A 72089-nucleotide genomic window follows, 5' to 3' on the forward strand; every position below is an offset into this window, starting at 1 on the left:
TAAACATATTTACTAAAAATAACAATAATATGAAATTATGATTAAAAATTTATTGTTTTATTAAATTATCTAAAGGACACTTAAATTTGATCGACTTCTAGATGGCAAATCAAAGGTTCTGATGGCTTCTGAGTTACGCTTGGGGAATATATTGGGTTTCCTTGGCGTGTGAGGGAATATACTCTGGATGGTTCTGGTGGAGTATATTGTCATTCAGAAATAGACAAGGGGGTCTGGTGACATTGACAACACACATTTTTTTATGGTTCGTCATAGTTTCATTATTACACACGTCTTTCCTGTAATTGAAGAGTTCTCTCTCGAAGTGTACTCTGCGCGTCTGTGATCTTTCCACATGTCAAGATTTGGAAAAGCCAGTGCAACCTCAGTTGGGAGATGGCCGCAGCAGCCGATTCTGTTTCAGTCGACAATTTTGACCTGGTTTTGAATCTGATTTTTTTTTCCTGCGAACGTGTTTTGAATATTCATACAATTTCCACGAAACAGGGCGACACGCCTTTTGGAATTCAAATAACTTTCCAATTACGCCCAGCAGAGGGGTTGCAAACCCTTTATAAAATGGCATATGGGCGTTGTAGGTTTGTGTTATGTTACAGCTCTGCGATATTTGGAAGTGGAAGAAAATGGAGTTGGGAGCACAGATAGCCTCGAAGGAAGCAGAGGACGTGCAGATAGAGGTGATGGTTAATGGAGTGGAGAATGAAGAGGGCGATGTTTTAAAAGGAAACAAGCTGCATGGTAACTTTCAGTGCAGCAAGTTCAAGCGGGTTGACTCCTTAGATTTGGAGTCGAGTACAGTTTCTGGAATGGCTACTCATGGCTCGGTTAGTATCAATAATAAAATCAATTCATTTATATTATACTATAATTCTTGGGGGCTTTGTTATATCTCTATGATTTCTGTATAGTCTAAAATTTATGTGTGTTGGGTTAGTCTATGATTTTTGAATATAAGTTTTTTTGAAGCCATAGTTTTAACATTTAGAATTCTCGTTATCAGGCTTCCTCAGTTTGTGAAAATTAAGAACAATGCAATTAAAGGATTCTACTTAAAATGATGTTCAATACAAAGCTTGATGATGGTGTTTAGTCAATCAGTTAATTAGAGCTATGCTTTTATTGTTTTTGCAGAATCTGGTTACAGTGGCTTCCATTCTCCAGTTGGCATTTCAGAGTATTGGAGTGGTTTATGGAGATATAGGAACTTCTCCCCTTTATGTGTTTGCTTCCACTTTTACAGATGGTATCCGTCATCCAGATGATGTTCTTGGTGCACTGTCTCTCATAATATACTCGCTCACTCTTTTGCCACTGCTCAAATACGTTTTCATTGTCCTGTGGGCTAATGATAACGGAGATGGTATGTAATACGATCCAAAATATAATATCCAACGTTAATTTTCTCTCTGTATTTTGGATATAAGCTGATTGTGAAGATTAATGTGATGGCAGGTGGGACGTTTGCACTTTATTCCTTGATATGCCGTCATGCAAAAGTGAGCGTGGTTCCCAATCAACAAGCAGAGGATAGAGAGCTTTCATCATATAAGCTTGCAGTTCCCAGCAGGGAGCTCAAAAGAGCTTTGAAGATAAAAGAAGCTTTAGAAAAAAGTAATGCAGCTAAAACAATTTTGCTCATACTGGCCCTTCTTGGTACCTCCATGGTTATTGGAGATGGTGTGCTCACTCCTTGTATCTCAGGTATTATTCCTCCACCAAATCCAATTTCTCCAATTTTTAGGCAAAATCCTTACTATAAAGACTATTATTCTACTCACTGGTTTTGGTTTTTAATGGCATTAAAAGCTAATATTATTTCCATTCAACAGTTTTATCAGCAGTTCAAGGGATACGGCAGGTTGACAAGTCAATCACCCAGGGTAAGTACTCATGAAGGTTCATGTTTTTGAAAAAAAAAATACTCATCAAGAAGCTCTTCTTTTTATGTTTAAAATGATCTTTGCAATAACTGAGTTTAATTTGCAATTGGGTTTGCAGGGTCAGTAGCTATGATATCAGTGGCGATAATAGTTATGCTCTTCTCTGTCCAGAGATTTGGAACCAGAAAAGTTGGTTACTCATTTGCTCCAGCTATTTTGATATGGTATTCCTCTATTGCCTTCATTGGCATCTACAACATTGTCAAATACGATACAACTGTCTTCCGAGCTTTCTATCCCAAATACATCTTTGAATACTTCAGAAGAGATTCACAGAGGGCTTGGATTTCACTTGGAGGAATAGTTCTCTGTGTAACAGGTATACAGCATATGCTACCACTTGTGTGAATCCTTTTTTTTTTCTAATTTACCAAAGCGAGGCTTCATTGCTTACCTTAGATGGGTGCCATGCAGGAACTGAAGCTATGTTCGCAGATCTAGGTCATTTTTCCGTTCGTTCAATTCAGGTATGGATATCGATGAAAATGTGGAATAAATTTAAATTTACATTTCAATTTTAAGATTTTTAAGATTATATATGCAAGTAGTCTGACATTCGGTCTTCGCCAGATTGCCTTTACTGGAATAGTCTATCCCGCTTTAATCTGCGCATATGTGGGCCAAGCTGCATATCTCAAGAAGTTCCCTGAAAATGTGTCAGATACATTTTACAAATCTACTCCAAGTAACTTCACTTATCCTTTAATTTGCTCTGTTTTGTTTACAGTCTAAGGGCGAGTTCCCTGTTGTTGCTCTGGATGATTTAAAATTTTTGATAGCTTTTAAGAATGAGTCCACTTTTTCTAATGACAAATGACTCAAATTTTGTAACAGGAGCTGTATATTGGCCAATGTTTGCAGTTGCAATTGTTGCTTCTATTATAGCAAGCCAAGCCATGATCTCTGCAACTTTTTCTATCATAAAGCAGTCCATGTCCCTTGGATGCTTTCCACGCGTTACGGTGGTGCACACTTCATCAAAGCATGAAGGCCAAGTGTATATTCCAGAAATCAACTACATTCTCATGTTGGCATGCGTCATTGTCACCATTTCTTTCCGAGATACTACAAAGATCGGCAATGCCTATGGTATGTATGTACTGTTGGTGTTAAATCAAAATATATAACATAACCTTGAATTTATTTCACAGAAATTGATGTCAGTGTGATTCTTGATAAGTCAGTGGATTAAATTATGGGCTGGTGATTCAAAATGGTTAAAATGAATACACTCTGGATATGTTTGGTGGATCAGAATGGTTAGGATGGAAATACAAGCAGGGAATTCATATGTAGAAATCCGTTTGTGACTTAAGATATGAGGGACAAAAATGATTTATAGTTTGAATATTTATTTATTTATGTATAAATTTATGATTTTTAAAAAATGTTATGAATCAGCTGATTTAGTTATCACATTCGAACCTTATATAAATTTATATATTAAAGCTGTGACATGTATGTAAATTGGATGCAGGCATAGCCGTGGTCGGGGTTATGATCGTAACTTCATCCTTCCTCACACTGGTAATGCTTATGATATGGCAGACTCATTTATTGCTGATCGTTATCTTCGTCACTGTATTTGGAGCCATCGAATTCACATACTTCTCGGCAGCGCTGTACAAGTTTCCCCAAGGTGGATACCTTCCAACCGCCTTTGCAGCATTATTGTTATTTGTAATGTATGTGTGGCATTATGTGCATGTAAAGAGATACGCCTATGAAGTAGAACACAAGGTGTCAACAGAACACATGTTAAGCCTGGGTTCGAGTCTGGATGTGACCACAGTTCCGGGGATTGGGCTTCTATACACAGAACTAGCACAAGGAGTTCCAGCAATATTTGAGCATTTCATGAGAAACCTCCCTGCCAGGCATTCAGTCCTTGTATTCGTCTGTGTCAAGTACATGCCTGTGAATACAATTCCAGCTGATGAACGATTTGTGTTTCGCAGAATTGGTCCAAAAGAACACAAAATCTATAGATGTGTGGCTAGGTATGGTTATCGGGATACTAGGACTGGGAATGTTGAGTTTGAGAATCAGTTACTGGAATCCTTGAGAGAATTTATACAGTTCGATTACATATGCAGAAATGATATGAATAAGCAATCTCAGCATGAAGGAAATAGTTCTATCTGTGGAGAAAGTGCAGTCAATATTGAGGCTGCTTCTGAAAATGAAGTCATGAATGCGCGCAGCGTAGTGAGCGTAAAGGAAGTGATGAATGCGTGCAGCATGGTGCGCATGGAGGAAGAGTTAGAATCCTTAGAAAATGCAAAGAAATCAGGTGTGGTATATTTGCTGGGAGATAGTGAGGTTATTGCAAACAGAGATTCATCGTGGTTCAAGAGATTTATAGTAAATTTTGCATATAACATTTTGCGGAGGAACTGCAGAAAGGGACAAGCCGCTTTGGAAATTCCACACAAAAGTCTTCTGCAAGTCGGCATGACTTATTATATCTAAACCATATTTTTGTATACTTAAATTTATTTCTTTAAGTCCCTTATAAGGTGGCAGCCCCCTATTGGCTAAATTGCCCATGATTTCGATTAAACTATGACAGTGCTAAGAGAAATAATAATTAAATAATTTTACCTTTGTATCATTCATCCGTCCTCCAAAGCTATATGGAGCGAAAACCAGCAAATTTTAAAGTATTTAGAAGTTGTTGACGAAACAATTGCAGATTTTGAATATTTGGGAATTGCACGGATACTATAGAGAATATTTGAGAATTGCACGGATATATGTATGGTCAATTTTTTTTATCATAATCATGTCTGTCTAATTCCCAAATATTGGGAATTGCACGGATATAAGTATGGTCAATATTTTTTTGACCATAATCATGTCTGTCTAATTCCCAAATATTGAAGAAATCTGTGATCGATTTATGTTTGTCCATAATCGATTTATGTTTGTCCAATTCCCGAATATTGAAAGAATCTGCAATCGACCTAAACTCAAAATAAAACTTTTCTAACAAAACAAAAACAAACAAAACACTAACAAAAGAAATAAAAACAGGAAATGGTGTAACAAAATATCTAAATTATAGCCATTACGTAAACAGGAAATGGTGTAACAAAATATCTAAATTATAGCCATTACGTATATATAAAACTTGTTCAACATTGGATATATGTACACTCTATTCATATAAAACTTGTTCAACATTGGATATATGTACACTCTATTCATATGCACCTAAATATCATCAAATCCAAATAAGTATTAAAAAAAACATAAAACTTGATCAACATTGGATATATGTACACTCTATTCATATGCACCTAAATATCATCAAATCCAAATAAGTATTAAAAAAAAACATATTCATCAAATCCAAATAAGTATTAAAAAAAAACATATGAAAATGTATGATTAAACATATCCATTATATTTAATGAATATAAAAAATTAATAATAATAATTTTTTATTAAAAAAAATACCAATTTGATATCTACTAAATTAAATTATTATTTTAAAATTTTAAGAAACCGACTATGCTTACCAAATATAAAATAATAAAAAACACTTTCAAAATAATAATAAAACACGCATCATAAAAGATAGGTGTTGCGTGATTAAATATAGATGAAATTCCATAGAGTTTACTTGTATATATAATGTGCTTGAATATAAATGAAATCCAAATGTTCAAATTTTTAGGACACAGGTTTTAAAAGAATGTATTATACTTCTTTGATAAATATATTATAATTGAACATGGATAATAGATTTTACGACGAGTATACCAGGGAAACTTGATTTTCTTAACGTTATTTCAAAACACCAGGCATTGGTTCAATAGTTGTCAGGGTGACTTAAGCGCAATAGCACGTTTTCAGGTAAAAGATAAATATGAAACACTAAGCAGTCCCTATGGTGGGAATAGGCAGCACAAAAAAGACGATGAAAATTTAATCAGTCGAATGCAGGAAGAAATAAAAGGCAGGCGAATGGTTTTTAAATTTTGATGATATAAGTGAGATTATAATTTTATTTTATTTTATTTTAAAAAAATAGCTTTATAATTGCAAATATCATAACCATACAAACACTGTAAATTAAATATATATAGATTTAACAAAATTTTTTTTATTAAAGAAAAAAAAAATTCCAATAAATTATAAGGAGATGGTAAAATTTATTGATAGAATTAAAAGAATAAAATAATAAAACTAAAATCATATTTAAATTATATATTAAAAATTATTTTAAAATTATTTAGATGTTAAAAATATTTTGAAATAAGCTCACTTCAAGAATATTGTAAAATAGAAAAGAACAATTTTTTTAGACTAAGTTATGTCTTCTGAGTATTTTGGAATCTGATATAAATTCAATGCATGTATAAATTTGGAATCTGACCTAAATTCAATGCAGATATGAATTTGGAATCTGACCTAAATTCAATGCCAATATGAAACCTAAATAAAACGAAAACAGGGGATACACCTCCATACTGTGACGATTTTTTTGGTGTACGACCCATAACCATTTACTTCCATGATGCTCGTTAAACATATTTGTTGTCGTGTCGGGCCAAATTTAATTAGCAATCTTATTTATGGGTTTATCGATCCCTCTTTTTTAGTTCCCTATCTGCATTGTGTATTATCCATAGCAGTTGTTTATAATGTGACTTTTTGGAAGCCTTTTTGGTGGGTTTTTCCGGTTAAAATCCGGCAGCGATTTATTGGAATCGCAAGTTTGATAGCTAGTTTCTGCACAATCAAAGCGTCCGAGGGGTTTTTCAGGGCGGTGAATCCAAATATGCAGTTAAAAAACCATTTTAACTGCAACAAATCAAGATTTAACCTCAATTTCTTCCGCTGAATTCCATCACCGGAATCTCCAAAAAATCGCATTATAGACAACTCCTTATCCATAGTGTATTATCCATATTATTGAGTTTTTGTTCAAATTTAAATCATTGTAACCTTTATTCAACGTGCACTGCGAGTGGCCCTGGTCACGTAGCAAATTTCAGTCGGCTTCTCTGAATTCAATTTGTTTCCCTCTTTCTCTTGCTTTGAAGAGTTGGAAATCTTCCAGATTTAGCAGTTTTGTGAGGCAAACGAGGCTAATGTGGAATTGCAAGTCAGTCATTCCACTGAGCTTTGCAATGTTGTGAGTGTGTTTTTGGGGTGTTTTTGGTGAATTTTATTTCTTTTGTTTCTTTGTAAGTCAACATGTACAAGAATGCAAGTGTACATGTATACATGTCTTAATTTTTTTATCGTCCTATGTTTTGAATGAACAATAACATGAAATCCGTTTAGGATAATAGAAATTGTATATGGGAAAATTTATTGTAGACTCAGTTTTTTTCAAAACTTCATGGTTTTGTTCAAAATCTTATATTCCTGGGTTTGAGATTTTACTTCTAGTTTAGAGAACGTCTCATATGAAGACTTTGTATGTAGAAAATCAAGGGGGATTCACAAGCTCATGCAATGTAGTAAAGCACAGGACAAGAATTTACTTCTACTTTCAACCAGTGGACGCCTATAAATTGATGAAAACAATATGAACAAGAAGAAGATGAATCAATGACAAATAACAAAAGTTGTATCTAGGGAAATCCACTACTCAAAACCCCACTATCGGTATTGCATATATCTGAAATATGAGTGAAGATATAAAACTTGTTCTCACTGGAAGATATAAAGCTTGTTCTCACTAGAACAATTCAACATAAGCATGCTCAACTCTCTAAGTTCACAAGCTAGCTCAGGCCAAATCCTTAACCTATCCAGGAACTCTCCAAGCTTCTAATTTCTTACGTAATTCCTAAGATGCATAGTCCATATTTAAAGGGAATTCATGCTTCCAAAACTTCGCAATCCAAACATAGGATCAATCTCTTTTGCTTGCATGATATTTACACTCCAGTAAATAATACCACTGATAGTACACTGTTCCTGCGCTCTGGTCTCAACTGGGTCTTTCTCTGAACTGACATGCATGAGTTTCTCATGAGGGAATCTTCAGTTAATTGCAGTAACACTAGTGGATGCATTATTGCACCAACTTTCTATTAGTCCTCTATTAGTTCCAAAAACAACTGGGTCTTTCTCTCAACTGACATGCATGAGTTTCTCATGAGGGAATCTTCAGTTAATTGGAGTAGCACTAGTGGATGCATTATTGCACCAATTGACTATTAGTCCTCTATTAGTTCCAAAAACAATTTAGAACTAATTTAACTAAACTTAACTCAGTAAACTGAGTGATCTAATTTCCAACTCAATTTAAACTCATATTGGACTCATAAAACTTAGGAAAAAAATATACATGACTACAGAAAGATTTCCAACTCAAATTTCATAAGCTAATTAAGTTAATTAAAATTAATTAACTATTTACAAGTTTCTATGATAATAGAATTCGATTTTAATTCTCAATTTAATTCAAGGACAAATTAAACTAGAATTTCTTGTTGCCATTTCTTAACATTGTATTCTATAGGCTTTTGGAACTTAATCATTTGGAAGCATTGCATTATGATTTTGAAATTATTCACAGATTTAATGGAGATAAGGAACACCTACACTCTTAAAATTACATAGTAGTTACAATAACGCCAGAATAATGATACAATGTTTTGATTATGTGGGTTTTTGGATTAAACTCTGTTATTGTTTTAATTATTGTTGTACTACTAAACAAACTCTTTATTTGGGTGTTCCTCTACCATTGTTCTCATGAACTTAAAGTCTGATCATTTCAAAGAACTACCATGTCAGGAGAGGAAGAGAGCATCATGAAATCCATGAGTGTTTTGTATGGGTATGAGTTAAACCTTGTATGTCAGATGAGGTTTTGAAACCATGGGGTATTCTCTGTTAAATTTTAACGTAAAAATTACGATTCAATATATAAAATCTTACAGTTCTAGGTGGATATCAGATAGGGTTTATTGTTTTAGCAACCTTTGTAGGGTTTAGTTTTGCTTTATATCGGACTAGGTCTAGCTTTCACTTCAGTTTCGCTTCGTAACCTTTAGGTTCTTACATATCAGACTGGGTTTAGTTTTAGCTTTGCAATGTTAGGTACATACAAGCTTGGGTTTATTTTTGGTTTTAGCTTTTCATATCAGTTTGGGTTCAGTTTTAGTTTCCACTTCACAACCTATATATGCATGCCAGAGTGACTTTAACTTTGATTTCATTGCACCCAAAGAGGACAAGTGCATTTCTACAACCTAGGTGAGGTTTATATCCTTAGTTTGGGGAGGGGGGTTATCCATAACGGATGGTAATCAATGGTGCCTAGCAACAGAATCATGGATGTTGTATATGTTGTAATATTCCTATCTGAGAAGGAAGATTATCCACGATAAGTGGAAATCAATGAGAATTCAACAACGGTCTCATTAATGTTGTATATTATGGGATATATGCAATTGGATCTGAATCATATTTAGATAGTGTTGACAGTGCTGGACCCGCCAACATGTCAGGGGATCTCGGCGGTAAGAAGTCCCAATTAGACCTCAGACCATTTGGTGTAGGACTCCCGACAGTGGGTCCTACGGTATTGCCTTGATAGCGATTTTGCATAGAGGCAAGTAAGATGTCCCTGTTGGTAGTAAGGGTGTGACAGCTGCGACGAGTTAAGGAAGACATATGAATGGTTCTAACACATGGAAAGTGGGGTGAGTGCGCCCCTTGGAAACCTATAATAGTACACGGCTTGGAAGCGAACACACGAGCAAAGCTGCATCACTAGTTGGAAAGCAAGATAGTGAGCAATCCAAAGTGATGGTTAAACCAATCAACACATTTCAGTAAGATTCATACATACTAATAAGGAGTAGTCCATACATGCATGTGTAAGCAAACATATACATATATTATTTAGAGTAAACAAGATAGCTGGAATACAATACGACATATGCATGAAACGTGTTGGATCTGTTATATTAACAAGTATAAGTTCCAGTCATACAATACATCCATGTCCACCCGCTTCCCCTGATAGCGGAATGTTACAGCCATGACCGCCTGCTCCTCCAAAGAGATACACTAGCTCTGCACAGTGGAGAAGCCAAGGCTTTTTACAATATTGTCTACATTTTCTCTAAGATACTCCTATTGGAAGCTTGGCTGACCAAAATCCTCTACAATGAGTTATGGGGGACTATTTATAGAAAAGGGTGGGGTGAACCTTAACATTCCCCTTTGTGACCATTGATCTATCCTCTTAACCCTTCATCTACTCTATGAGTGTTACATTCAACTATCGACACTTGAACTTCCACTTGACAAGACGTTACATACAATCTGCACATGTACCCATGTGAGACGAAATGGCTTGAGCAAGCCACGCAAGACATCATTGACACTCGGACTATTGTGGTGAGACCAACTCTTTGACATCCTTGTGATGGTCGATGACAGCAAACTGATTCCCAGCTTGGTCATCCATGATGGTGTTCGTGCGTTCAATGGTGACATCTTGCTGAAGTGAACTCTTGCCTCCATTGCATGTGGGTACACTGATATGGCTCCTCTGTCCAACTTGTCTAATAGCATGCATATGGTTGTCCTAGGTGCGACCGGACCAGCAACATGTTGATGCATAGTGTTTGTGCTGATCTCCAAGCATGTGTTGGTGGTCATAAGCATCAACTTGTCAAAATACATGTTCAGCTCCAGTCAAGCTTGCTTCTTGTCTTCACCTCGGTGAGTGTGCCAAATGGGTGGGATAGCATGCATGCACACAATGACATGCATGCTCCTAAATTACCTTGCATGCAATCAACAAAACTGCTCACCTTTTCCTCTCCATGCTAGCCGTTGGGATTGATCTATAACTTGTACAGGTGCGGTTTCATCTATTTTTGCATGTTGCTCCTGTTCTTGTTCTTGTTGCAACTCATTCTCTTGTATATGATGCTCCTGTTCTTCCTTGAGTTGCTTCTTCAACACATGAAACTCCTTCTCTCTTTATCTTTCTCCCTTCATGCGATGTTCATGTTGCGCCATCACCTCATAGCCTTAATCTCCAGAGCTGCTTTCATCATGAGTGGATCTGCTTTGAACTTGCAGCTTTGCTCCACCTCTATGCTGTCAACAACCTTCCTCTTGCACTTGCCGCATGCGAGTGTGATGCCTTTTGTTGTTGCTGATGGTGCTGCTCATTGTGATGTTGCTGCCATATCATCTTGATGTCCTTGTCTAAAAACAACTTGATGTCTTCATAGGTAGGCAAACTCATACACACTTGCTTGGTTGCAAATCATGAGTGTGCTCCGAATGGTGTCTTCGACTCTGCTCTCCTGGATGCCATTGTACCTGTGCTGCTGAGAGGCAGACGAACACCTATGATACCTGGAGACATAACAACACTCATGACAAGAAATCTGTTAGTTGAAAACCAAAACAAGTTGAAGGACTGACATGCAACATATCTGTGTGACTGATCGTGAAGGCTGCATAATTTTCACCTGGAGGTTGGGAGACTGACTACCAAAATTGCACAAAACAGTCGGGATTTCAGGAGGTTGACTGACTACTGGAACTGCACAATGCACAGTCCAGTCTGGCTTGCTAAGGAATGAAACTGCATAATGCACAATTTCAGTCAGTAGTGACATGCAACCAGCAGGACACTGCCTTGAGGAATTTCTCAATGCAAACCTGGAGTTTGGTGCTAGGCCAGACTTGGGTAATTTTTGGAGGGAAGGTAGAGCCTTCGCTTTCAGAAATACGCAGTTCTAGCTAGGCAAGGCACAATGCAGGCCAAGGTAGCCCAAACCAACGGATGGGTGTCTGAAAACATGAGAAGTATGAATGCACGATGAAATGAGTGAAAACAAGAGTGAATGATCATACATGCAAACAACAAGTGCAGGATTCAAGAAATGGGTAAGCATGCATATGTGTCAAACAAGTCGCCACAACGGTGATAGTTTGTGCAAAAACAGTGTCATGCATGTGATAGCAGTGAGATACAAATGAAAACTAAAGTAATGCTTCTACAAGCTAACATACATCAAAATGACAGTAAGTGCTCACTGAAATCAAGCAGACAACACTCACATGAAGCGAAACACAAAAAGTGATAGAAATGCAGCCCAAGACATGAAAAGTGGGCTTACCCCGAAACAGTTGAGTTGAATGTGCCAACGAATCCTAGATGCAATGTGGGATGTGAGAGCTACAAGGTTGATGTGAGGAATGAGATCTGCAGTGTCCATTTGATGAGTTTTGATAAAATCAAGTTTGTGACACGCATGCCACAAACATAGGAAAAGCGGCACTTGACGGGAGGCTTTTGAAATGATCTTTGCATGTAACCTACAACTACTAAAAATAGATCCCTGAATCAAGGAATGCCTTTGCATGTTGCCCTGGGAGAAGCAGTTCATGCATGTAAATTAGTTTTGCTCGGTCCCGGAGGGATTCGGTCAACTTGAAAGCACATGCATTGGTGTGCGAGCCTGGGATGAAAATTTGTGCAGTTTCTGGGCTGAGCAGAGATGGTTGTCCCAGAGGGATTGCACTATTTCTGAGAGGAATAGGTGAATGTTTCCTAGGATTGCACAATTTCTTGGCTGAGCAGCCGTCGTGGCTCAGACCTCGCAATTTTCTCAAGAAAGTCGCTCTTACTGCATTGTGCAATTTCTTAGCCCAATAGAATGCCTGACTAGATTTGCACAATTTCTGCTAACTGTTGGGATGGCTATCCCATAGGGATTGTGCAATTTTTGGGAGCAGCAGGTGACCACTTCCCAGAATTGTGCAATTTCTAGGTTGAGCGGCTGTCCTAGGATGGATTGTGCAATTTTTGAGAGGAAGATTGTCATGAAGAATTGCGCAATTCTGGAGTCCAGTTGGGTGTCGAGCCAGGTTTGTGCAATTTTTGAAGGGAAGCCTGGTTACCCTCTAGAATTACACAATTCCCATAGGGAGCTTCTCAACCAACAAAAGCATCTTGTGAATGGGATGGAACAAACTTGCATGCACAGGCTGAAAAGACTCTATGAAACAGCTGAAGCTGATGTGCTTGACAGTGCAAGACATGCTGCTGAGGATCGTTGGTAGGGAGGCTCCAAAACGAAGCTAAGGAAAATTTTGGAGGGTGGTTGTAGACACTACAACACTTGGTGACACAATCGTAGAACCCCAACTCTCTGAATGGACCTTGTTCATGAAAAGAAAGTCTAACACCTCCGGGAGTATTGATCAATTCTCTGGTCATCTTGGATTTCACACTTACTTGATTGTAAGATGTAGCATCTGCCAAGCTCTTGGTCGGTTGACACACATTCCAAGCCAAGCCAACACAGTTGTTTCGATTAGGGATGAGGGGCATATTGGTGGACAAGCAATATAGTTGTCAAAGTTTTAGTTTCATCTCCGGTGTTGCTCTGCTTCCAGCAGGCCTGGACAATACCCCGGTGGAGTCACACAGGAACACAAGCATCGCTCAGCTGCAAGCAAGCCTGGTTAGTACCCCGGCGAAGTTACTTGCATCACCTCTCTACGTAGCAAGCTTTTCTCTTCTTTTGCCTTATTCATTTTTTCATTTTTATAAATTTTGCACTTTTTCATTTTTCATTTTCATAACTATGCATAACACTTATTCATTTCAGAGGCGGAAGAGGGATCCTGACTTATTGAGAGTAGAAGAGGTTGTTCCTTTAGAGAAGTAGTTTATATATACCTCTGACGTGCTTGTTAAGTTTTTCCCCCTCACCTTACTCTACTTGACTGAGTTGACAAGGATTAACCCAAAAACAATCGACTAGAGTAGGTGATACTAGTTAGCATGCAAGCGTTGTGTTTTCACCAAGGTTCACTTTGAACAATACGTATTTTCCATCGATGTATCATGGACTGAAGACAACAAGTTCTTACATAAGAGAGCGGACAATAGATAACCAAATGTTGATAGTTGTACAAGTCCTCTTGTACTTTACCTAGCTTGTTTCAAGAGTTGCACACAGTCCATGCGAAACTAACCTACGGACAATAACAAGCAAACAAATCAAAAAGCAAAGAAAGAAGTAGAAGCAAATGTGAAAGAAAAGCGAGTAAGAAAACAAACACACAAAGAAAGAAGGAAACATACATGCAAGAAAAAACTCAAAAAGAAAACACTACTCCTACTCTTAAGCTAACAATGCATGGGTCGTCTCACGTGAAGTGATATTTCCAATGTAGCCACTGGTGCAATGGCTGACCCATGTTGGTGAAGGCATAGTTCACGAACATCCAGTTGTGCAAACCAACAAGCATGGAAGATATAACGATGAAGACATACACACTTCGAGCTTACAAGCATCCATAGAACAAAAATGAGTGAAAGCGCATGACATGCACTCTACGGACTTACCATGGCATTGTGCTTCACTACGTGCAAATGATGAGTGTATGCATTCTCTTGACTGTGACATACAAGAAAACGTGAGAAAGGTAGACCACTTATGTTGTGAAAATGTGCTTGCTGTGTAAGATTCCTCCAGTGCATGAGTAATGGGATCATGTAGTTCGAGTGGAGTAAGCAAACTTTAGGTGTTTGGTTGATCTTCAATTCAAAGAAGAGAGCAATGAGGAGCCTTACATGTTTCAATAATTTCCTGATCGGAAGTGAAACTAACCTCAGGAAAGTGAGGGCTTGACATAACCATCAGCTTAGGTTGAAGTGCCTTGATAGTCTAGTGGGTTTCGACTTCATCTACACATAGATCATCATAGACCAATGTCTTAGAGAGATTAACATCAATTGAATCAACATCGTGATCAGATGAATAAGTGGAGAGATCACAACGACCAAGATCATAAAATTCATAATGTTTTTCAGCATCCTCATGATTTGATGAATCGTGCAGAGGGGTAGATGAGAGGCAAGGATGCTTACCCTCTGTGTTTTTAGAAATAACAGATGACAGATTGATTGGATTTTCAGAGGAAGATGTGTCCTCTCTACACTGTAATGATAGACTGATGTCTGACATGTCTTGTGAATGATAGGAAGTAGAAACATTTGGAAATGAGTTTTCACAGGGGAAATGAGTAGTGGCAGAATCACAAGGGATGTTAGGATAAAGCAAATGAGGCACGGCTAGAAGGGAGTCATCCTTCACCACAGGTTCTTCTTTAGATTCCCACACACACTCATCATGAATGATGGCATAGGTTGGCTGCAAAACACCAACTCCATCAACAGCTTGATCCTCATTCACAACAGGTGAGGAGTCCGGAACGAAAGATCACAAGATCACACAATCTGGAGGATCAATAGAACGTGGGGACAGAGGTTGAGGGAACGAATCCATGTGACAATCAATAGGATTGCAAGCCAAATCTACGCAAATATCAAGAGCAGATGGGGTGGGAGGATATAACAGTTCAACAAATGTGTGTGCATGATGTCCCACATCACTCAGTGGTGGAGCTTTCTAATGATGAGAAGCCGGACAATCACTAGTGAAAACTACTGTGCCTACCTATGATTGCATAGCTCCATCACCAAAGTGTGTTGAGCAGGATTCGAATGATTTCAAGAATTACGGATTTTTGGATATGTGAAGAAGATACTCAAATCTCCCATTGAGAAATTCCCATTCAATTTCATCTTCAGGGAATCAATATGTAAGTTTACAAAAGCGTGTGTAAGACTATTCAACGGAGTCATCGGGTGCTTTTCATAATTTCTGAATTTCTTTATCGAGTGCTTTACGGTTAAAGTGATTGAAAGCATGGTGTATCTCTGCGACTAGATGAGCAAGAGAATGAATAGATTTTTCAGACTGCATGGCACACTAGTGCAATGGTGCTCTCGAAGCGTGTAGATGAAGAACGCGCAGGTCATGTATTCTTCAAAGATTCCATGTCTTTTGCATGAGCCTACAATGCTGACCGCATGCCTAACCAAGGCTACATGGCCTCCACCATCATATGTTTTATGTGACTAGTTATCTAAGAGCTCTTTTGAGATTTTGAAGTCGTTTCCATAAGACATACACTCAGGAAGAGAAACTATGTAGTTAGTCATGATGGATATGTAGAGATTCAAAATAGATGTGAGGACTCATCTTGTCATCTTGCCCTCCTTCTAGTGCTAAAATGTTGATGGTGCTAGACTCGCCAACATGTTAGGGGATCTCCCCAGTAAGAAGTCCCAATTAGACCTCAGACTGTTTGGAGTAGGAGTCCTGGCAGTGGGTCGTACTGTATCTCCTTGAATGCGGTTTCTCATAGAGGAAAGTAAGATGTCCCTGTTGGTGGCAAGGGTGTGAAAATTGCAATGAGTCAAGGGAGGTGTATCAACGGTTCTAACACATGGAAAGTGGGGTGAGTGTGCCCCTTGGAAACATGTAATAGTACACAGCTTGGAAGGGAACACATGAGTGAAGATGCATCACCAGCTAGAAAGCAAGATAGAGAGCAATCCAAAGTGATGGTTAAACTAATCAACACATTTCAGTAAGATTCATACATACTTATACAGAATAGTCCATACATGCATGCATAAGAAAACATATACATATATCATTTAGAGTAAACAAGATCGCTAGAATACAATATGACATATGCATGAAACATACTGGCTCTGTTATATTAAGAAGTGTAAGTTCCAATCATACAATACATCCATGTCCACTCGCTATCCCCGATATCGAAACGGTATAACCATGACCACCTACTCCTCCAAAGAGATATACTAGCTCTGTGCATTGGAGAAGCCAAAGCTCATTACAATATTGTCCAAGCTTTCTCTAAGATACTCCTATTGGAAGCTTAGCTGACCAAAATCCTCTGCAAGGAGTTATGGGGGACTATTTATAGAAAAGGGTGGGGTGACCCTTGATGTTCCCCTTTGTGACTGTTCATCTATCCTCATGACTCTTCAACTACTCTATGAATGTTAAATTCAACTATCAACACTTGAACTTCCACTTGACAAGACATTACATACAATCTTCACATGTACCCATGTGAGAAAAAATGGCTTGAGCAAGCCATGCAAGACATCACTCAAACTCAGATCGTTCTGGTGAGACCAACTCTTTGACATCCTTATGATGGTCGATGGTAGCGAACTCATGCCCAACTTGGTCATCCGTGATGGTGTCTGTGTGCTTAATGGTGACATCTTGCTAAAGCAAACTCTTCCCTCCATTGCATGCGAGTACACTGACATGGGTCCTCCGTCCAACTCATTTGATAATATGTGCATGGTCGTCTTGGGTGCAACTGGACAAACAACATGTTGATGCATAGTGTTTATACTGATCTCCAAGCATGTGCTAGTGGCTGTGAGCATCATCTTGTCAAAATACATGTTTAGCTGCAGTCAAACTTACTTCATGTCTTCGCCTTGGTCAGTGTGCCAAATGGGTGGGATCGCATGCATATGCACAATGGCATGCATGCGCACAATGACATGCATGTTGCTAAATTCCCTTGCATGCAATCAACAACATTGCTCATCTTGTCTGCTCTGTGCCCGCTACTAGGATGGATCTATAACTTGTACAGGTGCAGATTCATCTGTCTGTGCATGGTGTGCCTCCTGCTATTCCTATTCCTATTGCAACTCATTCTCTTGTCTATGCAGCTCATGTTCTTCCTTGAGTTGTCTCTTCAACGCATGAAACTCTATTAAAATTGGCAACTAGGGCCAAACTCCATGTGGGTCATCTTATTCATGGCTAATAATATTTTGATTAGATTCCTCTCATCCAGAGGTGTAGGATTGATCTAAAGATCATCCGATTCCGATAAGTATTTATGGAGATATGAATTTATTTTGATTATGGAATAATTATCAAGCCGACCTACAACTCATGTAGGCTCAAAAGCCCAACAGTCCCATATATTCAAACATCAACAGTTGTGTATAAATATAGGAGGACTTTTCCTCATTTGCACTCACTCATCTCATCACATCTCTCTCTCTCTCCCCTACACAGAAAAGAGGCTCTTCTCTACTGCGCTAAAAAGAGACTCTCTCTCACACGTGGAAGGAAGGACATAGTTTTAAGGTAGCAATTGTAGAACCAAAGTTTGACCAGTGTTGAGCAAAAGACTCCCTCCTTAGAACTACACTGTAGGTCCATCTGGATCTCCTATGAAGGCCGCATTTTTTGGTTGTGGAATTAAGCCGATCTGACGGTCGGTTTGCATTAAGGTAGCAATTGTAGAACCAAAGTTTGACCAGTATTGAGCAAAAGACTCCCTCCTCAGAACTACGCTGTAGGTCCATCTGGATCTCCTCTGAAGGCCACATTTTTTGGTGGTGGAATTAAGCCGATCTGACGGTCGGTTTGCGAGATATTGTTTGCCCTAGTTTGGGACTGATCTAGAGTTTGCTGCTGCTGATGTAAATCAGATTTATGTACTACTTCTCTCTGCTGGATTATTGAAGATAAAGGAAGATTTGATCAAAGGGTTTCCCCACATTGGGATTTGTCCCTGGCTAGCCACCACGTCTTGTGTCTCTTGTCTTGGCTTGTTTTTTGTCGATCGTTTAATGTTCTATCTGCACTTTACTCTATGTACATTTGATTGCTAATCTATGGATAAATAATAAGAAAGATAAGTAAACTGTTATAAGCATAGAACATACCATAAATTAACATGGTATCAGAGCTGAGGTGAAGACAAAGCCCAAACAAGAGCAATAGCAATCACCGAAGAGAAGATTGGCAAGGCTATCCTAAAAGAACTATGGGGTCCTCAACACTTTTCCCTGCTGAAGACAAGCTCCATGATAAAGCTGACTATCACAGATGGAATATGTCTCTCGATGTAACCTTAGAAGATCAAGAAGTGTTGGACCATGTGAGAGGCAATATTATTGAGCCTTCATCAAATGCACCCGTTGCTGCCAGGAACAAATGGAAAACTGGAGAAGTCAAAGAAAAGAAGATCATTCGAGACTCTATTGACAAGCACTTGGTGGCCTACATCTCCGACCTGAACACCTCCAAGGGAAAATACGATGGACTGGTGAGTTTATTTAAAGTTAATGATGCAAATGAGGTTTTATTTCATAGAAATAAGCTGAAGGAAATTAAGAAGGGTAAAGATGAGAGCATGCAAGCATACTTCTTAAGGATCATCGAATACAGGAACAAAATCTTGTCTATTGGGGAAACTATCATTGATAGGGAAATGGCACTCACAACTCTTGGAGGATTACCATCCCAATGGTATGTGTTTAGTACTACTCTTCTAAACAATAATGTAATTCTTGGTTTCGAGGAATTAATGGCTAGATGCATTCAAGAAGAAACAAGGGTAGAAGAGTAAGAAATGCCCATGCCTAAAGGTCCTCCTACTGCCTTTTCTTCTCATGCTAAGAAAAGAAATAATTCTAGGACTAAATAAAAAAGAAAGGTTGGACCTAAGGGTGGAAGAAAAGAACGATGTTACCTTTGCGATAAAGTAGGTCACTATGCAAAGGAGTGCCCTGATAGAAATGTCTCACACCGGGACGATGATCAAAATCCCTCTCATGGCAATAAAAGGAATGGAAAATTCAATAGCAAAGGTAAAAGGAGTGCTGGAAATCAAGGAAGAGGACAACCATTCAATAAGGCTAGAAATTCCAGGTATGAATCCAACATTGTTGAAAATAAGCAGGATGAATATTATCTACCAGCTGCTCTATCTACCTCTGCTCCTTCGGAGTCAATGGGAATTTGGCTCATTGATAGTTGTGCCTCAAGGCACTTCACTGGTTACAAAGAAGTTCTCCATAATCTGATGGAGAAAGAAACAAACCTAGAAATTGTCCTTGGAGATAATATGAAATATCCCGTGAAAGGTGTAGACAATGTTTCTCTCAAATTGAATCAAGGTTATACGATCCACTTACAGGATGTATTATATGTACCTGACCTCAAAAGGAAACTGGTTTCCATCTCGGCAATGGAAGACAAAGGCTACAAGGTAACCTTCAGCAATGGCAAGGTACGTATATGGAAAAATAATGTTAAAGATGCCTTCACTCTTGGGTTTCGAGTTGATTCATTATATCAGGTCAGTGGAAGTCTGCTAGGTGTTATGTCTTGTGACACATCTCAAGCCTTGATAGAGAATCAAACCAAAATTTAGAAGATCAAGATCTTAAGGACTAATAATGGGACTGAATATGAATCTAACGAGTTTCATGACTTTTGTAAAGAGGCTGGCATTAAGAGGGAGACTACTACACCATATGCTCCTGAACAGAATGGTGTGGTGGAAAGGAAGAACCATACGATTGTGGAAGTTGTCCATGCCATGCTCCATGATCAAAGACTTCCGAAGTTCCTATGGGATGAAGCTGCAAACACTGTCGTATATGTACAAAACTGATGCCCTCTTCAAGCATTGGGTTGCAAGACTCCTGAAGAAATGTTCACCAGTAAGAAACTTGACATATCTCATTTTAGAATTTTTGGAAGCCTTGTATATTTTCATGTGTCGAAAAAGAAAAGGAATAAATTGGGTGCATATGGAAAGAAAGGAATCTTCGTGGGCTATGGTGAAAATACTAAGGGCTACAGAATCTATGTAGCCGGTCAAAGGGAAGTCGTGATTAGTCATGATGTCACCTTTAACAAAGATGTGGCCCTTAGCAAGGTGGACAATCTTCCAACTTTGAGGAGCTCTCAAGAAGCCGACACCAGGGAACGGAAAGAAAAGGATGATGAAAAAATGCTTGATGTGGAAGAACCAATGGATCTTAGTGATCCACCTGAGTCTTCCTCTTCTAGGAAGAGGCCCTCTTGGATTAGGGGGCTACTCGATAATGATGAAGGACACACTGCATCCCGAGGAACCTTCCGTGAAGGTAAGAAACCCAACAGGTATCAGGGATACCTGATCATTATGAGCACGATCATACAAAACGAGCCTTCATCATTCTTAGATGCCATCAAGCATCAACTATGGAAGGATGTTATGACCGAAGAGTATGAGTCTATTATGAAGAATGATGTCTAGGAAGTAGTTCCCAGACCACTGGACAAGATAGTTGTCACTTCTAAATGGCTTTAAAAGATGGATGTATGGAAAAATATAAGGCTCATTTTGTCTCTCGTGGTTTCTACCAGAAGGAAGGTATAGACTATGATGAGATATTTACACGTATTTCCAGATATATGACCATTCGCTCAATCATAGCCCTTGTGGCTTCACAAGGATGGAACCTACACCAGATGGATGTCAAGACCGTGTTCTTGCATGGTTCGATCAAAGAAGAGGTCTACGTGGAGAAACCCAAAGGATTTGAGATTTATGATAAAAAATCTCATGTATGTAGGTTGAAGAAGGCTCTCTATGGGCTAAAGCAAGCACCCTGAGCATGGTATGAGAGGATTGATAGTTACTTGATGAAGCTGGGATTCACTAGGAGTGAAGTCGATCCTAACCTTTACTTTAAGGTTGAATATGACAAGCCTCTCATACTAGTGCTATATGTGGATGACCTCTTTCTAACAGGTGTAGACCCTCTTATTCACAAATGTAAGAGGGAGTTTGCTTTTGAATTTGAAATGAAGGATCTAGGACTGATGCACTATTTCATAGGACTTGAAGTCTAGTAGAAGCCAAGGGGAAATTTTCCTATCTCAAGGAAAATATGTGGTGAAGATTTTGGAAAGATTCGGTATGGTGGACTACAAGCCCATAACTACCTCGATGGAGCTTGACACCAAAAGGTTAAGTGGTAGTGCTGTTGGACCTGTTTTGTGAAATGCCACTAAGTATCGACAACTCGTCGAAGCATTAATGTTCTTAGTGAACTCCCATCCAGTCATATGCTTTTCAGTCAACACATTGAGTCAACATATGGTTGAACCTCACCACATACATTAGATTGGTTCCAAGAATCTGTTGAGATATCTTCGTGGCACAATCACTTATGGGTTAAGATACACTGCCAGAGATGTGAGACTACTTGGATACATTGATGCTAATTGGGCAGGAAATGTGGAGGATCGTAAGAGCACTTTCGGGTGATGTTTCTCCTTGGGATTTGATTCAATAGCCTGGATGAGCAGGAAGCAGAAGTCGGTGGCTTTGAGCACTACCGATGCAGAATATATTGCTGTTAGCATGGATTCCTGTGAGGCAGTCTAGTTGTGAAGGCTCTTCAGTGAGTTGTTTGGATTTACATTGGATACCACCATGATCCTATGTGACAACTAGAGTGGGATTCGTTTGTCAGAGAATCTCGTATTTCATGATCACTCCAAGCATATCGATATCAGGTACCACTATATTCAAGATATGGTGCATCGGAGAGCTATAAGGCTCCAACATATCGGTACAGATGAATAGGTCACCGACATCCTAACAAAGCCCCTAGGAAAGCTCAAATTTTTTATTTCTGAGAATGACTTGGTGTCATTCAAAGACCCTCCGATGAGGGTCCTGTATGATGCATTGAGCTCTGGGAGCTCCGGGGGGGTGCGGGGTACTTCTTGGAGCAACATATGACCACAGGGTGATTCACCATCCTCTGGTGGTATACATGTACACCCCATGGCGACTATGTAGCAGGATGATTAGTTCTCCTGTGAGGCCTGGATGATGTGTTCTCCATGGCGTTTATGGAGTAGGATGATTAGTTCTCCTATGAGGACAGGATTGATTAAGTTCTCCTGTCAAGGCATCCTACCCATGCAGTCTGCGACTCATGGGAAGTACCTCTCATTTGATCAATGAGCAAGGAAATGAGGATAGGGACCATAGTAGTACCAATGGATGCATCGTTGTATCTATCGTACTCCCTATGCTAGGATGAAATTCATTGATCTGGGATCAATGATACTAGTGTAGGACCAGTGGTAGGAGTTGTACCCACTATGACACTGACTTCGGGTCGGTTGAGACTGGTCTGGGACCAGTGGTACATACTCTAAGACTAACTTCGGGTCAGTAAAGGACTGGTCTGGGACCGGACCAGTGGTAGGAGTGGTACATACTATGACACTGACTTCGGGTTGGTTGAGACTGGTTTGGGACCAGTGGTACATACTCTAAGACTGACTTCGGGTCAGTGAAGGACTAGTCTGGGACTAGTGGTAGGAGTGGCACATACTATGATGCTAACTTTGGGTCGATTGAGATTGGTCTGGGATTAGTGGTACGCACTTTGAGACTGACTTTGAGTCAGTGGAGGATGATACTAGTTGGGGACCAATGGTAAGAGTTGTACCCACTATAACATTGACTTTGGGTCGATTGAGACTGGTCTGGGACCAGTGGTACATACTCTGAGACTGACTTTGAGTCAGTATGATACATCCTCGGTCATTTCTTCCTCTTCATAATTCGGACAAAGAAGAGCAGAGCAGAGCAAATCAGAACAAGGCAGAATAGAACAAAGCATAGCAGGCAGAACATAACAGAGCAGAGCAGGAAGAACAAATCAGAGTAGGTAGGATAGAGCAAAGCAGAGTAGCGTTCACACTGTATAGGGCAGTGCATTTGATGGATGAATAGACAAATAGATTGCAGATGGAGTTCTCCCTAGTTGAGAGGTAGTGTTAAAATTGGCAACTAAGGCCAAACTCCATGTGGGTCATCTTATTCATGGCTGATAATATTTTTATTAGATTCCTCTCGTCTATAGGTGTAGGATTGATCTAAAGATCATCCGATTCCGATAAGTATTTATGGAGATATGAATTTATTTTGATTATGGAATAATTATCAAGCTGACCTACAACTCATGTAGGCTTAGAAGCCCAACGGTCACATCTATTCAAACATCAATAGTTGTGTATAAATATAGGAGGAATTTTCCTCATTTGCACTCACTAATCTCATCACATCTCATCTCTCGCTCTCCCCTACGTAGAAAAGAGGCTCTTCTCTACTGCGCAGAAAAGAGACTCTCTCTCACACATGTGGAAGGAAGGATGCAGTTTTAGGGCATCAACTGCAAAACCAAATTTTGACTAGCATTGACTAGAAAACTCCCTCCTCAGAACTGCGCTGTAGGTCCATTTGGATCTCCTCTGAAGGCCGAATTTTTTGGTGGTGAAATCAAGACGATTCAATGGTCAATTTGCGAGATATTGTTTGCCCTAGATTGGGACTGATCTAGGGTTTGTTGTTCCTGATGTAAATTAGATTTATGTACTATTTCTCTCTGCTAGATTATTGAAGATAAAGGAAGATTTGATCAAAGGGTTTCCCCACATTGGGGTTTGTCCCTGGCTAGCTGCCACATCTTGTGTCTCTTGTCTTGGCTTGTTTTTGGTCGATCATTTAATGTTCTATTTGCACTTTACTTTATGTACATGTGATTGCTAATCTGTGGATAAATAATAAGAAAGATAAGTAAATTGTTATAAGCATAGAACATACCATAACTTAACAAACTCCTTCTCTATTCCTCTCTCTGCCTTCGTGCAATCTTCGTATGATGTCGTCACCTCACAATCTCAATCTCCAAATCTTCTTTCATCATGAGTTGATCTGCTTTGAACTTGCAGCTTTGCTTCGCCTTTATGATATCAACAACTTTCCTCTTGCACTCGTCGCATGCAAGTGTGTTGACTTTTGTTGTTGATGATGGTGTTTCTCATTGTGATGCTGCTACCATATCATCTTGATGTCCTTGTCTACGAACAACTTGATGTCTTCATAGGTAGGCAAGCTCATAGACACTTGCTTGGCTGCAAACCCCAAGTGTGCTCTGAATGGTGTCTTCGACTCCGCTCTTCTGGAAGCCATTGTACCTATGTTGCTGAGAGGGAGATGAACACTTGTGATACCTGGAGACATAGCAACACTCATGACAAGCAATCTGTTAGTCGAAAACCAAAACAAACTGAAGGACTGACATGCAAGATACCTGTGTGATTGATCACAAAGGTTATGCAATTTTCAACGGGAGGTTCGGAGACTGACTGCCAAAACTATGAAAGGCATAGTCCAGGCTATCAGGAGGTTGACTGACTACTGGAATTGCGCAATGCATAGTCCACCCTAGCCTACTGAGGACTGAAACTATGCAATGCACAATTTTAGTCAGTAGTGACATACAACCAGTAAACTGCATTGTGCAGTTTCTGGGGCCAACAGGACACTGCCTCCAAAAATTGCACAATCAAAGCCTGGAGGTTAGTTCCATGCCAAACTTGCATAGTTTTCGAAGGGAAGGTAGAGCCTTTGCTTCCAGAAATGCAAAGTGTTAGCCAGGTGAGGCATGGTCCAGGCCAAGGCAGCCTACACGGGCTGGCGAGTGACTGAAAACATGAGAAGTCTGAATGCATGATGAGATGAGTGCAAACATGAATGATCATACATGGAAACAACAAGTACATGATTCAAGAAACGAGAAAGCATGCATGTTTGTGAAGTGAGTCGCCACAACCACTATTCGTGCAAAAATAGTGTCATGCATGCTACAATAGTGAGATGTAAACGAAAACTGAAATGATGGTTATACAAGCTAACATACATCTAAATGACATAAAGTGCTCACTGAAATCAAGTAGACAAAACTCACACAAAGAGAAACACAAAAAGTGACAGAAATGCAGTGCGAGACATGAAAAGTGGGCTTACCTCGAAATCGTTGAGCTGAATGTGCCGACGAGTCCTAGATGTAATGTGGGATTTCAAAGATGCAAGGTTGATGTGGGGAATAAGCTTTGCAACGTCAGGTTGATGAGTTTTGATAAAATTGAGGTTGTGACGTGTATGCCACAAATCTAGGAAAAGAAACACTTGGAGAGAGGTTTCTGAAATGATCCTTGCATGTAACCTCCAGCTGCTAAAAGTAGATCCCTGAATCAAGGGATGCCTTTGCATGTTGTCGTGGGAGAAGTAGTTCATGCATGCAAATCAGTTTTTCTTGGTCCTAGAGGGAACCAGTCAACCTGAAGGCACATGCATCAGTCTGTGAGCCTGGGATGAAAATCTGCGCAGTTTCTAGGCTGAGCAGAGATGGATGTCCTGGAGGGTTTGCGCAATTTCTGAGAGGAACAAGTGATTGTTTCCCAGGATTGTGCAATTTCTAAGAGGAACAAGTGATTGTTTCCTAGGATTGCAAAATTTCTCGGCTGAGTAGCCGTCTTAGGTCAAACCTCTCAATTTTCTCAAGGAGGCCTGTCTGACTGCATTGTGAAATTTCTGAGCCCAGTAGTTTGCCTGGATGGATTTACGCAATTCTTGCTAGTTGCTGGGCTAGCTGTCCCAGATGGACTGTGTAATTTCTAGGAGCAGCATGTGATTATGGCCAGAATTGCATAATTTTTGGGCTGAGCAGCTGTCCTATGATGAATTGTGAAATTTTTGAGAGGAACATTGTCAGGAAGAATTGTGCAATTCTGGAGCCCATCTGGGTTTGTGCAATTTTTGGAGGGAAGGTTGGTTCCCCTCCAGAATTGTGTTATTCCCTGAGGGATCTGCTTAACTAAAAACTAACACTAAGTCCAGAAAGCAGCCTGTGAAGGGGGTGGAACAAACTTGCATGCATGGGCTGACAAGACTCTATGAAACAGTTGAAGTTGATGTGCTTGAAAGTGCAAGACATGCTGCTGAGGATGGTCGGTAGGGAGGCTCCAAAATGAAGCTAAGGAAAATTTTTGGAGGGTGGTTGTAGCTGCTACAAAAGATATGAAAAGTCGAATCTCAAATACCTTTAGATAAGAATATCTCTACATATACATCATTCAATAACTCTGTTGTCGGGTGCATAATGTTTTCCTATGTGGATTTATAAAAATAGGCAGTGCACTCGATGGAGGCAATGAATATAATAAACACTAAATCCCTACCTATCATCTACCCGTACACCTTTGAAGTTGTCAAGCGACTTTGATTCAGAACAAGTTAACACAAATGGATAGAGTAACGAGAATTATTTAACATATGAACTATCTAGCTTCAAAAACACTCCAAATATGTAAGCTCTGACATCACAACCTTGAAGTGCAACTACAAGTTCAGAACTTTGAAGTGCATATCAAAACCCAGTTTAAATGAGTTTGACATATTTGTCTCTAGCTTCACAACCGTGAGAAGTTGTAGGTCAAAAAGGGTTTGAAATATGTAGTCTCTAGCTTCAATATTGCGAGGTTGTAATTTTAATTGGTTCTAGATACTTTGGAGGTGAAACTGTAGCCTCACAACTTCGAAGTGCATATCAAATTTTGGTTTCAATCATTTTTATGATTAGTCTCTAACATCATAACTCTAAGGATCTGCATATCAAAATGGGTTTGAAATATATAGTCTCTAGCTACTCAAATTTGAGGTGCATATCAAATATTGCTTTAAATAAATTTTTGTAGTATATATTTCATAGTGGATTTAGTTTTGATTGCAACTTCCCAAAAAGCTCAATGTTAATTTCTAATTGATTTTAGTTTTGGTTTTAGCTTCGAATTATATAGGTGCATAGTTTTGATTTCAGTTTGATTTTAGCTTTGATTTCAATTTGGAAACCTATCGGTGCATAGTTTTGATTCCATCTTTTTAATACTGATTTTGGTCTCAATTGCACAACAATGATTTCAACTTCTCAAACTCTATGTACTGGGTTTAGTTTTGAGCTATTTATTTTAGCGTTTCAACCTATGCAAACCTCTAGGTGGATATTAGATAACTTCTTCTCGGCCTTGGATGATAGAAGAGATGACAACTTTCAACTTTGTTGGTTTTGGGTTACTTCCTTATTTCCCTTTGAACTCCATTTTTATGTTGGGCTCTCTAAGGTTTGATGGTATATATTTTGGCACTCTCCTTGACCCATTTGATTTATTTTATATATCTAGTGGACATGCTTGAGTACTTCTAATGCTTACTCATCTTTGTAGTTTTTATAGTCTTATTGCCATCAGTGTAATTTAATATTAACTTTAAAATATTGGTGTTGTTGGTGGATTTCCATTGTAGAGGTGTGAAAAAATTCAAAATAATCAGTGAACGAGTGTGGTTTAAGTCCTTTATTGAGTTAAGGGCAACCATATGTGGGTCCTTTATTGGTCATAAGTTCGAAGGGCCCAACTTCAGGTAGAAGGGTATGGATATTGCAAAGAATTTTATGACAATATGTTCATTAAGGTTACATTATACTAACTGTGGTGGGTTTATTTACTCAAATTGCAAGGAGGGGGATGCCGAAGGCTGGGCTAGTGACTGGAGTGAAGTCGTAACAAGTTAGCCGTACTGGAAGGTGCGGCTGGATCACCTCCTTTTCAGGGAGAGCTAATGCTTTTTGGGCTTCTTCGTTTGACACTGCTTCCGGAAGGACTCACTTCTAAGTAAAGCTCATAGATGGAAGTATTTTGTGTACCAGAGAATAATTTAGAATGATACTTGGTTTAATATAGTCATCTTGAGAGATGAACAACTCCCAAAATAAGGTCGTGGAGTTACTTTACTTAAACTAAAATTGTTGATTGCATATCAAATTTATTGTTGTTCCTTGGTCCTGTGGTTAAGAAGCATTAATTGTGATCTAAGTGTCAAGTATTTGATCCCTATGAAATCATATTTCTTGTTGATAACAAGCTTAGAATACTTATAATTGACAATAGGGACCTCATCTCTATCATCATAAAGAGCTTGAGTTTATACAATTTTCCTTTTCATTCAAGCATACTTTTGATTATTGTATGTGATATTTTTTACAACTCTTGTTTCTTGCAGTGAATGGTAGGCTACAACTTGCTTATGTTGTTTGAACAACATGAAAATATGTTACTTTTGTTCAAGGGTCAATGTCCCCCTTCTCTGGCTTAAAGAAAATCCCTTTTTTTGCTCAAGTGGCTTGATTTTGTGCTTACCAAAACTGAGGGACCATTTAGCTCAAGTTTTTTGTTGAGGATGGAATTTCTAAAACAAAGATATATGAATATGTATTACTCTATAAATGTAATATCTTGTTGATGGAAAAAAGGGATTAGAAAAATAGCCTTGAGAAAGGGGACATTTTGGATTTGAACTTTCTCCAAACTTCATGATGTTTCTTTTAAGAATGAACCATTGCTTTGGTGAGTTGGAAACGAATTAACTTTTTCACTACCTTTTACAGTGCTTGATAAATTTGGATATCAATTCTTAAACTCCTCTTGTTCCAGTATGTCTAGCTTGACCTTTCCAACTTCTCTCTTTTGAAGTTATGGTGGATATAATATCTTTGAACTATATAGTCTTGGTATAGTAGTGCATCCAATAATTGTATGCCTTTATAGATAGGGTTTTCTTTTCCTTAGAGCATGAAAAAGTTAGACATACTAGACTAGGTTATTTCTATTGAAAAGGTGTTGATAGAGCTACATCGAGCACTATCTATGTGATTTGGAGAATCACTCCAGTTATGGGCACTACTTGAGAAATTTTTTGAGGTCAAAGTCACTGGTGCATATCGAAGGAGATTTGATAGAGTGTTGGAAATTAAAAAATTTGGGGCGTATGTTTGAATGTTGGTCTCACTAACTCAAACTAAAAAATACTTAAGATAGATTTTGTTCAACCAAACTGGAGGTTATGAGGGCCTAATCTCTGATTTGTGTGGTTCAAATCTTATTAGTGTTGAAATTAGTAACAAAACTTTGTAGTGTTTTAAATTTTGGGAAATTCTTAAAACACATATGCAAGAGTTAAATCTGAGAACCTTTTCATGATTCTGGAATTTTTTTTGAAGATTTCATAGCCTTCTTTTTCATATTATGAATTTCAAAATTTGTTTTGAGAATTATCGTTTTTGAGGCTTTATGAGTTTTGTTGGACCTTTGGCTTCCTATTTTTTTTGGGTTTATGTTCTTTTGAAATTTACTGTAATATACCTAGCCAGTCTATGCAACATATCTAATTAAGATAAATTAAATTATTAACATACTTCCAACTTTTTCATGCCAAGAACTTGTTAGGGTTTTGAAAAAAGTTTGGAACTACCAATAATCAAGAATTCGTTATGGAATGAAAAAAATTACCACACAGTAATGATAATGAGTAAAAAGAAAAGAAATAGGAAAAGTAGTGCTACGAATAAAAAGAGGTTTGGGTTTATGATGCGGGGAAGACCCGATAGAAGAGCTCGTTACGACCAAGGGGTATAGATCTCATTGTAAAGGTAAAATATTTATGAGTGAAATCCTCTGAGGTAGAAGAAGCGCAAGTCATGCTCGAAGTCTGAGAAACATTGATTTTTAGAACTATTGTGTTATATCTTTTAAAGAGAAACATGGATTTGTGTGCATAAAACAATAAGTATTATGTTAGATCCTGGAAAGGAAAACAAGTAATTACTTGCTATAAATGCACTAGCTTTCCTTTGTAAAATACATATATTCGCATGCAAGAAATAATGACTAACACATTAGTTTTGTTTTAGAGAAACACATGTCTTTGTGCATACAATAGCTTTTATAAATAGCTCTATCTTGGGAAAGATGATTTTCGAAAAGGGACTTGAATTTGGATGCACGATAATGATGTCAATCATGTTAGCTTTTCCTTAGAAGGGGACATGTATTTTTATGTATTATAATAATATCTATTGTATTGGAAAGATTACTTACTTACAAGAACAAAGAAGAAGCTAAGGGGCTATCTATCTTTGAATAAGTTCTTATGTAATTACATGCACGAAAAACAAAGATAAGTTGATAGTATCCTTTAAATGAAATGGATAGTTACAGTGGTTTCCTTTGGATATGAACATGTGCTAGTGCGAGAATGATCACAACAACATGGTAATTATTTTGACATGCTTGATAATTATTTTTTTATACATGCACATTGTTGTTAAAAAAAACCATGTTGTGATATTATATTTACATCTCATGAATGGACATGAATAGATGTTAAAAGATCACTTTTAAAGGCTGATTATTGATTTATTAATTCTTTATCCAATCATGTTACCAAAGCTTGTTGACGACAACAATGACAAGAAGGGATGGTGATTCGTGGAAAAGACAAATTGTGCTTAACATTGTGAAAGATAGAGAACTAATGGTCCATGTAGATGAGTACGGGATATAGGATGGTTCACTGATGGAACAATCATGCCACAAGCATATAAAGAGTGGTCATTTGTGGGTAAATGGTTTCATGATCATCGTAATCTCTTTTAGATAAGTATGTTGTATTTTAACTATATTTCATTGTAATGTTTTGTGACAATGGTTAAGGGATGGAATCCCTTATAAGCCATTGAGTGAGGGGTGAACACCCTCACGAGAATTTAATAATAAAATTACACGTTTGTTGGTTTTCACCCTATGGGGTTTCCACGGTATATCAGTGTTCAATGATGTGATTACTTGTTATGTCAATTTGGTGATGTTGATTCCTTGCATAATGTGATGTCGATAATGTCAAGTATGTGATTAATTAATGTGGCTAAAGAAATCATGAAATGGATGCAAGGTTACATCATATAGTTTATGTTAATATACTACAAGAGTGGTTGTAAATGGTTATGAAACTTACTATTCCTCTACTAAAGTTAATTTATGTACTAATTAGCATCCTATCTGATGGTTAATGAGGATTATGGAATAGTGATTTAAAATATTTACCTGTGGATAATTTGTGTAAAACATTGCTAACTCCCTGCATTTTCATGTGAGGTTACCGGGGTATGTTACATTTATGCTAAACCCATTATTTGTGATGGCCTAATAGGTATGTTAAACTTGTGCTTATATGGATTTTTATTTAGATATCGAGATCAATCTCTCCCATGTTGCACCATGTGCAACATTTCTTGAGACTATCCATGTAAGTTTTCCAAGCCTCAATGTAAGCTTTACTAAATGTATTTCAATGAGACCCAATGTATTTCAAAACTTCTTTTCATAGCTTAAAATCTCAAGTACTGTTGGAAATAGATCATCAACCAACAATCTATTTGTTTTTCTTCACATGCTCCTGCTCCCCTATTTCCTCTTCTCCAATGTGACTCTATACCAATAATAAACTGCATTTGGAATTATTTTAAACATTATTATTTTCTCCCACAAAGTATTGACTATAGCCTATGACCAAAGCTATATACAATTTCAAAGAAAATGCATATACTAGATATTCCATGCCTTTGGAGTTTCAAAGGTCAACATATATATTCTCGCAAAATTAAAATATAGAAGAAAAATATATATGACTCTGAATGCATACGTTTTCACAGTTGAACATCATGTTGTTAACAAAGTATTTCCGAAGAATTTTGTTTACAACATGATTTTCAATTGTGAAAACTTGCTCATTCAAAATCATAGATGTTTTTCTACATTTTGATTCAAGAATATATATGCTAACTTTTGAAACTGACTTTTGGCATCTATATTAATTTTGTAACGCTACATAGAAACTTGGGTGATATATCATAGTTCAGTGAATTCACATTTTGGGGATTCACCTATAGCAAGAGATTCTTATAAACTCAAAACAAATTTCGCTGATGTAATTTTCATTGCACTAGAAAAAGCCTAACAAAGATAATGTACATAAAGGTTTGGAAATTACATTGCATTTGAATTTGAATTCTAATGGAATGATAAATACACAAAGTTTAAAAATAAAGAGAATTAAATAATAAAATTTTCCAAAGATATCAAAATGTAATGTAAAAGTCCTAAGTAGGTGTGAACAGTCAGTTTTAGAGCCCCCATCTTGCTCTATAAGTAGTATGTTTTCAGTCCTGGTAGAGGTGGCAGTTTGCAGAGAAACCATGGTTTTTGGGCTTGAAACTTGAGCACTAGCCCATTCGGTGATTATTTATAAATTAAAATAAATTCTCCAGAAAAAGAAAAATAGTAAATCTTACAAACTCAATGTCCATTATAGAATAAGTTTTAATCCTTTTTTTTCAGTTATATATTAGTGTAAAAGAAACAACTAGATTGAAAGACCAATAAATTATGATATGGAAACATCCTAATTGTTGAGAATGCAACAAGATGATGGAGCTTAGTGGAAAGAAGTCGCCTTCACTAAGTGGGCCCGCAGGCTATTTTTGGCACAAAGTCTATTTTTAGACATATGGATCATGGTCTATGAGTTGCAGGATGCTATTTGTGGATGATTGGTCATGTTGGTAAAAATAGATGGACTTCTATTTTTAGACATATGGGAGGTTTCTATTTTTAGACTATCGGGCTAAAAATAGAACAGTCGAATATTATTAGCTCATAATAATATTTAGACTATAAACATTATCTTATCCTCTTGGAGCACTTCAGTTTGAGCTACAAATGTGGCACATGCAGCTGTCAGAAGGAAATACGTTTTCTTGTGGGTCAGTTGAGCTATTGCATGCAGGACTTCAGTTAGAACTCATGTGGTTGAGTTTGGTGGAGTTGATTGTGGAGTTGATGGAGTTGTGTTCAGTTTGACTTGGTTGAGATAGTTGTATTTTAGTCTAACTAAAGAATACAATAGTGATGAGTTGTGTGAATTAAATATTAATTAATTCACTAATTATTAACTCATAAAGCAACTGAAGAATACATCAGTTAACTCAGTGCATGGACAGTTCAGTGGAGACAAGTGTTAGAGGTTGAGATTGCTATCAGTTGTGACTATAGTTGTGCATGAGATCTTGCACAATCAGTGGGATTGAATAATGCCAATGAGGACTGCGCACTGTGGGCCAATACCAAGGCAATTGTAGCTTGTGCTTATGTGATTTTCACTTTGGATTGTGCAGTGGAGGTAGGCAGAGCAGTGGAGAAGATTTGAACCTGTGACTTGTTCGGATCTGAGCTAGTTTTGTGTGTAACAGGTGGAGATAGTACTGAGTACTTGTGAGGAGTATTGTACTATGTATTGTTACATGTTCTCAATCATTATAATATACAGATAGTGTGGGGTTTTCAGCTGTATGTTTTCCCTGGGTTACATACTGTGTTAATGTGCGCATGCGATTGATGTTTCATTGTTTTTAATGCTACTAAATTGATGATCAACATAGAGGAGGTTATGTATTATGCATGTATTCTGCAATAGTGTATAATCGGGATAATCTCTATGAATAAGTGTTTATTATTCAAAATTTCTACATGGTATCAGAGCTGTTGATCATCAGATCTATTATTCAGAAAGTGGTTACATCTTATTTCTTCAGGCAGAGTCTGTAATCGGGCCAGGTAGCCTCTGGATTCATCCTTCTTTTGGAAGGTGAGATATCCGGTAAAAGCCCATACAGTCAATCTCTGTACGAGAAATACTTTGTTCTCATGAATTTTAGATCAGAAGCGGTTGAGTTTTTTGAGCTGGTGGAATTCAAATTTGCAGCAATGTTTTCTTGGTGTCAAAGTTGAAATGTCTTTCAACGGATTGCGATTGGAGTATGCTTTTGAAGGCAGCTCGAACTATATTGCATGGAAAGACAGGATGGAGGCAGTGTTAGATGACAATGGGTTGAAGTATTTCATAGAAGCTGAGGTCCCAAAGCCTACTGATGCTGCCGAAACTGAGGTTTGGCAAAAGAAGACAACAAAGTGTCAAAGGATCCTGTTGGAGGGCGTGAAGGATCACATTGTGTCCAGCCTACATGGAAAGGATTCTCCATACTTGATGTGGAAAGCATTGACAGATTTATTCCAAAGCAAGAGCGACCAGAGGAAGTTGGCGCTCAAGGATAAACTCAGAAACATTAAGTGTGAGAATGGAGACAATATGCCCAGGTATCTCACGAAGTTCACCCAGTGCCGGGATGAGCTGGAAAGTGTGGGGGTGACTGTTGATGATGAGGACTTGGTGAGCTTGGCTCTCCTTGGTCTTATGAAGAGTTGGCATTCCTATCAAGACTCTGTCAATGGTCAGGAGAAATTGCCAGGATGGGAGAGACTTTGGTCAGATCTTGTGCAAGAGGAGATCAGACGTAGCACCAGAGACAGTTCTTCATGCATGCATGATGAGGAGAACTGTGCCTTAGTGAGTAAGGTGAAGAAGGGGAAGGAGAAGGTTTCTCTTTTCGAATCCAGTTCTTCCAATGATGGGAAGAAGGTTGACAAGTCGAAGGTGAGATGCTTTCCTTGTCATGAGTTGGGCCATTATGCTACTAATTGCCCAAAGAAGAAGTCCAAGAAGGGATCTGGGGAAGGATCTGAAGGTGAGGCACTTTCTTCATAGTTTGAGTTGGATTTCACACTCTTCGCATGCATGGTTTCATCCATGGTGGGAAGTGGTTGGTTTCTTGACAGTGGAGCTTCTTTCCACATGACCGGTGACAAGAGTTTGTTCAGTACTTTGGAGGAGAAAGATCTCCAGATACTCATAGTGATGGGTAATGATGAGAAGTATAGTGTCTCAGGTGTAGGCACGGTTATTTTTCAGAGGGAGCATGGAGCTCGCCTTACCTTGACCGATGTCAAGTAAGTACTAGGACTGAAGAGAAACTTGGTGTTGATCACGATGTTGGAAGACAGAGGCTATGATGTAGTCTTCAGTAAGGGAAAGGTTTTCCTTAGACACATCATCACTAGACAGGTGAAGCAGATTGGTTTGCGAGTCAAGAACCTGTATGCTCTTGAGGTTCAAGATGCATGCAAAGCCTTGATCAGTGAGGCAATTGATGGAAAATTGGTGGTTGAGAGGGAGCGTATATTGCCTCTCAACATGCAGAGCCAAAAGAAGTCTCAGACGATTGTGGAGGAGCCACGATTGGTGCAGCAACTTCAGGAGGTTGTGGAGAAACCACAACAAGGGAAGCTGAGAGGAGATCGAGTAGAGACATCTACTCATGCAGAGACCTCCAGTAGGGGGGAACTTTGAGCCAGGTGGGCTGAGGGATCACATGCAGCCATACCTCCAGGTAGGAGGTGGGGCGATATAGAGTGATCGTCCCAAGGAGGAGGGGCAGGATCCTTGAGGTACCCAACCTCTTGGATGAGACCTTGCTACGGGAGCCCCGATGTGGAGTAGCAGGAACTGATTGATTGGGTAGAGACAGATGCGGATGGAGCAGCAGAGAGAGCAACAGTGTAGGGAATCCCAGGACAGCGCATAGCTAGCAGGCTGCAGCAATGCGAGAGGCACAAGTGTTTTGCACAGTGCTAGGTGGCACAGGGAAGTGTGCAATGGTGCGAGATGCATGGAGATGTTGCAGTAGCGCAGATGTCAGAGAGGGAGCACTTGTCAACAGCAGGTAGAGCTTCAGCATCAGAGTATGTTCCTAGCCCAACAGAGTGGTCAGTTGGGAGTGTTTTTGTTCCAAGTGTTGTTGGAGCAAGTGGACCGGGCAAATGTGTTGCATGCAGAACATTCCAGAGCTGCAAGATAGGGGTTGCAAATAATCCATATCTTGTTGAGAGGGAGTGTTGAGAATGCAACAAGATGATGGAGCTTAGTGGAAAGAAGTCGCCTTCACTAAGTGGCCCACAGGCTATTTTTGGCGCAAAGTCTATTTTTAGACATATGGATCATGGTCTATGAGTTGCAGGATGCTATTTGTGGATGATTGGTCATGTTGGTAAAAAGAGATGGACTTCTATTTTTAGACATATGGGCAGTTTCTATTTTTAGACTGCCAAACTAAAAATAGAACAGTCGAATATTATTATCTCATAATAATATTTAGACTATAAACATTATCTTATCCTCTTGGAGCACTTCAATTTGAGCTACAGATGTGGCACATGCAGCTGTCAGAAGGAAATACATTTTCTTGTGGGTCAGTTGAGCTATTGCATGCAGGACTTCAGTTAGAACTCATGTGGTTGAGTTTGGTGGAGTTGATTGTGGAGTTGATGGAGTTGTGTTCAGTTTGACTTGGTTGAACTAGTTGTATTTTAGTCTAACTAAAGAATACACTAGTGATGAGTTGTGTGAATTAAATATTAATTAATTCACTAATTATTAACTCATAAAGCAACTGAAGAATACATCAGTTAACTCAGTGCATGGATAGTTCAGTGGAGACAGGTGTTAGAGGTTGAGATTGCTATCAGTTGTGACTATAGTTGTGCATGATATGTTGCACAATCAGTGGGATTGAGTAATGCCAATGAGGATTGCGTAGTGTGGGCCAATACCAAGGCAATTGTAGCTTGTGCTCACGTGATTTTCACTTTGGATTGTGCAGTGGAGGCAGGCAGAGCAGCGGAGATGATTTGAACCTGTGACTTGTTCGGATCTGAGCTAGTTTTGTGTGTAACAGGTGGAGATAGTACTGAGTACTTGTGAGGAGTATTGTACTATGTATTGTTACATGTTCTCAATCATTATAATATACAGATAGTGTGGGGTTTTCAGCTGTATGCTTTCCCTGGGTTACATACTATGTTAATGTGCGCATGCGATTGATGTTTCATTGTTTTTAATGCTGCTAAATTGATGATCAACATAGAGGAGGTTATGTATTATGCATGTATTCCGCAATAGTGTATAATTGGGATAATCTCTGTGAATAAGTGTTTATTATTCAAAATTTCTACACTAATTAATAAATATTCATGTAATAAACCTTGACTCTGCCAACCTTAAAAGGATCCACTAGGAATTCAATTCCATGCTCCATTCACTATAAAGAAACTAATAGGCTTGTTTCCTTCTCCGAAATCCACTTTCTATACTTTATTTTTTAAGCATTGGTAAACTTATTTACCTTTAAATCTAGACTCTAGACTATTCTTTCCAAGTATATGGAAATAACATGTTTTGAGTAGTGAGTTGTGATTGTTATGAGTATTGGATTTGCAAGTATAGCTAAATGTTTCTTTTCATTCTAGGATTCAAGCATGATTCTCTTCTATCACATTTCCTTAGCATCCAAGGTTTTAGATTGTTATAACAACATTGAGATTTGTGATTTCTATGAGTTTTGGATTGCTGCAAGTATAGCTAATTGTATTTTAAAATTTTTCATTCTAGGATTCAAGAATGGGCTTTATTCTACCACATTTTCTAAATTTTTGAGGTTGTAGATTGTTATAACATTGCTTAGATGTGTATTTTTTTTTCTTCATAACCACAATATCTGTTGGATTAGTTGGTAAAATGCTTTGCTTTTATGTTTCTTTGTTGGATGAAGCCTTGTGAATATTGGATGCTAGGTTTTGCGCTTCTAGAATCTAGACATTAGCCTAAAGGATCTCAGGCATAGTTATACAGGGTATTTTTAAACTTACATTTATTGTTTTGACAATATTTTGATGGTATTAGATATCTTCATATCTAGATACATTATTTCTTTTCCTTTTTTCTGTTTTGAAATTAAAACTATTGGATATGTATATTCTATTATGAATAAAAAGAAAAGTTTAAAGTGTACTTATATAAATAGTATTAATAGAACATAACAATGTCTTACTTCCTTCATCATTCAAACATATACATTATTATTGTATAATTTCTTGAAATAGGTGTCCATATAGTGTATGAGGGTCATGATGTTGAAAGTTAGACAACTATTTGTCTATGTGTCCAGACTCCATACACAACCACACAAGATTGTTCGTATGTTCATGAGGTATTTGTTTTCTGATCAGTGGCCATTTCTTACTGGCATATTGTATATGGACCTATAATATAATTGAATTAAGGAATGCATACGTAGTACATTTTGAAAAGGTAGATACAAAACTTGAGGTCGATATCAAGGTAAGAGCCTAAATATTGGTTGCTATAGAAGGAATTATTTTCTACACTCTATTACAGCTTAAGATATGCTTGATAGGCCTCATTCTCTACATGAAGTAAAAGAGGATTTGTCATCTGGGTCATCCAAAACACTTCACTTGAATTGACTATGTTCTTATGTGCTAGAGTATCTTTGTGATTGTTGTTTATACTATTTTCCAACAACTAATATGTTGTGTTCCATGTCACAATAGTGTCAAGTGGAAAACAATAGACACAAAGATATCTAATTAAGCAAGAAAACAAGAATCATGATTGGTAGGCATACAACCAAATGATGGTTTTAGGTGTGGTAATAAATGGGTTGGTCTTCTCACATCAAGTTGATCGAGGATGATAGAGTAGAAACGATTACTCGTATGCTTCAAAGAACATTTTGAACCTCCACTTCCCTTAGATTTGGTATGCATGTCAAATTGGTTTGTTTGAAAATTTCAGTTGTTGATAGTAAAAATTGGGCTTAGGGTCCAGATTTCCAGAGTTTAAAATGGCCCATTTTTCTACAAAAAAATCCAAACGATCCAAAATTTAATTGGACTTGGAATCTGTAGAGTTTGTTACTGATGTGATATTTTTTTAAAGTGAATACCACCATATCACACAACCTACCAAATTTTCAATTGAATGTGTTTGGTGGGAAAGGACTAAACAATTGATGCCCAAAGTAGGAAGGTGATGTTCAGATTAAAATTTGCATAAAAGCCCAATAAATAGAATTAATTCTCCTCTTGTAAGGCTTCTGAAAGACACAACGAGACAGAGCTTGTAGATGGTCTAAGGTGACCCTTTGAGGTTGTAATGTGCATATTTATTTTTGAAAATCCTTTTAAATATCTTAATGAAGTGTTTACAACTACGTTTCTGGTAATTTTATTCTATTTTTAGAAGAAACTATTTTTACAACTACTTTTTCGGTACTTTTGTTCTATTTTCATGAAAAACTATCATCTGAAATGCGCACTAGGGTGTTGTTTTCTCAACTTTGGTAAAAAACTCTTGGTGTACTTCATGGTTGATTTAGATGCAATATATGCATATTTTCAACTACTATTGCTAAATAATAAGAGAAGAGGTTTGTTTTCAGCTTGGATTTCGAGTTTGTGTGCCCCTTCTCTTGAAGAAGGTTACTCTGCATGGTAAGAGAAGTGATTTGAACTTAGATAGGAATGAAACAAATTACATATATAACCATAAATACAGAGATGCATTAGATATAACAATTCATTTCATTAATATCAAATATTGAAATATGCTTAGAAATACAATGGAATAAGACTAGCTCGGGTGATGGTAACTTTTCTCTGAGAAGAGATGTGGTAGCTACATCCTTTGAAATGTGTTACAATGAGGTTCGAAGGCCTATTTATTATTGAGAAATAACAGAAAAACCTAATCATCCAAAAGCCTAGCCCTAGGAGATGAAGCGCCAAACTTGTGTGCCCCATCTGGGTAAATTGGTACATCAACTTCCCAGGGTCATAACTTTGGCATACAATATTTGTTTGATGCGCACAATACCTCGTTAGAAGGATCCATCCAAGCACTACAAATTTCAAATGGCCAAAATGGAAAAAAATGCATTATGTCCCCAATATTCCCAAAAAGCGTTGTTTAGGGCCTCAAAATGGCTCTGGAAGTTCACGAGCTGAAAAAATTCAAAAAATAGTAAAATGTGTTACAATTAAGGAAACTAAAAAACTAAAAGAGATAGTGGTGGGATTCCAAGTAGAATAGGCAGGGTGACCACCAAGATCCACTTGGACCAGTCCTCCTCCCTTAGGAAGCAATGGTCTCCATTGTGTTGAGTGCCTCCATGAGATGGGGAAACTTCTGTTGAACTGTATCGGAAAGTGTCGCACTATAATAGGCCACATGATGCCTGTGTTGGGTGAGGGCCTCACCAATAGCATAGTTGGAGGTGTCTGTCTCAATTTCAAATGGTTGCTGCAGGTCTGGAAGTGTGAGTATCAGCGCAGAGCAGAGGCGATGCTTCAACTCAATGAATGCCTTTTGTTGGGTCTCGAACTAGGAAAACTCTTCTTTTGCCCCACCCTTAGTAATCTGACTCAAGGGCCAAGTGATATGGGAGAATCCAAACAGGAATCTTCGATAAAAAAATTGCATGGTCTAAAAAGTTGCGGAGCTCTATTAGAGTGGTTGGGGCTGGCCAATCCCGAATGACTTGGATCTTGGTCGGATCCACATGCACGCCACATTCATCTATGATGTAACATAGATATTGGACTTGGCTCATGCCAAAGGTGTATTTCTCCAAGTTGGCACACAGTTTGTCCTATCGAAGTGTTTGAAGGACCTAAGGAATGTGTTGTAAGTGCTCTTCCCAACTCTTGTTGAAGATGAGGATGACATCTAGATAAACAACCACAACTGAGTTGGTGAAGGGCTGCAAGATGTCATCCATTAGCCTCATAAAAGTAGCAGGGGTATTTGACAACCCGAAGGGTATAGCCAACCCTTCTAAAAGGCCTTCCTTGGATTTGAAGGCGATCTTTCATACATCTGTGGGCTCTATTGGAACCTGTTAATAACCAAACTTCAGATATATCTTGCTAAAATACTTGGGCCCTTTGAGTTGGTCCAAAAGGTCATCAATCTGTGGTATTGGATAATTGTTCCTGATAATGATTTCGTTTAGTGCCTGGTAATCAATAAAGAGCCTCCAAGTCCCATATTTCTTCTGTATAAGTACAATTGGGCTCCCACAAGGTGAGGAACTTGGTTGGATGTGCCCTTTTTGTAACAACTCTTGGATTTGTCACTTGATCTCTTCATTTTTGAAAATGGAGCAATGATATATCGTCTCATTTGGCAGAGGTGCTCCGGGAGTCAGATCGATCAAATGCTTAACTTGATAGTGCAAGGGTACCCTTGTGGGTGAGGAGAATATGTCCCTGTATTCTTCCACTACCGTATCCACCTGCTTCTGCTGCATGGAGGAACCCTTTCTGGGGGCCAGGGATGTGGCTATGATCTTCCCCTTAATTTGAGAGAAAATCAGAAAGAAAACAAATTTCCCAAGTTGGGAGATGATCTTACTACATTGTTTAGTAGAGATCAAAGAGATGGCGATAGGCGAGGCTACCTCTGGTATCCTGTATAAATTATTACCCAAAGAAATAATAACAGAGTGAGGTCTAGAATCATATACAACATGTCGCTTCAATAAATATGGTTGTCCTAATAATACATCACAAACTTCAAGAGAAGAAAAATCACACAGTTCCTCATCCATGAAGGCCTTGATGTTGTAGGGAAGGCGATGTTGCTGGCTAACGTGGAGATCTCATCCTTGGTGAAGCCACCAATGGTGTACAGTTGTGAATGTGATTTAGTCAGTAAGTCCAACTGCTTCATGACCTTTGCTGTAATGAGGTTCTTTTGGCTCATGTTGTTGACAATGAATTGTAGCAGAGAACCCTTCACCAACATCTATGAGTGGAAGAGGCTTCCCCCTCCTTTGCATCTTTAGGCTCAATCTTCTAGATCTTGGTGGTGGCCATAGTGGTACTAGGCTCCTCATCAATGATATTCTTCCCTTTTTCATTCCCCTTGTTAGGTTTTGACTCGGAGTCAATACAAGCGTATGATTCAGAAGCCTTCAGTTCGGCCACCAATGACTTCTTGGCCCGACACTCACTTGTGTTGTGAATGGAGCTCTTATGGAACTCACACCACTTTCCCATGTCCTTCTTTGTCTTCGTGGTGTTTTTATTTTCTTGTGCCTTTGGTGGGTTATCCTCAGTTGCCCTAGCATGGCTTTTCCCTTTGCTTTGCAGTTTTAGAGCACCTTTCCCTTGCTTATTCACAGATCCAAAGAATCAATTTTTTTGTTTAAACTTCTGCTCAATCTTGACAACGTATCGGTAGGCTGTTTCAAGCGAGGAGATTTCCAGGAAATCCATATCATCCTAGATGTACATGTGTAGGTAGCCACGATACTTGAGTACCAATTGTCATTCAGAATCCTTGATACCCAGCTTCGTCCGAAGGGCATGAAAAACATTGGTAAAATCCGGCATGTCTTGGTATCTTCCTTGTCGTAGCATGATCCACTTTATGTATTTATCCTCATAGCTTCCAACAGGGTAGTACTACTCCTTGATGACATCCCAAAATGAATTCAAGGTGGGTGCAACTGAAAATAGTGAGGGTGTACTTTCATTCTTTTTCTCACAGTAGGTTTCCCACTAGTCCTTGACGTGGGGAGCGAATTTGAAAAGTGCAAAAGTAACCATTTCCCAACTGGAAAAATCATGAAAAAATATCCTTCTAGAAGATTTAACCATTTATCTATGAAATCTGCATCTATTTGACCCTTAAATATGGGGATGTAAAAGTTAACTTGTACCTTAAAGGGTGTGGCGCTTCCAGAGTAGCTGCTGGAAAGAGATGTGTCGCCCTTGGGTAGATGCTGAAGGATCTGGGAAAATTTGTCCATCATCACGTTCCTTTATCGCTCGATGGATTCTTCGAGAAATATTTTGAAAGGATCTCCTACCCCCTCATCTTTCTTCTCTTCTGGGATGGGAGGCTGTCGGGATTTGTGAGGCTAGTCTTGCAAAGGTTCAACTAATTCAAGCCCTAACTCCTTATATCTCGGCCTTGTTTGGGGCATGCAAAGGAAAAAAAAGAAAGAGCAGATCGCTCTAATACCATTAATCCGAAATTGAATAGGAATGAAAAAATTACAGATATAACCATAAATATAGAGATGTAGTAGCAATAACACTTCATTTCATTAATATCAAATACTAAAATATGCTTACAAACAGAATGAAAATAAGACTAGCTCGAGCGATGGTAGCTTATCTTTGAAAAGAGATGTAGGGCATACATCCTCTGAACTGTGTTACAATGAAGCTTTAAGGTCTATTTTGTTATTGGGAAACAATGGAAAACCCTAAACATCCAAAAATCTAACCCTAGGAGGTGAAGCACCAAAACTATGGGCCTTGTTTGGGTAAATTGGTACATCAAATTCCTGGGGTCGTACGTTTTTCATACGATCTCCGTTTGACACAAAAAATACCTCGTTAGAAATATATATGCAAGGAATACAAATTTCAAGTGGCCAATGTTGGCGAAAGTCCCCTATTAGCCCCAGGTTTCCCAAAAAAACGTCGTTGAAGGCCTCAAAATAGCTTCGGAAGTTTCGAACCTGACAAACTGCCAAAAATACTAAATTGTGCTACAATTAAGGAAATTGAAAAACTAAAATAGACAATGGTGGGGCCCAGGTAGAATAGTTGGGTGGCCACTAACACCCCACTGGATCAAGAAGTCTTGTGGATATATTCATCATGGAAACGAGAGCGTGACGATACTTTATCAGTTGGATTTTTCAGAATAAAATTTATGTATTTGTTGTGGATATAGTGTTGGACATGGGTGTCGATGTAGGGTAGAGATTAGATTTACGTTGGGAGATGAAACTATATCAAGAAACTGAGAAACCAAAACGACTTTCATATAGTTTTTTAATTTTTTAATTTATTTAGTTATTTATTTTTTTCCATACTGAGGGGAAGCTAGGTATATTTTTGTTTTAGGTCCATAAGTATGAATAATATACATGATGTTTCCCACAATTACTATGCTCTTACCATTGGTCGGCTAACTATTGTGTTGCTAATTTCATTTGCCTTAGGCTGAGTTCGTCGGTGTATGTGATTCTTACGACTGTACTGTCTTTTCAAAAATGATATAGTTTCTCTTTTGTACTAAATTTCTTAAATAATTATTTCAGGATAACTATATGTCATATATTATTGTTCATTTCCATTATCTTAATGAAAGTGTAAGTTTTTGTGTTAGAAAATAAGTTATTTCTTCCACTCCATGTCCTAGAGAATCTTAAACAATTTCCTTCTCTACCTTTTCTACAATTTTAATTTAGTCGTCTTAATGTGACTCATCATGATTGTGTGTATAGTACTAAAGGTTGTAACAATTCTAACCTAATGAAATAATGTAATAATTCTACATGTTAATTGTTTATTGATTCCCTAATCCCGAACTCCCTTTGTGGTGATTAAGATAGTTCAGTACCCTATTAATAATGGATTAACTCGGATCAATGTTCTTGTAAAATACCCCTATGCTACTTTTACCCAATTCTGAAGATCAGTTCTGTCATATACTGATATATCTGGACTACTTCTACATCCAATAGTCATAACATCTTAACTCTGTAGGCAGCAAGGAGGATATTACTTAATTTGGATAAGAGTATCACAACTTTGATGTTAATTTAATAGTGTACCCACTAATATAATACCTCCCATCTCTCTGCGCATATAGACAATATCCGCTTCTTTTCATATACTTACTCATTCCATACTAACTAGAAGGATGTAGTACTCTTTCATTACGGAACAGTTCAACCAGAACTTAATCTTAGACTTTAATTATAATTTCATTAAATTTACTATCAGTGAATTTATACACAAAATAACCATTTTTCCTGGCTTAGAATAGCTATCCCCGAGATCGTAATAAATCTATATTAAATCCATGGACTTAGCTTGTAAGAAGGGAATTCATATCTCGATTTGTTCAATCTTACCATGTTTCCCAATGAACACGATTTCCTACCAATTATGGTTATTAGTTTATTCTAATGGTATAGTTTACTGAACCATAATTATTTTATAGAATAACTTTCCCACTGGCTAATTAATACTCATTTTGTCCTCCATTAATTCTGGTTGAAGATATCAAATAAGGAATGGAATATATTCACATAGGTGTGTATGTCCCTTGCTTTTAAGTTTGATACACAAAAAAAATTTACTTGCTAATCAAGATCATTCAACGGATTGCATGCAAACCAGACATTCAAACATACTTAAATACATACGTGCTCACTAAATTAACCCATCTCAACAGAATTTAATAGATATCTAAAACTAAATAAATATATGATCTACTTTCCAATCAATAAAAACATTCCACTAAGACTGCATGTGTTGTACTAACAAACTCAAAAAAAATTGATCTAACGAGTATCGTTGTGAGGAACTACAAATGAGAATTTGACACCTTTGCAACTCGAACTCTAACTTATTCCTCTAGTTCACCCCCAAGCTGAGGTTTGTTGACAAGATATCAACACTTCTGTTTATACCTTCAATAGGTATTTAATACCTTTATTTCATGATAGAGTTTTTTTAGCGGCATCCCGCTTTTGTGGACCTCCTTTTCAACTTGCCTAGGGTTTTCCATAAAATCATGCCTTTCTCTATCAGAATGCTTTTATTCTTATCCAAGCTTAGCATCTTTCTCCAGCTAATAAAATTAATGTATTTTTGTCTCCCATCCACTAAGCTTATCTAGAATTTCATCTAGAATTATTGTCATGAAAGAATTATCCAATCTCATTTACCAATGGGATTTTTATTTTTATTTCTTTGGCAAGAATCTTGTTTCTAAGTGTCTCATTCCCAAGTATAGACACTCGATTTTATTCATTTGTTATTAACTATTCATTTACACATTTTTTTCCATATGCTTCATGACTTTTCCACCATTTTTTTCCCTAACATAACTCTATTTAACTAAAGCAAGTTTACAGCGTTGGAGTGCATATTACATTCTTCTCCCCTTTTATTAACACCGTCCTCAGTGTTTACTGTCTAGTTTCTTCTTCCTAAAAACTTGTTGGGTAACTTTCCATATTTTCATCTTCATTCTCTCATTTATCCTCCTTAGAAGTAAAGGCTTTCATTGCACTTTATCCTCAATGACAACTTACTTTAAGAGTCGGATCTCTTTCTGGTTTGAGATATGACAGTTTCTGCCAAAAGATCTCCTTCGGCTTTACATGTAGAATTTTCCACTCAAGTAGATGAAAGTTATAATGTACCTATTTCTTAAGTAACGATACACGAAACATTAAATTTTTTAATATAACTGCAAAATACTAATCGATCAACGATAGTTCCCATTCTACTAGTTTTGTGGAGTTTTAGTATCTTGCTAAACTCTTTCTGTTGAAAGAGAAATTTCATCCTTTATTAAGACCAAAAGAACGATACTTCTTGTATTGTATGCTTTCAATCAACACTTTATTTGATTTGATATGATGACTCAACTCTGACTTCCATACTCATGCATTTATGCCTGTTGTAGCAGTTACAACCACCCTCCAAAATTTTTCCTTAGCTTCGTTTTGGAGCCTCCCTACCAGCCTTTCACAAAACCTTGTCTTACTTCATCAAGTACACAATATTTAGTGTTTTCTTTGAGGAAGACAGTCTATCAATCAAAGCTTGATGCATTCCCTTCATAGGCTATTCCTCTAGAATTGGTCTAGCTGCAAGCTTAGCAACTCTTTCAAGAAATTGCGCAATTCAGGAGGGAAACCAACCTTCCCTCTAGAAATTGTGAAATTTTGTCTGGCAGCCTGATGGGCTCGAGAATTGCGCAATTCCCCCAATCAGGCTTCACCCAGAAAATTGCGCAATTCTTCCTAGCAGGGTGGCTCAGTGCAAGAATTGCACAATCCTTGGTAGCAGTCAGTTGCTCTACCCAGAAATTGCACAAATCTCCTGGGCAGCCAACCCAGCTGGTGGGCTCCAGTATTGTAGCAATAATGCTACAACTCCTGGGGCTTCCTATCTCTAATTTTATCAACCCGGTAGTTCGTACAAACTTGGAAGCGACGGTGCTGTATGCACAAGTACTAGCTCTTGTCGCAGCTGTCACTTGGTCAGCTGGCACAAGTCCGCTAGGGCTCAAGCCAACTTCTATATGCTCTCAGAAGAAGCTTGCTAAATGATGGACGAAGGCTATCTCAAAGGAAATTAATCTACTTTGCAAAAATGAACTGAAAGCCAACCAAAACATGGAAACCCTAGTAAACCCTAATCTGACTAGCTTAATCTCTATGATGCCATGGTGGGAGTGCAAATGTCTAAGAATGATGTCACTACCTCTAGTAATATGAAATGCATGAACTTAAACTACTTCTATTGAAAAGAACATTGTTTTTGTATTTTTTCTTAAGCAGTTGGAGTGATTATGATTTTGTTTCTTATTAGGGTTTGGCTTTGCAGAGGTGGTGCGAAGGGAAGGAAAGCTTGGGAAAGGTCAGGGGGGCTAGGAGAGGTCCCAGGGGATCCCTAGCATCAGTCCACAGAAGTCCCCAACGTTCAGGTGCTTGGCAACCGAGTTTGCAGGCTTCTACAGGATGTCTGCAGGGGATCCTACAGGAAACTCATGGACTCTACAGGAAGTCTGCTAACTTCTACAGGATGTTCTACCGTGGGATTTTTGGGTGATGGTGAAGTGATGGAGCGGTATGGGTGGATAGGTAAGATGGAGATGGAGCTTGTGATGGCTCAGGGGCAGAGAAATAAGATGGAGAAAGAATGTATGAAGTTGGTTGGTGGATAGAAGGATGGAAGCAACGAAAGGTCAAGAAAATGGAGCTACGTGGACAATGGAAGAGTTGGAAGGTAAACGAGCTGAACAGAGGTCGAGTAGGTGGCTTTAGGCGTGGGTGAGAAGAAGAAGAAGGAAATGGAATGATGCTGAGCAGTGTAAATAAAACAAATTGCTTATGTCTTGCACCTAAAACGAGAATTCATTAACCTGTGCTACCAGTGCTATTAAACAAATGAACAGCAATGTAAATCGTGAAGAGAAGTCGTGCATGGAGTTAGAATGAAGAAGTATGGTTCAAGATCAAAGTGCATGGATGGATCTACAATTAAAATGACTGTGTTGCAGCTTGCATGAAAGTAAAAAGACTGCGTTTTTTGGTGGTTGGTATAGACTGCACCCCAATCTCTAAACAGAGATGGCAGTGAAGGCACTATCAACCTTTTCTTGGAGCTCCAATGAATTACAATCCTCCTATTCTAATCTAAGCAACTGAAAGCGTTTTAACCATAAGCTAATCCTACTCAATCTCATTAAAGAAACCAAATCAGCAGACTGTAAATTCTAAATGCATGTCAAACAGAGGAAATAAAGTGCTGCAAAGGAAGGCAAATAACACTACAAAGAAGAGGAGGTCTATTGCTCTCAGGTTGGGCCCTAACCTAAGAGCTATAGCTCCCTTAAAAACTCAGAATTAGATCCAAATCTACTTGCCTTTATTCATAATCAAGAGTCTAATGTCATGCCAAAACTGGCTTACAAAAACAAACACCGAGCTGTAACTCGTGCTCTGAAATTACAATAGTACTTCAAAAGTTCAAAAAGCTCCTATCAAAGGCTACGGCCTTCATATTTATACACAATGGAGATCAAGCTGGCTTCCTCCATTCGTGGAGCTTGGCTGTCCAACTGAAAGTTAAACTGCTGATCCTGTAGAATCTGTTGGCTGCCTTTAAGCTCGGTGGGGAGAGCTGTTGGAGCTCGGAGTTAAGGTGAAAATCACGAGGGAAGTCATTTAAGGCTATAGACAACCTCCCTATAAACCTGCAATGTCACCTTTGTTGTCTCCTTGTCTCCTTCTGCGTGGTCTTTTGCTCTCTTTAATGCCAAAAGCCTGAAATCATCATGTATTAGCCACATAGATATAATGCCTGCCCTTCTTCCTACAAATAACACAAATATACTAAGAAATGAATGCATAAGTGATAAAAGATGAATGGTTGAGCAAGGTAAGTAGGCCCAATGAGCCCAAATTGTACCAAAAATTGGGGCTCATCACCAGCTCCCATCCATAAATGCGCATTTTATCCTAGCAGTTGAGCAGCCTCTTGCATGTGCAGTTGGGTTGACCAGTTCCTACCAGGACCAAGGAAACTTGACTTGCATGCATGGCTTTATTTTTCACAGAATAGCAAAAGGAAACATGCAAAAAGCATCCCTTGATTCAGAGAGCCACTTTTAGCAACCAGAGGTTTCATGCAAGGATCATTTCGAAAACCTCCCACCAAGTGTCGCTCTTCCTATATTGGTGGGATGCACATCACATCTTCGATTTTATCAAAACTCATGAATTGGACGCTGCAGAGCTCATTCCTCACATCAACCTTGTAGCTCTGACATCCCACATCGCTTTTAGGAGTCGTTGACACATTTAGCTCAGCTGTTTTGGGGTAAGCTCACCTTCCATGTCTTGTGTCATATTTTTGACACTTTTTATGTTTCGTTTTGTATGAATGTTGTCTCCTTGATTTTAGTGAGCGCTTACTGTTGTTTTGACACATACTAGCTTCTACTAACACAATTTCAGTTTTCGTTAACATCTCACTGTTGTCGCATGTATGAAACTATTTTTCACGAACAGTCGTTGATTCGGCAACTCACCTCAACCACATGCATGTTGTTCCATTTTTTGAATCTGTCATTCACCGTTTTCATGCATGATCATTCACTTATGCCTACACTCAGTGTTGCCATGCATTCATATTCACTTTCAGTTTCCCGTCGGTGGGTCTGGGCAGCCTTGGCCTAGACTCTGCCTCACTAAGACAACATTACAAAATCTTGAAAGGGAAGGCTCTATCTTCCTCTCAGGAAATGCGCATTTTTTCCTAGAGACCGTCCTCCAGTATTTCATTGCACAATTCTAAGGGATAGTGATTGTTGGGCTAGAAAATTGCGCAATGTAGTCACTGACCCTGCAACCATTGCTAGTTGATATTACGTATTGCGCAATTCCAGCAGTCAACAACTAGGCTGGATTATGCATTGTGCATTTCCAGTAGTCTGTCAGCCTCATGATAGCCCATGTTGTGCCTTGCATAGTCTTGGTAGTTAGTCTCCCGACCTCTTGGCAGAAATTGCGCAACCTTCACGATTAGTCACACAGGTATGTTGCAAGTCAGTTCTCTTTATCATTTTGGTTTTCAACTAATAGATTTATTGCCATGATTTTTGTTATGTCTCCAGGTATCACAAGTGTTCATCTACCTCTCAACAGCATAGGTACAATGGTTTCCAGGAGAGCAGAGTCGAACACACCATTCAGAGCACACTTGGGGATGTAGTCGATCAAGTGTCTATGAACTTGCCTACCCACAAAGACATCAAATTGTTGGTAGACAAGGATATCAAGACATGACGGAAACAACATTAACACAAGAATCACTATGAACAGCAGCTAAAGGAAACATACTAGATGCAACGAATGCAAGAGGAAGGTTGTTGACAACACAAAGGCGGAACAAAGTTGCAAGGTCAAGCAGATCCACTTGTGATGAAAGCAACTTTGTATATTAAGGCTATGAGGTGATGGCACAACAAGATGATCATGCGAGAATAGAGAATGGAGCAGAGAAGGAGTTTCATGCACTGAAGAAGCAACTCAAGGAAGAACAAGAGCTGCATAGATAAGAGAATGTAGTGCAGCAGGAATGGGTAAAGCAGGGGGCACAACATAGGCAAATAGATGAAATTGTGCTCATACAAGTTATATATCCATCCCAACGGTTGCCACGGGGCAGACAAGGTGGGCAGTGCTTTTGATTGCATGTAAGGCAATTCAGCAGCATGCATGTCATTGTGCGCATGCATGCGATCCCATTTATATGTCACACTCACTGAGGATAAGACAAGAGGAAAGTTTGACTGGAGCTGAACATGTACTTCGACAAGTTGATTGGCATAATGACCAACACATACTTGAAGATCAACCCAGACACTATGCATCTGTGTGTTTCCAGTGCAGTCACACCCAGAAGACCATGCGCATGCTATCGAACGTGTTGGACGGAGGATCCATACCAATGCACCCATATGCAATGCAGGCAAGAGTTCACTTCAACAAGATGTCACCATGGAACACATGCACACCATCATGGCCGATGAAGCTTGGCATCATCTCACCACCTTGACTATCCCAAGCATGTCAAAGAGTTGGTCTCACCACAACAGACCGAGTGTTAGTGATGTCTTGCATGGCTTTCTCAAGCCATTTTCTCTCATATGGGCACATGTGCATTGTAATGTAACGCCTTGTAAAGTGGAAGTTCAAGTGTCGATAATTGGATGTAACAGTCATAGAGTAGATGAAGAGTCATGAGGGTAGATGAATTGTCACAAAGGGGAATGTCAAGGGTCACCCCACCCTTTGCTATAAATAGTACCTCATAACTCATTGTATAGACTTTTGGTCAGCTGAGCTTCTGATAAGACTATCTTGGAGAGAGCTTGGATAGTATTGTAACGAGCCTTGGCTTCTCCACTGCGTAGAGCTAGTATATCTCTTTGGAGGAGCAGGAGGTTGTAGCTGTAACGTTCCGCTATTAGAAATAGTGGTTGGACATGGATGTATTGTATGATTGGAACTTGCACTTCTTAATATAACATATCCAACATGTTTCATTTATATGTTGTATTTTATTCTATGCTATCTGGTTTACTCTAAATTATATATGTATTTTTTTTCTTACACATGCATGTATGGACTATTTTGTATAAGTATGTATGAATCTTTCTGAAATGTGTTGTTGGTTTAACCATCACTTTGGATTTCTCGCTAACTTTCTTTCTATCTTGTGATGCATCTTCACTCGTGTGTTCCATTCCAAGCCAAGTACTATTATAGGTTTCCAAGGGGTGCACTTATTTCACCCTCAGTGTGTTAGAACCTCTCATGCACCTTCCTTGAATTACTACAGCTGTCACACCCTTGCTACCAATAGGGACACATTACTTGTCTCTGTGTGAAATCACGGTCAAGGCATTACCATAAGACCCATTGCTGGGACTCATACACCAAACGGTCTAAGGTCTAATTAGGACTTCTTACTAGGGAGATCCCTTGACATGTTGGCAGGTCCAACACCATCAACATTTCTGGTGCTAGAATGAGGGCCAGATGAAAAGCTATGTCCTCCCATCTTGTTTTGAACCTTTGAATATCTATCATGGATTCTTACACTCTTCTCCCTCTGCGATGTTTTTCGAAACACAAAGATGTCATCATCACGAGGGAGTTTTTCGATCACTTGTCCACTTACATGTATGACAGTGAAGAAGAAGTGTCCTGGCCTAAGTTCTTACATGACTTTCTTTCCATGCTTCATGAGGAAGATGGATGTTATAACGAACATGCCAGCTTGTTGCTTTCATACACAATTCACGAATCTCCACATCGATGGTTGTGTAGCCTACCAGCTGATAGCATGCACTCACTTGAGCACTTCTGTGATCTCATTGAAGACACTTTCTATCATTTTGATCCAAACCATTTCGACCAAAAACTATTACAACAATGGCTCCGCATGAATCGACTATGGATTTTTGGCAGTGCTTTTGTGATTTACAGTTTCAATCTCTGAAGAGCCAAATGAAGTTTTTCTATCTTTGGGACTGATTCGAGTATTGTGTTAAGAAATTTTCTCATCCCAGGAAGATGTTTGAAATCAAGTCTCACTTAGTATTCTTCAGTGATGGAGCTGCGCAATCACATACGGGTGCGGTCACTGTCACAAGTGACTGTCTTGCATCCCCTCATCAAATAGCTCCACCACTGCAGAGTGATGTTGAGGATCATGCTCATACATCGGTTTAGCGGTCACATCCTCCCAACATCACTTCACTTAATTTTCGCGCAAATTTGGTTATGAGTCCATCGAGTTGTCATATGAATTTTGTTCCACAACCTCTGTCTTCGCACTCGGTTGTTCCTCCGGATGATATTGTGTTGTGTTCTTCCATTTCAGAATCTACACTTGTTGTGAATGAGGCACAAGCCATTGACGGGGTTGGTGTCGCAAAACCAACATGCGTTGTCATTCATGAATAGTATGAGTGGGAGATTGAGCATCAACACTCGGCGAAGGATAACTCCCTTCCAGCCGAGCCCCCTCCATTCTTTCTTGACATCTTTGGTGAACCTGTCATCCATGATTTCACATGTGTATCTTCATCCACATATGCACCCATCATTGATTACTCGCAGCTCGCAGGACACATCGGATGTTAGTCCATCATCTAACAATGGAGAGGATAAGTTATTCATTGAAAATCCACTTGATCTTTCATCTGCCTTTTCTGGAAACACAGAGGATGAATTTGTTTGCTTCTCATGTACCCCTCTATTCAATTCATTAGATCATGAGGATGTCGATGAAATCATTGATTTTTTTATCGTGGCTATTGTGATCCATTTACTCCCATATTTGATCATGATCATGATTCTATCACAGTTGATTTTTCAAAGCCACCAATTTATGATCATCTATTTGATGATGAAGTCGAGACACCCAGGACTCTTGAGGTACTTCTTCTCGATCTTATGGTTATGTCAAGCCTTTGATGTCCTGAGGTTGGTTTCACTTTCAATCAGGAAACTTTTCAATCACCCGAGGCTCCTCATTACTCATATATATGCATTGAATATCAATATCACACACAGATCATACTTCCTCCACTCGAACTACACGATCTTATCGCTCATGCATTGGAGGAATATTACATTGCAAGTTGATCCAGAAGGATCTTGTAGATCAATTACACAGGTTTGGTTCATCATCAACATGCAGTTCTAGGTAGCATTCAATCTTCATCAATAATGTTGGTTCAGTGGTGTGCTTTATGGGTTTGATATCACATTGTGACAATTTATTGTAAAAGTGTGTTTTTTGTTTGTTCGTTTGTTTTGTTTTGTTTTTTATGATGTACAAAAGTCTAAAGACTTCTATATTGTACTACATTGGAAATATCACTTCACGTGATTAGGCCCATGCACCGTTAGCTTAGGAGTAGGAGAAGTGTTTGCTTTCAGTTGGTTTTCTTGCATGCTTGTTTGCTTACTTGTTTTGTTTGTTTGTTTTTCTGCTTGCTTGTTTTCTTACTCACTCTACTTCACATTTTCTTCTACTTCTTCTTTGCTTTATTGTTTGTTTTCTTGTTTTTTTCGTAGGTTAGTTTCACATGAAACGATGTATGACTCTTGAAACAAGATGGGTAAAGTACAAGAGGCCTTGTATTGTTATCACTAATTGGTTATTTGTCATCCTTCCTCTATATGATGTGTTAACACCCAGGTTGTTCCCTTTGACTCCCAAGGGAATACGGCCGGGGTAACCACTAACCAATCTTTGGATTACAGCTTCTAGCCAAACTGCAATCAGAGAGGGCTCTCTCTTTAAGGTTTGTATATGTCTTTGTGAAGATTTTAGGCTAGTTATGAGTTCAGGGTTTGGTTCTATGTTTTGGTTGAGGGATATCTTTCTGTACCTAATGTGAAACCTTCAGATAGTTCTAATCCATTGGGCTATGGAGTCTGTGGCTACAGGTTGTTTGAAATATTGAGTTGAGTTGCTGAAATTACAGGGCTATTTAAATACTTCATGAAACAAACTTGAGATTGTGATGGTGAAGTGTGTTTAACCAGTGGAAAGCAATTAAGAATTTTCCACCAAGCTGGGAGTGTGAGAAAGAGATATACTGCACAGGAAGCAGACTTGAATTTCCTGAAACAATAATCACTGTGAAAGATATAGTGTAGAGGTGCAGCAATTAAGAATTACACCTTTATTACTGTAACTGAAGAAAACATTTAAAATAGCATAGATTGAGTTCAGGGTAATCTGTGATTAAATCCTAGAACTATTCTTTTTCCTTGCCATTAACTTGTGAAACACAGAACATAAATGAGCTATGAGAAGATGACAAAACACATAGCGAAGAGTTTAAAGAAAACTTATTGAGCCATGAAATACGTAGGAATCCTGTAACACTCAGCGAAACACCACAATGCATCAAACAACGCAGAGCTTTGGAAATTCCATCAGCTTTGTATTAATTCTCTGAAAGTTTACAGTATAAGAAATCTAGAAAAGAAATCAACAACAACCCTTGCAAACTTATGCGAGGGGGAAATATATACAAACGGTGATACAAAAATATCTTAAGCATTGAGTCATCTGAGAAATAAATATCTTCACCAACTTGTACAGAACAACAGATAAGAAGTTATTACAGCTTTGAATACAACATAAATGCTCTTCAATTCTGTTAGAAGACTTTTTGGCCTTTGGAGGCCACTGAGTCGGTTGAACGCTCTGTTATAAATGATGAATGACGCGTCTTTGTAGCGCTGTCCTCCTGTAGCTTTTCGGCCCTGTCACCTGTGAGTGTCAGTGCTGCTTTAGTGGCCGGATAACTTTGCTGAGTTGGCTCAGCCCATTATTCTCCATACATGCTGATTTTACCAAAATTTTCCTGTGCATGATAACTTATATTTTTTGATGAAAAACTTAGTGAATGGCTTCTTGTCTATAATATGATCTGTATGGTCTTAGTCCACCATTCTTGTGTGGGCAATTGATGTCTCAGAATTGCCTCTAAAGTCTCATCTGCCTCTGTGTATTTCTAGAAATTTGGAGGCATATCAAACAAATGTTTGATCTCATTCATGATGAAAAATAAGTTTTCTACCCTGTTGTAGAGACTTTGTCTTGTTGCTGGTCCTGGTTCTTCAGAGGTACTGGGTCTTTCAGTGATCTGATTAGTAGCGAATGTATTGACCCTTTTGGCATACTGCTCATGAGAAAGTAGCCTTCCTGCGCTGTTCAGTAAGCCAGGAAGACCTCTGCTTTGTAATGCTGCAAATCTGTCCATAAATTTATTAACCTCTGTCTGCATATCCTGGCTTCTTCTTTCCAATGTCTACACCAGGCTCTTTAATGTCAGGACCCTCTTTATCAGCTGGATGGTCTCGGTTCTGCTTGTAATTCCCATTGTCGCCAGCTGAGCACTTGTTCTGTTATTAAGCACATTGATCATTCTGTTGGCAACCTCAGGCATATTGCCTAGAGATGCCTTTGCTCTCTGGATTTCTCTATGTGCTTTCCCTATGAGCTCTATTTGCTCATGAATAGTCTCAATGTATTGCCATTGATCAGTTATGGATTGGCCAATGTTGGCCCATAGGACTGTCTTGAGCTCAGCTGTCACTTTGTCAAGTGTGAGCTCCTTCTCCAGCTCCTTTATCCTCTCTTTGAGAGCCTTTATCTCTCTTCCTTTCTCAGCCACAGTCTGCTTGGATTTATCATATTTTTCATTCAACTTGGCTAAATTCTCCCTGGCCTCATTTAGTTCTGTCATTTGGGCTTCCAGGGCTTGGATTTCACTCCTTAGCTTTTGCATATCCAGGCTTGGAGCCTGCTCTGTTGTTGGTGCTGGCGTTGATGTAGATGGTGCAGTAGTTTTAGGAGGTTCCTCCAGGTTGATTATCTCTGGAGGAGGCTGAGATGTTTGTCCTCCTTCTTTTTGTTGTAATGCTGCCTGCAGTGCAGCCTGTGCAGCCTCTGATTCTCCTAATTTCTCCTGTGTTAGGATCAGCTGTTTGTATAATGAGACCAGCAAAGCTGATGCATCTTGGTCATGTCTCAGCTGGGCAACTTCTTCAGTTTCAGGGTGAATAGTTGCTGGGACTTTGATCATTTTCCTCAATGCTGCCATGTCTGCATCCCTCAAATTCAATAATGCTTGTATGCCCTTGATGTCCTTGGGATCATGCCCAATTTCTATGATTATATCTTCTAAGGCTCTGATCCTGTTGTCCTTTGCTTGAGAGGATGCTCTCTCCAACTCAAGTTGGGCAGTGGTGTTGTTTAGGCTATTTTCTAGCCTGTAGTTCACCAAAGTCTTGTCTGCCAAGGAGGCATACACCATCTCACCCGTTTGCTTATGTAGTTCAATCTGATCCATCGGGTGGATGTCCTTGGCAAGGACCTCAAGATTGGTCCTCAAGTAGTCTGCAGGGGACTGTGGTTGCAATGCAGTTGGCATGAAGTGGCTCATGATCATTTTGCCTTCATGGACATCATATGCAGACATTAGTCTTTGCTGGTTAGTGGGAGCCATTTTCAACAAATGATTATATAGCTGTATTTTTATTGGCTCATTCCTCCTCTTTATGTCAATGAACTGCTGTTTGATGCCCAATTCACCTTCTCTCTGTTGGCTTGAGGAGCTGACTTCTCCTCCCACTATCCTCTCTTGTTCCTGCTGGAAGGAACTTGCTGAGGCTTCCATACTTGGTGGGCCCATGCCCAAAGATTGCCCTATAGGCATTTCCTCCTCAGAGAGGGGATTCATCCTGTGTCTTTTCTCCCCTTGAGCTGTTGATGTTGTGAGGGGAGTCTCTCTGTCCCTCTTTCTACTTATGTCTTCTTTCTGTGGGGTTTGAAGGACTGAGGCCTCCACTGTTGTCTCTTGCCTAGGAGGCACAATTTGTTGTGGCTGCTGCTCAGTGGAAATTGGGGCCTGTTCTGTTTGCTCTTGATGCCCTGATTTCTCTTTTTCTTGCTGCCCCTCTTGTTGCTGCTGTTGCATTTCCTGCTGCTGTTCCTGTTCATGCTGCACCTCTTCATGAGGTGGCTGCTCTGGCTCCATCTCTTTCTCCTTTCCTTTGCTAGAGGTTTGATCAGTGGCTTTGGCTGCTTGTTGATGCACTGTGGAGGATGAGGCAGCTGCTCCCACTAGAGTGCTTGGAAGAGCAAATACCTGTGAACAAAGCTCCAAGTCAGCCATCTGTTGGAGATTTTTAACTACTCTTTGATTTAATTCTTCTTGTGTAGCAGCCTCCTCTAAGGTTCCTCTCCTCCACTTAATTTGATTTGCATACTTTTCTATGTGAGGCAACCTTACATGGTCATAACCGGATAGCCTATATTTGACCCTTCTTAAAGTTATGAAGTGATTGGGGTCATAAGGTTTCCAAAGGAAACTGGTCTGTAGGCCAAGGGACTCTAGCATTTTGTCTACTTCTTGCCAACCTTCCTCCCTTTTGTTGTAAATGAAGTGGCCTAATTGGTTTCTTACTTTGAGTTGTGCTTTCTTGCCTTTGCCTGAAAAATGTAGCACATTAGCATTGCCAAATTGCCTGAAGTATTCCAGGGCAAATAATCTCATTGGCACATATTTGGACAATCTGTATGGGGGCAACTCACACCCATATATCCTGATGACTGTGTGGTTTTGGTAATAATACCAATCCCCAATGCTATATACCTTAGATAACTGAAGGACTCTCTACATCTCATCAGTTAGTCTTGGAGGAGGTGAGCTCATAAGCAAAGACATGGCTGGGTGGATGAAGAGGTCTATAAACTCACAGTAAGTATATGGAGAACAAGATCTGTGGTGGAAGACAGAGGACCAATAAACCACTAACCTTGGATTTCCTTGTGCATCCACTCTCTTCATAGCAAAGTGAAATTTCTCATGTTGATAATACAGAATTAGGTGGTAGATGTAGGAGATGTATCTAAACACCCTTTCTCTTGACAAGTTCATTAGTTGCTCATGTATTTTCTCAGATATGTAGGTGGCATAGTCATAGCAGATTGGAGACTTGCCAGGGGCAAACATGAGCATCATCACCAGCACAGTTTCATCAACAAACTCAATAGAATTATAGCCCAGAATGGGACTGATCATATCTACAAGGTCCCTGCCCAATTGGTTGAGGTAAACATGAGAAATGGGAGGGTACTTCACGGTGTCAGACCCAATGTACAACTGATTTAGTTTGGTGATCTGAGCCTCTGTCAATTTAGCTCCTTGCTTAATCAGATCCATCAGTGATAGAGGAACTAATTTCTTCTCAGTTTTGAAGTGCAGCATCTCTCTGATGGCTTCAGGGGTGACATAGAAAACTACTGAACCTGAAGGGTCAATCACAGCCCTCTGAGTGGCATCATAGCAGTCAGCACATAGGTGGATTAGGTCAGGGAACTGTGTGACCTGAGGGAGCTTGAAGATAGGGAGGAAAGAATCCCAAATGCCCAATACATCTGTTCCACACTCATGTTTAATCTTCAACTCATTCAGCAAGTGAATGTGGTACTTGCTGTGCATTAGCATTTCTTCTGATATCTGATAATCCAGGTCTGCTAATGGTTGCCATTCCAATTCCCTCTGAGGGGCATTTAATGGGGCAATGTTCAAGGCTACTGGAGCTACTGGTGCATCCATGGTTGCTTTAGGGCTCTGTTTGTATGTGCACTGGTGTTAATGAACAGAACAATACCAAAGGGGTATTTTTGCAATAGAGAGGTGAATTGCAAGGAACAGAGGGTAAAATGGTAATGGCAGCAATTGAAATACTGCACAAGAACTGATAGGGCTAATGCTTGGCCTTCACAACTCTTTTTCACAGTAAATTAGTGCAGCTCGGGTTCCCCGTTCACGATTGCGCGAACAGAATGCAGGTTTTGTGAAAACTCGGGTAAACAAGGCTTAGCAGGTGAATTTCGACCTTACAGTTGCAAATGGAGACTAGGCAGAGAGGATTTGCTGGTAAATTATGTGTTTTTTCAGTGTTTTAAGTTATCCTTGGAGAATTATGGACAAACTTAGGCGCAGGGAGGATAATTCAGATAAATACCTGGTACACTGCGGCAATGGTGACAAATGCAGGTGGGTTTGGTGCGCCAACGGTCTCCAGGTCGAATTCAGCAGGTTGGTGAGAGCTTGGACGTAAAATGCATGCAGAAGAAACAACAATCGTTTTTGCAAAAAGTGCAAAAAACACGGTTTTTTGGCCAAAATATGGATTTTTGGAACATTGGCGCTTTTTTTGGATGACGTCATCAGGTGGGGTCAAGGTCGGATGACGTCAGCATGACGTCATCAGGTGACGTGGCGGCTTAAGAGTGGTCCACGGGGATGATGAGGTGGCAGACAGGTGGAGCAAATGGCGAACGGGGGCGCTGACGCGGCGATGACGTAGCAGTGACGCTGGCATAGCGGGTTAACGGAAACCGGAAGCGGTAAGCGGTTTGATATCGCACCGCCCTCTATACGGAAGCTGAATTGTCAGAGGGGGCTCCGATACGATGTGGGGGTGACGCGTGGCAGAGGCCTGACGTCACCCTCTGACAAATATCGGAAGCTAACCTACGGACGTCGGGGCCGCTCCGATATTCATGTGGGCCGTCGGATGAAAAAGGCCAGATCCGACGGTTGACGGATCATTGAGATGCTAGGACCATACGGCAGCGGGAGGGGATTAAAATAATATATTCTTTGGAAATTGTGCCCAGCGGGGACTTTAGAATTTTGGCTAATTTGTATTGTTTTTCAATGTTTTTTATGAAAACGCGCTTTTGCGCCAAACTTTGGGAAAAATGGGAAAAGTGGGTTTTTTCATGTAATTTTTGCAAATGAGCGGGTTAGGGGTGGAAATGAGTTTATTTACAAAGTTCTTTTGCAAATGAGGGGTTTAATGGATTAGAAAACTTCTGAAGGGGAAAGAGGGGTAAGGCTTTGGGTTCTTAAACTGACCAGATGTCAATTTAATCCCTGATAGTGAACATATGGCTATAATGCCAGGGGGAAGGGATATTTATAGAATGTTTTGGGGTTTATACACCATAGTGTTTATAATAATAGGGAAAGGGTAACATAGGGGATTTAGATAATAAGAAGTTAGGGGTTAATATGAATGGAAGAGGTGAATGAGGGATGAAACCACTAAGTTTATATGAAAACAACTTAGCTTAGGGAGTAGATCAAAATGAAAAGAATTTTTAGACAAGAAATGTGGATTTTAAAGGAATAAGAACCAACATGAAACCTTAAATTCTTTTATGAACACAACTGATGAAGGGATGTTAGTAAATGAATGCGAAAGGTGGAAAAAGGAAGTTAGTTATGCTCCTTTGCTTTGCTGCAACATGATGGAGAGGAGGAGCCTCTCTATGCACTGATGTGTGCTTTGTGTTGGACCAGAAAGATTCATTTGAAAGAAATGACATTTCTGCAACCCCATCTGCCTACCCATCTACTTGCCTAGCATTTTTTGTTCCTTCTTGGAGGGTGCACTTAGACTTGCAGACCCTTATTTGCCTTTTCTTTTCTTTTGGTTTTTTTCTTTTGATTTTCTATCTAGAACTACCCTTATTGCTTCCAAGGTCCCAGATTAAGCAGTTGGGAACCTTACTTCTCTACCTAAGCTACTGGTCTGCCAAGATTAAACAGTTTGGACAGACTTCTTTCTCTATTCTACAACAGAAAATTGAAACATGGCATGATCCAGATTAGGCTGTTGGACCATCCATCAAAACTTAGTCAACATCAAGCTATATACACATATTGTCTTGTCTTAGAAATATGGGATCTTTGTATCACCAAAGCAGAGCATATTTGGAACTTTCTTTGCCAATCATGAAATATGAAACCTATTGGTATAGGTAGCTAACATGATGAACTTGTTATCTTTAGTCCATGATACGTCGAAGGAAAATACGTATTGTTCGAGGTGAACCTTAGTGAAAACACAACACCTGCGTGCTAACTAGTGTCACCTAGTCTAGTCGGTTGTTTTTGGGTTAACCCTTGCCAAATCAGTTAAGTAGAGTAAGGTGAGGGGGAAAACCTTAGCAAGCACGTCAGAGGTATATAATAAAATACTTCTCTAAAGGAACAACCTCTTCTTCTCTCAATAAGTTGGAATCCCTCTTCCGCCTTTGAAATGAATAAGTGCTATGCACAATTATGAAAAAGAAAATGAAAGTGAAAATAAATCAAAAATGAAAAATGAATAAGGAAAAAGAAGAGAAAGGCTTCCTGCGCAGAGAGGTGATCCAAGCAACTCTACTGGGGTACTGACTAGGCTTGCTAGCAGCGGAGCGATGCTTGTGTTCCTACGTGACCCTGCTAGGGTACTGTCCATGCCTGCTGGCAGTGGAGCAACACTAAATATGAAACTAAGACTTTGATGATTATATTGCTTGTGCACCAATATACCCCTCAACCCCAATAAAAAAAAAGGTGCTACCTTGGCTTGGAATGTGTGTCAATCGACCAAGATCTAGGCAGATGCTACATCTTATATTCAAGCTAACATGAAACCAAGATAAACAAATAACTGAACAATACTTCCGGAGGTGTCAGACTCGCTTCTCATGAACAAGGTCCATTCAGAGAGTTGGAGTTCTACCAATGTGTCACCAAGTGTTGTAGCGACTACAACCACCCTCCAAAATTTTGCCTTAGCTTCATTTTGGAGCCTCCCTACCAACCTTTCACAACACCTTGTCGTGGTTCGTCAAGTACACAAGCTTTAGTGTTTTCATGCAGAAAGACAGTCTGTCAATCAAAGCTTGATGCATTCCCCTCACAAGTTGTTCCTCTGGAATTGGTCCAACTGCAGGCTGAGTAGCTCTTTCAAGGAATTGCGCAATTCTGGAGGGCAACTAGCCTTCCTTCAACAAATTGTGCAATTCTGTCTAGTAGCTTGATGGGCTCCAGAATTGTGCAATTCTGCGAATCAGGCTTCACCTAGAAAATTGCGCAATTCTTCCCAGCAGAGCTGCTCAGCCCAGGAATTGCGTAATCCTGGGTAGCAGTCAGCTGCTCTGCCCAGAAATTGCACAAATCTCCTAGGCAGCCAACCCATCTCCCATCCAGAAATGCACATTTTTTCCCATCATTTGAGCCTCTTGCATGTGCAGTTGGGTTGACTAGTTCCTCTAAGGACCAAGGAAACTTGACTTACATGCATGGCTTTCTTTTTCCCAGAATATAAAAAGGAAAGATGCAAAAAGAATCCCTTGATTCAGGGAGCCAATTTTAGCAGCTGGAGATTGCATGCAAGGATCATTTCAAAAACCTCCCACTAAGTGTCACCCTTCCTAGATTTGTGGCATGTGCATCACATCTTCGATTTTATCAAAAATCATGAACCAGATGTTGTAGAGCTCATTCCTCACATCAACCTTGCAGCTCTGACATACCACATTGCATATATGAGTCGTCAGCACATTCAACTCAACTGTTTTGGGGTAAGCCTGCCTTCCATGTCTTGTGTTGCATTTTTGGCACTTTTTTTGTTTCACTTCGTATGAATGGTGTCTTCTAGATTTCGGTGAGTGCTTTCTTTTGTTTTCACACATACTAGCTTGTACTAGCACTGTTTAAGTTTTCGTTAACATATCACTGTTGTCACATGCATGAAAATGTTTTTCACGAATGGTCATCGATTTGGCGACTCACCTCACCCACATGCATGTTGTTCCATTTTCTGAATCTGTCATTCACCATTTTCATGCATGATCATTCACTTATGCCTACATTCAGTATCATAAATCATTCACATTCACATTCACTTTCAGTTGCCCGTCGGTGGGTCTGGGCAGGCTTGGCCCGGATTCTGCTGCACCAAGATAGCATTGTGCAATCCTGAAAGGGAAGGCTTTGTCTTCCTCTCAGGAAATGCACATTTTTTCCCAATGATTGTTCTCTAGTCTTGCATTATGAAATTCAGAGGGACAATGACTGTTGGCCTAGAAAATTACGCAATGCAGTCACTTCGCCTACAACCATTGCTAGCTGAGATTGCGCATTACGTAATTGCAGCAATCACCATCGAAGATGGACTGTGCATTATGTATTTCCAGCAATCGATCAGCCTACTAAAAGCCTGGACAATGCCTTGCATAGTCTTGGCAGTCAGTCTCCCGACCTCCTGACGGAAATTGCGCAACCTTCATGATCAGTCACACAGGCATGTTACAAGTCAGTTCTCAAGCTAACTTTGGTTTTTGACTGAAAGATTTCTTGACATGAGTGTTTCCATGTATCCAGGTATCACAGGTGTTCATTTGCCTCTCAGTGGCACAGGTACAATGGTTTCCAGGAGAGCAGAGTCAAAGACACTGTTCAGAGCACACTTGGGGATGCAGTCGATCAAGTTTCTATGAACTTTCCTACCCACGAAGACATCAAATTGTTCGCTAACAGGTACATCAAGACATGATGGAAACAATATTACAGCAAGCAGCACCATGAACAACACTTGAAGGCAGCATACCAAATGCAACAAACATAAGAGGAAGGTTGTTGACAACACAAAGGCGAAACAAAGCTGCAATCTCGAGTAGATAAGCTTGTGATGAAAGAAACTTTGGAAATTGAGGCTATGAGGTGACGACGTGACAAGAGGATCGCGTGAGAACGTAGAACGAAGAAGAGAAGGAGTTGCATGTGCTAAAGCAACAACTTAAGGAAGAAGAGGAGCTGCTTAGATAAGAGAATGAAGTGCAATAGGAATGGGTACAGTAGGGGCGCAACATGCATAGATGGATGAAACTGCGCCCGTACAAGTTATAGACCCATCCCAACAACTAGCACAGAGCAGACAAGGTGAGCAGTTTTGTTGATTGCATGCAAGGGCATTCAACAACATGCATGTCATTGTGCGCACGCATGCGATCCCACCCATTCGGCACACTCATCGAGGTGAAGAAAAGAAGAAAGTCCGACTGGAGCTAAACATGTACTTCGACAAGTTGATGTGCATGACCACCAACACACACTTGAATATCAACACAGACACTACACATCAGTGTGTTGTCGGTTCAGCCGCACCCAGAAGACCATACGCATGCTATCAGACGAGTGAGATGGAGGAGCCATACCAATGCACCCGGATGCCACTGAGGCAAGAGTTTGTTTCAGCAAGATGTCACCATGGAACACATGCACACCATTACAGACCACCAAACTTGGCATCAGCTCACCACCTTGACCATCACAAGCATGTCAAAGATTTGGTCTCACTAGAATGGACCGAGTGTCAGTGATGTCTTGCATGGCTTTCTCAAGCCATTCTGTTTCACATGGGCACATGTGCATTGTAGTCATGAGGGTAGATAAACTGTCACAAAGGGGGTGTCAAGGGTCACTCCACCCTTTGCTATAAATAGTACCTCATAACTCATTGTATAGGCTTTGGTTAGCCAAGCTTCCGATAAGACTATCTTGGAGAGAGCTTGGACAGTATTGTAACAAACCTTGGCTTCTCCACTGCGCAGAGCTAGTATATCTCTTTGGAGGAGCAAGCAGTTTTGGTTGTAACATTACGCTATCAAAACTAGTGGTTGGACATGGATGTATTGTATGATTCAAACATACACTTCTTAATATAATAGAGCCAGCGGGTTTCATGCATATGTTGCATTGTATTCTATGCTATCTGGTTTACTCTAAATGATGTATGTATTGGTTTTCTTACGCATGCATGTATAGAATATTCTGTATAAGTATGTATGAATCTTTCTGAAATGTGTTGTTAGTTTAACCATCACTTTGGATTTCTCGCTAACTTGTTTTCCAGCTCGTGATGCATCTTCACTCGTGTGTTCTCTTCCAAGCCGAGTATTATTACAGTTTTCCAAGGGGCGCACTTACCTCACCCTCAGTGTGTTAGAACCTCTCATACACTTTCCTTGACTTACCGCAACTATCACACCCTTGCTACCAATAGAGACATCTTAATTTCCTCTATGTGAAATCTCGGTCGAGGCATTACCGTACGACCCACTGCTGGAACTCCTACACCAAACTGTCTGAGGTCTAATTGGGACTTCTTATCGGGGATATCCCCGGACATGTTGTGGGCCGAGCAACGTCAACAATGCCATATTCATATACATATTGAATATGTGCTTCGTAATTTCCACCTGCACTTAACATACTATCCACATGTATCCAACAAGGTTAGTACCATTAACATATTACTACAATTATATTACTACAATAGACCTGATGACCATACTCCTTAGTATGAGTATGGTTTTCTTAGAAACTCCAATATACAGTATTGCACATTGCTTTTCACATTACTCACATAAAGATAACAATTATCAAGGAAACGTTTGTCGCATATTATGAATTAAATATCATAGTATCAAGAGTGCATATACTATGTTGGCCATCCCAAGGGATACTATATTATGATTAAAGTATCCTTCATATGGAGTTAGAAGAATTACAAGAATTCGACCATAAAACAACAGTTCAAGTCACAAAAGATAACCCAACTATAAAGATATTATAGTATCACAAACATGCGGCATAATAAATAAATTACTGAAACAAATTATAAGTAACCACCGTTGTGTTTAATCCTTTCAATACCAAGACTGAGCATATACAACAATGGTATTACACAGATTCTGAGCATAGGATACTTCCTCTCTCTTAAGTTAATGGAAACACATAGCAGAGCCTCTACATAAATAAGCCTCAATTTCAGATAATCCCTAAAAAGAAGTGGAAACCCTCGTTGTATTAATGATGCAGACATATTGTATCACAATAGACAAGAAATCCTTAACCATAGAAATATCTTTTAAATCGCCATAGGGAAGGGAAGTGACCAATAACCTGGAACATGCGAAGTCTCCAAATGAGTTGAACTGTTGGGGAAAAGCGAAAGGAAGCGGTGTTGAAATTCTACCTGTTTCCAAAGAAAACGATGTTGTAAGCAAATGAACCAGGAGAATCGAAATTACAACAATCAATAACTTCAAACCCTAGCAAGGACTTACCTTTGAAATTTTGTAGGAAGGTACGGTGAGAATATGCGTGTCAAAACTTGGCCATAGAGAACTAAGTAAGCTAACTAGGGTTTTTCCATGACAGAATAAAACACCGGAGAAACAGAACATCATAACTAAAACGATGGATGCATTGTGTGACCCTTCAGATTCAAAACTTGATTAGCATAGCAGAGACCTAAAACGAGAAAGAGATTCATGGTGTGACCCTTCAGATTCAAAACCTGAGTAGTGCAATAGAGACCTGAAACAAGCAAGAGATACATTGTCGCCATAAAATTGTGAAAAAGATACAGGAAATGCTTGATGTGATTTAGAAAGGATTCACGTGAGGACCTGGAAGCAAAGAAGTAACACTGTCGTGGGAGGGTTGTTGAATGACAAGACTGGCGATAGACAGGGGTGGGATCGGTTACCTCCAATCATCGCTTGCAATTTCCACCGTTCGATGGAAGTTGTGACATGTGTATGAGCAGGACAAGGCCAGATGTGGGGAGTATTGAAACTCGGAAACACCAAATACAATTCACTTGATGAAAGTCTAGAAAACTCTTAACTACAGTAAGGTGAATTGATTAATGGAGACCGTAAACCCAGTTTCCTATGCATTGAATGGTATGAAAGGATCCAATGATACAACTGTGATAAGATTAAGCATTAAATAAAATCACCTCCATGATAATCAAGTCTTTCAACCCAAAAATAAACCACTTCTAAATTAGTATTACATATGTGCTACTATGAAATGTTATAAAGGTGTTGGTGTGAGTCTTAAGGTTATATAGGTGACGTGGCCAATTGTATTGGAAATATTTTGTGACGGTATTAAATGTTTACTTGAAAGTTAGACATTATAATTACATCTAATATGTTTTTCATTTAAGGAAAAATATGGTAATAATGCATTTATCCATAGTATGCTTCACTGTTTTTTGGATATTTTGAAGATGACTATTACACCCGTCTTGGATGATCTTACCACCTAAGCTAACATGATTGGAGATCAATGTAAGGGTAGAAGATATGACTGTTACACACGTTTTGGATGACCTTACCGCCAAAGCTATCATGGAGATAAATGTAGGGGTAGAAGATGCTTTAGAAAAGCTCGTGGGAGATAAAGGCAATCTCAATTTAAAGGAACAACGTATCAGTGGGAGATAAAAACTAGAGCTCTACCTGCCACTTAGGTTTACATTGTCATTAACCCATCGTGAAAGTATTTAGAATATCATCATCATTAACTTTTTCATAATTTAGCAATGTCTAAAATTGTGTGATCCTTAAAAGAACTAAAACATCCCTTGCGACATTATAACCCCATAATCTAGTGCCACCCTCAACTCTTCCTAATATTTGAATCCAAAACCCGTTAAACATCATAAAACATAAATACCTCTTGGGATACTATTACACCACTATCCACTCCCACCCTCAGTCTTTCAAATCTTTCCTGTGATATTTGAATCGAAAACCTTATGGAGAAAACTCCATTAAAACAAACTAATCTACCAGTCATATAGACCATCATTACACAATTATTCAATTCAGACAAATTATTAAGACCGATAGACAAAGCCATAAGAATATGGTTCACCGAGTCCACCAATAACTCCCATGTTATACATTCGCAGGGTCATTCTCTTCCTTCCCACAAAGATTTCCTCTATTTCGATGTAGACTCCATGAAGTCAAAAATAAGCTATTAGTAAACATGCCGAATTCCTTTGGTGCAGTAATGTCTCTCGTCATCGACCACACAAGCTAGGGCATTACGTTCGTGGCTCAGCAATCTGCACAGTTTCCTCGTTTCAACGACTACAAATAGAGGCCTATCTTTCAACACGTGGTAACAAGGATGGAAGACATGGACAAGTTGTACGCACATTTTGCAACTAGGAAAGAGCAAACAACAATCCATTTGGAATTAACACACGTACTCCATGTGGGATTTTATGGACGAACTTGCACGAGAAGGTGGAACCCTGTCAGCGTCGAACGATTGAGCAAGTGCAAATTCGAGGAGATAGTCCAGCTGCTCTGCATGATGGACACCACGACCGACGAGGATGGGTGAACTTGCCGCGGAGGTTCCATCAACAGATCAGGCGACCATTTTAAACCTGATTTGATATGACGTACGGGTCCAATTGGGACCTGTTTCTACGGATGGATCACTGTTGGCCTTCCGCGTCATCGTGAGAGAACTTTTTATCACGCAATTTTTCCGTGATACAGATAAAAACAACTCTGGTTCAGTCCGCGTAAATATGGACTAATCAAACCAGTTACAACCATGTCTATATTTATTCTCGTCCGTGTCCTTCCTTTTCATGAATACAACTACCTCGTTTTTCTAACGCATTCGACCAAGTGGCGTACATCAACTTACACGTTCAACCAGCCTCAATATGCTCATCATCCAAAGCATTGGACCGATTCTTTTCTAAAGATCGAACAAGTAAAAAGAAAATTTTTAATTCGAAAAAAATTCGACACTATACATCTTAAAAATTATCATTTTAAAAAATTTCTTGTTATAACTTGATATTTTCAGTCCATTTTTTTTTAATTAGTTTTGAATTTTGAATAAAATCCAATAAATTAGATAATATAATAACTTTACAAATACAATTCACCAAAAAAACTTCGCTTCAATACTTCTTTATTTCTAAATTTAAATTTAAAATATTTTTCTAATTTTAAAACTGATTTATCGAAAATCCTTCTTAATAAATATAAACATTTTTAAAAATAGTCATGGCAAAAATTAACATCTATTGCAAATTAACAAATTCTTACAAATTCAGTGTAACAAATTCTTCTTTTCTTATTTATTGGCTTTTTAATCCATAAAAACAATAATAAAATTAGAAATTATGAACTTTTCTATTCCACTCTGATTTTCCACTGTCTTTCCTTCGTACTGGATGCCATCCTACCACTATTTGTTTCCCATTCACATTCTCTCGTAGTGAATGAACACTCTGCTCCGTCAACGTAAATCACCCACCACAGATTTTGACCCGTTTAATTTTTTATTTAACCACCGTTGAAAACCCAATCGAATTTCATCGAATAATATGGTATTCGTATCGAATGGGCGAATTTTCGAATTTTTTAGCCCGATTCGGACAAATTTGGTAACTATCGTTGAAAGACGTAATTTTAAATTAATAGATATTTTAAATTTTGAAAGACTTAATTTTAAATTAATAGATATTTTGAATTTTTTCTATAATATTATCATTATATTTGGGTCACGCATGGTATTATGTATTTAGTGTGTGAAAAAGAAGTAATTTTAAATGAATTAATATTTTGAATTTTTTATATAATATTATTATTATATTTTTTATTTTGTATTTAATTTTGGGTTGATTGTTTATTAGTTTATTATGGATTAAAAATTTATATAGCTTATTCATAATTTAATCTTTAAGAATTTAATTTTTGTTATTTTTTATTATTATTTAAATTTATTTATTTGTAAAGTGATTGGTTGATGTTTTTATTTAGTAATTCATATTTCTATTAGTTACTAAGTTTTTGTTTTTTTGTTCATTTCATAAATATTAATAAATATTTATTCATTTCATAATACATTTTATTTTAAGCAAAGTGTTTTGGTAGAAATTACATAAGAGAAATTTTTGGCTAACAAAAATTAAAATTCAAAAAATCATAAATATTAAATAAATTATAATTTTATTTTAAATTGTTATTATTATTAATTAAAAAATTAATGCATATATATATATATATATATATATATATATATATATATATATATATATATTGTAGGCTAAGATGGTGCTCATTCTATTACTTCGATCAAAAAGAACATTACATCAGTTCATAAAACAGTATCTGCCCGCCCTCTAGGGGAAAACGGGCCATATTTCCATCTGTAATTCTTAATAGCAGCCCAAAAAAAATATGTCCACACTCTGATGGAATTTGCTAAATAAACTATGCAGTCCTGAAACTTACTAAAACTATTACAAAAGCTACTGCTTTGTATGATATGCATTCTCCTATCTTTGACAAAAACAAAGCTATAACCACAAAAATTTTTGCAAGTTCTAAACATATCTTGAGTTATTCATGGTCTTCCGCAGGTTGCTGCAACGCCTCTTCCGCTTGCTCCGGCTGATCCCGAGTTAGCATTTGCTGGATGGTGTTCAGTTTCTCCTCCATCCTCATCATGGCTTCGTCCTGTTTCAGCATGGCTACTCGCAGAAAACTCAGTTCCCGACGGATGTCAGGGCCACCCTTAGCCAAATTCACCATTTCCTTCGCCACTTGCAGCAACGCCTTGGCCAGGATTCCCTTCATCACCTAGTAGAGGTGAAGGGACTGTTTATATAAGGACATGCGTCCTCTGGTTTGCCCGGGTCGTGCAGCAGGAAAGTCTAGTCTTCTAATTCCTCATCTGACTGAACTTGGGTGGCTTCCTCTTCAAGCCTCTGCATTACCTTGCGAACCGCCTGGTTGGAAAGGCGAAGGAAAGCCTGTTCGGCTTTGCGCACACGGTCCGGAGCAGTCTCTTTCGGCTTCCTATTCCTTCCCGGCCCCCGCCTGGAAGTTTCCCCAGCCTCCTTTCCATGCCCCTTTCGACCACGGGCTCTCTTGATGGCCCGGTCATCTCCTTTGTCAGCAACGGTTCCGCGCTTCCTCAACCCATAACGCCGAATCATCATATCCTCAGCACCCGCAGGGTTCTCGATCACCTGCTCGGTTCCTTCCTCAACCAGGTGCTCGTGTTGACGTCCGCTGTCCTTAGCCGTGTCCGGGGCGATGTCTTCCTCCGAGTCGTCCTGTACCTCCCAAACAGAGAAGGAAGGCTCCTCCTGCATGAGGTTCTTGCCCTTTCTATCACTGGTTTCCTCCCCTACGCCCTGATGTTCCATCGCCTGTCGCTGCCTCTGCCTAGTCTCCATAATTCCCAGGGGATCGTCCCTCTTCAATCCCTGGTCTCCAGGACTGTTCGCTGCTGTTTTATGCCTCTCAATGGAGCCCGCCCCTCTTGCCCGGATGATGAACTCTCGCAATTCCTTCACCATCAACCCGCTTCGATTATATAGAGTATTCTTTGCCGCGGGGACGCAGAAGATACCGGTTATCGAATGCCGCCGGTCATTCTCCGGTAAACCACTCCTCCCTGCCATCTTATCATTACTCATTCCCTCTGCTGTGAATCCTGACGAGCCGCCTCCATCTCCAGTCATAGTTCGGGCATTTATAACCTTGCGTTGAG

At 39.0% G+C, this 72089-nt stretch overlaps 1 protein-coding gene across 1 annotated transcript; it reads left to right on the forward strand.

Moving 5' to 3' along the window:
- Positions 1-590: 590 nt before the first annotated feature.
- LOC149240004 (potassium transporter 5-like) lies at positions 591-4579 on the forward strand. Its single transcript, XM_089373607.1, has 9 exons — positions 591-845; positions 1153-1381; positions 1474-1722; positions 1851-1901; positions 2020-2280; positions 2376-2428; positions 2532-2646; positions 2796-3050; positions 3439-4579. Exons 1-9 carry the CDS (start codon positions 609-611, stop codon positions 4431-4433), a joined length of 2445 nt encoding a protein of 814 aa, XP_089229733.1. The 5' UTR covers positions 591-608; the 3' UTR covers positions 4434-4579.
- Positions 4580-72089: the final 67510 nt, after the last annotated feature.

Source organism: Pinus tabuliformis, chromosome 8, assembly GCF_031772625.1.
Source record: "Pinus tabuliformis cultivar Carrire ecotype Pingquan chromosome 8, CPIR1, whole genome shotgun sequence".
In the NCBI taxonomy this organism is placed as follows: Eukaryota; Viridiplantae; Streptophyta; class Pinopsida; order Pinales; family Pinaceae; genus Pinus; species Pinus tabuliformis.

Excerpts from the sequence above, each read along its gene's own strand:
- LOC149240004 (XM_089373607.1), top strand. The coding sequence starts at position 609 with ATGTTACAGCTCTGCGATATTTGGAAGTGGAAGAAAATGGAGTTGGGA. Across the intron at positions 1,382-1,473 it reads GGCTAATGATAACGGAGATG|GTGGGACGTTTGCACTTTAT; the intron begins GTATGTAATACG and ends ATGTGATGGCAG. Across the intron at positions 2,281-2,375 it reads AATAGTTCTCTGTGTAACAG|GAACTGAAGCTATGTTCGCA; the intron begins GTATACAGCATA and ends GGTGCCATGCAG.